The 72089-nt window shown below is 39.4% G+C and overlaps 1 protein-coding gene across 2 annotated transcripts; it reads right to left on the reverse strand.

Annotated features, from left to right (window-relative positions):
* Positions 1-23579: 23579 nt before the first annotated feature.
* On the reverse strand, positions 23580-59401 carry EPM2A (EPM2A glucan phosphatase, laforin). Of its 2 annotated transcripts, none has more exons than XM_063390328.1 (4): positions 58837-59401; positions 47036-47210; positions 26777-27018; positions 23580-25399 (listed from the first exon to the last, which is right to left on the reverse strand). In XM_063390328.1, the coding sequence occupies exons 1-4, from the start codon at positions 59096-59098 to the stop codon at positions 25119-25121; spliced, it is 960 nt and encodes a 319-aa protein (XP_063246398.1). In that variant the 5' UTR covers positions 59099-59401; the 3' UTR covers positions 23580-25118. The 2 variants fall into 2 exon arrangements, with proteins under 2 accessions (XP_063246398.1, XP_063246399.1); XM_063390329.1 differs by lacking the exon at positions 58837-59401 and adding an exon at positions 58598-58760.
* Positions 59402-72089: the final 12688 nt, after the last annotated feature.

The following is a 72089-nucleotide window of genomic DNA, read 5'->3' on the forward strand; positions in this document are numbered from 1 at the left end:
CAGTAGGTCTTTTTGGAGTTGCAAGTGTGGAAAGAAAGTGTTAGGATGCCTGATATGAATTCTCAAAATGCAGCCAAACCACATTTTTTATAGGGCTGCCTGATGGGAAAGCAACACCACCAAAGCATTTTCACCTGTGTTGAGATGTCCAAGTGACTGCTACTGAACAGTTCAGAAGGAGAGGTTTTCTTTTTCTCTACTGGAGAGCATCAGAACAGATGGATATATATCAACCCATATAGAAGTTTTCCTTGATCACTGTGGTCATTAACCAAAGTTTTTTATGAAAAATATGTGTCCATGGGACAGATATTTCCTATTAAATTTTAACTCTGTCATGAAAGACAGAGGAGAAACAAAATCCCTTTTGATGATTAAGGACGTTGTAGCACAGAGGTCTATCCCTACCTTGGCTGTGCCTTTTCACACTAGTCAGAAGTAGAGGTTCTAACATGGGAATTGAATACGTTTGGTAAATTATCAAAAAAACTTTGGCTATTAACTAAAGGAGATGGAAAGTTTTGCTTTAATATTTTTAACGTAACTATCAAAAGATTGGAGTGACTATTGAGTTTAGGTTGGACTAAAAAGTAGGCATTGACTCTCCCTTTAAACACAGTATAAAATGCAGAGTTCACTTAGAGCACTATCCCAGCTCCTACAGTGAAAGGGCAAATAAGGCAAGAACCTTCCCCTTGCAGCTCTTCCAAACCTCTCTTGCAGACTTTGTATGCAAGGCTTTCATTTGAGATATAGCTGGTAAAGCAAGACACCAAAGGTTTGCTGTTCTTGAGGTGTCTCACACACACACACAGTACCACAGCCCAGCTTTGGAAGGCTCCTCTTTGCAACTCAATGCTGTTCCCATAATTATTCCCTTATGGTCTGTCCAACTCAGCATTCACAAAGCACAAATAAATAATGAGACAAAAAGATGAATTCCTGGACCAAGAAATGTTTATTTCCCCAGAACTCATGGATTTAATCCAACAGCAAGCTCTGAGGCTGCATGATCATTGTTCCCTTGAAACATCAACACACAGTTCTTCACTCCCTGCCTGATTTATTGCCCACAAATATAAGCCTGTGTGTAGGTCTTGTCATCTGATACACTTGTTTTAGGAGTCCACATCATATGAACTGACTACCAGAAAATGCATATTTGTTTCACAGCCAAGATGAAATACAAAATATATTTCCAACTCCACCATGTTTTCCCCTGTTTATTAATATATGAAGCCAAATGCTATTACTCTTACTGAAGTCAGTGGGATTAGTTTGGCTAAGGAATGCTTTCATTTACATGAGGCTATCAATGTGCATTTTTGTGACCAGACTAAATTTAAGAGAGAGATTTTAGCAGCAGACAGAGAACAAAGCAAGAAATGAAAGATGACAGGAGAAGGTGATGCTTCTGGGTGGCACAGGAGCAGAAGGGGCAGAAAGCATGGGAGAGCTAAAGACCCTTGAAAACCAGCCTTCAGGTGTCTCCCTAGGCCCCTCATCCTTCAGGCTTTAATGATCACCAGTTATTCTGGTCACTTCAACCACCTTTTCTTCAGTATCCTGGTTGTACATCACGCATGACAACAGCAGTCCATTTTGCTTGTTGTCATGACATCAAATGAATGATGCATTCAAATAATAGGATGAGCAACCCAAGAAACCCACGAGGAAAACAACATTTCTGCCTTTAGCCCAGCACTTATGTGGAGCAAAGGAAGCAACAGAAGAAAAGTACTAAGACCTTTCCTTTGGAAAATGGAGTCAGAGACAGGGATTCAGAATATTGTGAGTGTCTCAGGGAAACTGACCTGGCAGGAGCTGTCACACCACGGCTGTTAGAAGACATCTAAAAGTATCAGCCAAGGGCTGCTCAGAGCCTGGGAGCTAGGTTGGTCCTAAAGTAAACCAGTCAGGGAACTGAACCCCACTCACCACCCCAAGAGAGATTACAGTTTGGAGTTACAACTTACTGGAGATCACAAAAAATACAACCATACAGAGAAAACTGGGTTTAACCAACAGAATTAGAGTACAGCCTGGCACCTGTTGGCCAGAGATATGGCACAGTCCTGGGGCAAGTCTGATCCTCCTCTGGATCTATCAACTCCCAACCCCCGAGCCAAAGATTTATACATGCTGAGGTTCAGGTGGGAATGCCCAGTACCTCCCCCAAGGAGGGGAGTTTCTGGATGGATGATGTAACACTGAATCATGAGATATTTTGGGAGTCCTTGATGGTCTAAGTCATTGCAGCTGCCTGTTCTGCTGGTGCCATGGAGTCCACCACAGCCCATTAGCGGAGATGACCCCTCAGGCTGGGTGTAACTGTGCTGGTGCTTCACCAGGGGGGAGTTATCACAGCTGAATTATTTGTGAAGAAAAAGAAACATGAGCCTGCCTTGCAGGGTTTGCCTCTTTGTCTCATTTAACATCCAGCTTGTAGGCTGAGGTGTGGGGTGTGCACTGGGCAGCTCCTGCAAACAAACCATCATTTACAGGTTATCAGAAATGGTGTAGAGGGAGTCAAATACACAGTTTGCTAACACACACACTCGCTAACCTGTCACCCTACCCCTGTCAGCAGGACAGGAACAAACTGCCACCCTTTGCACAGACTGGCTCCCAGGGTGTCAGCATAGTCCATCCAGTCAATAGTGCCAGCTGCACATTTAAATCATGCAGAAATTAGGGAGATAATGATGGCACGATGGCTTTAATGTGGGAAACTGATGGTACTGACACTTGATGGTGCATGGATTAGACATGAGTTCTTCATGGTGGTGAACCAGCAACCAGTGAGAGACAGACTGCCATCATTTGAGTGGATTAATGCTAAAGAGATCTTTGCTTCAAAAACTTTGACATGCACAAAGGCAAAAAAACCCAAAAAACAACAGCAAATCACCTGCTGCTCAGTTCCTCCAAAGTTAAAATCCAGCAGCTAAAATTTTTAAATCTTTTGCGCCAACATCTCGTTAGCAAATGTCTCTGAACCACTGATATGAATGATGAATAACAATTTTAACTTCAAATACCAAACTACTTTTCTATTGATTGATTTCTGGATGATGTAAAAGCCTGAAAGAGAGAAAACAACAGAAAACACAGATGAGCCAAGGTGCTGCTACAGCTCTGAAAACCTGAGGCTGAGATTAAGAAAAGAAAAAGAGTAAACACACATGAAAGTGAGAACACAGGAAAATGAGAAATGTAGCTTTCTGTTTTAAAGAACACAAACCTTGTTTCTGGCCTCAGCATTTTTGCTCTCTTTCCTGGGACACCCAGAGGTAGCCCTGACACAGGCAAATTTCTCTTAATTCTAGAAGCTGCCTTGTACAAGATTAAAATTTGAAGAGGTCTAAAACTTTAAAAACTATTTGTGCAAAGTTTGTTCTCTCTTGGGATTTTGCTGAGGAAAAGTTCTGCCTCAGCAATCGGGAAGGATCTGTTCTAAGATATGTTAAAGACATTGTTGGGTTGTTTTATTGTTTTGTATTTTTTTGTTGTTTGGTTTGTTGGTTGGTTTTTAAAATGCCAGATATCATTGACAAAATAGTAAATAACACTAGGAGGCCCCTCCTTGATTTTAGTCTTCTCAGATTTCCCTGTTTTAGGAGAGCAGAGGAATAATTTATCTCCAGGAGCCCTGCACCCTGGCACCTATGGTTCTAGTGAGTGTAGCTCAGTAATCCAGTGATGCAGGACAAGTTGTTGTCCTGGTCTGAACAAATGGATAGAGAAAAAAGTAGTTGCAAGGTACTTTTACTAAGAGAATTATGGCATAGAGTAAGGGATTACATCATCCACTAGCAACAAGTCAAAAAATTGGATGTAAATATATAAGAAATATGGTTTTGAATATATACACATATTTATATTTAACAAGAAAGGTGTTATATATGTAGGAGGGAAATTATGCTACTATTTTTCCAATAAGAGAACCAGGCTACAAGAAGTTTATTTGTGTGGAGTTTTCATACTGTTAAATATACTGTGAGAATAGAACAATCACGTTTCACAGGAGAGGTCCAAGCCAGCAGGTTGGTTGTATGTTTATACTACCTAAGTTTCTATAGTTGGACATGCAAATGCTATAAAAATTTGCTAGAGTTTTAATGTCTTGCTGAATGAAAATGAAAAAAGCTACAGAAAATCAAGCTCAACCTGCAAATGTTTCCCATAAACTTGTGGATAAAAGGCATTTTCTGGGAAAGCAGAAGAAAAATGTTTCTGCCTGGTTTAGGCAATCCTTGGAGAATTCAACACTGAAACTGAACTCCAGGTATTACTTACTTGGGGTCATAAATTAGCACAGAAGTAGCAAGAGAAAATATTTGAATTTCAAATTGTGCTTGAAGCAGCTAAAGTGCCTGGGTGACAGGCATAGCTATCACTGTGGTGAGCTGGGAGTGATGAAGGATCACATCCTTCTCTGTCATTGCACTGGCAAGAGTCAGGGTGACCATTTGTAGGACAAGTACTGCGAGTCAGGGAGGTTGGACAATTAGTTTTCCTTCTCATGGATGCTGGCATTATCCCTCAATGGACCCACAAAGTAATCTGACTGCAAGGATGCCCAAACTGTTAACACTCAGATAGTGTTTAAAATCTCAAGTTCACCATCATCCGCTCTTGCATTTTATTTCTATTGAATTTAAGGGGTTTTTTCCTGTCTTTCTTAGCATTTTCCTTTTGGGTTTTTTCTTTTTCAGATTTCAAACTTAAGAAAGACAGGCCACTTATTCATGAAACCTGATTAATCCAAGTGTTTACTGGGAAAGACCTTGCTGCAGCCTGTAAGAGGTGTGATGAGTTAAGAGTCTATCTTTTGAAAAACTTCTCTGAATCTAAAACTAAACAGAAAACTTTTTTCCAAGGAAATTTTACTTTTTTAAATTTGTCTATTTAACTTTCACCAGTATTTATATAGGTCTCTGGCAACAGAAGAGGTAAAAAAATTACATTTTCCATAGTGTTTCAGGAGATTGATGCTGATAAATTTTAACTCTGTAGTTTCAAGATGCCTGAAATTTTTCATTAAAGGTTAGAAGACTGACAGTACCATCTTTGCATTTGGAATGGCCAAAATCAGAAAATGTTTCTGAAAGGTACTATTTAATTTATTTTCTTCTATTCTAAAATTCCAGGTATTCTCATGTCTACGGAATGGACTTCAATTAAAACCATCAAGAGCACAGAAATATGCAGCCCTGAACCCTCTTGCTCAGTGGTGAGATACATGGGTTTTATTTGCCTAGCATTCTCAGCATGAATGGCTGGAGTCATTTAAAGATGGCAATCAATGAAATACTGCTATCCACTCGGTGTTGGAAGGAATTAGGATGTGGAAATTAGAATTTACCAGAAATTAGAATTTACCAGAAAGCTAGAACAAGAGCAAAAATGAAACCAGACAAATTCCAAGTTTTGTATCTCAAACCCACAGGCCCAGACCGAAAGAAAAGGATTCACAAGGAAATCATCATGCAAAGTCCCATTGTCTTGATTTTATCCTGTGACACTGAGAAGATCAATTGCTCTCTGTTTCCAGCACACTTCCTCTCTTTCTACATTGTCCCTTCTTCAGTCAGTGTCTCTTACCAGGTGCCACCCAAATAACATCCTCCATCTTCTTTGGCAACTTCCTTCAGGAAATAGAAGTAGCTCACAATAAAATACTAAGTCGAATAGTGCTTAAAGGATTTTGAGCCACAAAACAACTCCCATCTCCCTTATGTGAGTGATGCTTATGAAATCAACAGCAGTCCACCAGAACAAAATAGATACCACTGAAGAAGAGCCTTAGTGATGCCCCTTTATCCTGCTCTTATGTTAGTGATACAACCTCACTTCTCCCCCTTGTCTGCCCCCTTTTCAAGAAGGACACAAATCTAACACTTTTGAGAGGTGTTACTAGATCTGCTTGAAAAGAAATGCAGGAAGTTGATGTTTTTGGGTAGTTCTTGTCTGGTTTATTAAATAGTTTGATTTTTCCCTACACTGAATTTTTTTGAAGGGTGCAAAAGCATATGCTTTCCTTTGCTCCCTTTTCCAAGCAGAACAACTGAATTCATTCACAGTCCACTCACTTGAAGCAAAAAGCCTGGTTCTTTTCATCGCTCTTTGTCTTGTTTTGAAGCCAATTATTTGCTTCTGACAACTTTTAATTGCTCAGAAAACTTGACGTCTGTGAGAGTGAAAGGAAGTTTTCTATCACTATGTCTGATGGCTGTTCTGCTGTGCTGTTGATTATTCATTTACCTCTGATGTTTGCAGCTCTTGGTGGCCACTGCTACAAAACTCACAGCAATTCGGTGCTGCTTCCTATTTGTCATTCACAGAATCATTTGTTTTCTGTCCTAGGAAAACATCAACATCCTAATGCAATTTATTCTTTTGATTAATGAAAGAAGTAAACCCATACGTTTTTCTAGTTTACACCCATTTTATTCAATAAACTACAGCTGTAGGTATTCAAGACTATTTGAATTGAAAGCAAACCGTGAAATTTTAATCCTCATGTGGAAAAGAAAACATTTTAGCTGATTAGTCCCACTTTTTCCTATCATCTGCTACAGGAAACAGAGATATTAGAGAAATGAATTTTGCAATAATCAAGTAAGCTTGGCAAAGTAGTATTTTGTTTCCACATGCTCACTGTGGCCCATGAGAAGGCAGCTGGTTTTTATCTGCCATGAGCAGTAGGTCTGTCATTGGGGAATATAAATCCTGATGTGCTCTTTGTGAATCCCAAGGCGATGTCCAAAACAGAGACTAAAATTCACATTTTCTAACTAGTCCATTTTAAAAGTTCATTTAGACAAATAGTCTTTTTCTATAAAGGCTTTGGAATGAAATTGTTTCTTAGTTAAGTATGAAGTAGGTCAGAATCAGTCCTGGTATTCACTGGGGCAGTGCCATGAACATTAGTGGATAGAGATGTATTTACAGAATACACATTTGATCCAATCAGCACCAGTGAAAAACTGTATTTTAACTGGGATCCTGATGCTCTATGAATTTGGATGATGGTTTCAAGCTGTAAGAGGCACCCATCACTCCACCTTTGGTTTTAGCAGGCAGCTTTTCACTTAAAAGGAAGATAATTTCTTTAAGCCTTAAAGACAATGCTTTTTGCTTGAATTTTTAGCAGGAAGAACTTAACTGCCTCTTACTGAATAAGTAATGATTCCATACATCTTAATCAGAGTATATGTCCTTCAGAGACTGTAGGTCTTGGGAAATTTTACCTGCAGCCCACTTGTAACACCAGTTTGACAAAGTTCAGCACTTGTTTGGTACTATAAAAAATGTCAATGCATTTCATCATCATCTCCCTTATGCTTTCTCCAAAGGACATAAAGTTACCAGACCAGACATTTCTGGTAAAAATAGCTATCAAACGTATAATTTCTCACAGCAGTTATTATTTACTATCCCTCTTCTTGCATGGTCTGATATGATCTGGGAATGGGTTTATTCTGTCTTCCTACACACAACTTACACAGACCTCAGTGCCTTTGACCCCATTTTTCCATGACAATGGAAATACCCATTCAAGTGCAAACTCTACTCAGTTTTCAGTAACTCAGTTTTGAATCTTTTGTTTGTTTTGCTGTGAGTGGCAGAAGGTGTCAGGGTACCATGGATATGGTCACCATCAAGTTCTGAGTCCGAAGTGCTGAAATAGAATCTGAGACCTCAGCAGCCCAAAACTTTCTCTGAAAAATAGCCAGTTCTGTATAGTGAACAAAAAGCCTTGAGCTTCAGCTGGGGAGAGTAATACATTTGCTTCTGGGTGAAAATTTTCCTCCTGTAAAATGTTCCCCAGGACTAAATCTGTGGGTAGGAATAAGAGGCTTAAAAATACAAATTTTGCCATGCAAGTGAATAATCTGTCACTGGCCTTCCATCAGCTTTACTGCTGTTAGTGAGCCTCATATGGGTCTTGCTGATATGCAATGTACGGTTCTGCTAACTTTGAGTATATTTTCCTAAAAGGCTAGATAATTTTGTGCAATCATTAACCACCTCTTGCTGGTTGGCACGCTGAAATAATAAGGGTAATTGAATATCATGCTTCTGGGTGTGTGCTAATTGCCTGCAGGGCTCTGGAAGGATGTTTCATCCCTGTACACCCCACAGCATAATTGGATACGTAAGAGGCATTCTGGGAGCCTTCCACCTTCCTCAAGAACATCAGTGCAGAAGGCAAAATGTCAAGTTAGATGAACAAATGATTTAATACAGTCTGGCAAGCCCTCTGCTCCTACGGTGCTGTGGTGAGCACCTGCCATTGTGTAATGAGGTCCTGAGCAACCCAGGTCACTATTTTTAACCTGAAACACCAGCAAAAGCCCCAAACTTCTCAACATGCTAATTTCTGTAGCATTTAAAGTAACATTTAATTGTGAACTAGAATGTATTTATGCTTAAATAAGAATCAGGAGTGACTATTTCTGGTTTTATAAACACACTGTCCCCTGAATCCCTTTAATCTTCTCTGTCTGCTGCTGAATGTCAGGTAATGGAAAAGCACAGTGTGAGTTCAATTAGCTTAAAATCTTATCATTGTAATAGGGCAGGATGAGCTGTATTATCTTGCCAAATAGGACTCAACACATTGAGTTTATTTACTAATTTTTTTATATTCTTCCAAATGCAATTAATTGCATAACCATTAGAAGTTAATGTTAATTAATTAACAGAGTTCCTACATAATTGTATGTGATAGATATGCCCAAATGAGTCCTTTGAGATTACTGGAAGGTAGGGAGGGGGATTGCTACCATGACTACCAGATCTCCTTGGCAGACTGACTCACCTATAAATGATGCTCAGGTGTGATTAGGAAAATGGCCCCCACTAAAGATGACTCTAGAGCCCACACTGCCACACACATGGCCTCAGCTTAGAGATGCAGCATATCATTAAATCAGAATAGCCTTGGTGAAATCAGGACTCTCAAAAAGCTGTCTACAAGAATGACCTCACTATTTTCATCTGCCTTAAACAGCATCTCACCGACTTCAACAAATTTCTGTCTTCTAATTCTTTTTTACTAGCTAAATATCCTTCCCTACAATTTCAGCCAACTGGGGCTGAAAAATTTCCATGTAACAAGGTATTTCCTCTGGGGTTGTCCACCAAGAACCAGTACCAGTGTCTGCCAGCATGCTGCTGCTCTGCCTTCTTCCCTTCACCACCACAACAGCCTCCTCCCAACCAAAGTAGGGACATTAAAATGGTGCTTCTGGGCTGCCGTGCTGGGTGTCTTGTTTTCTTGCAGACAACAATGTGGAAGCCACATAAAATTATCTCAGTGACCATCCAGCTGCTGAATTAAAGTCCAGAGCACTGTTGCTATTCTGCCTTTAGAAGTGCCACTGTTTATAGCAGCTGTAAACCCTGAATGCCTGTGCTTGTCTCAGGTGCTGAACTGCCTTGTTAGCTAGAAGAGGCTGCTATGATCCTGACCAATTTTCTGACTTGGTGCTCATGGTGCATTAGCAGGGTACTGCTGTTGTCATCAAACTTTTCTGGAGCAGGAAGTCGTTCAATGCTCCTGACCTGGGCTGCCTAGGGAGCCCGTGTTTCAGCAGGATGAGCATGTGAGCGGGGCTCCATCAATAGCCACCGACTTTTTCAAAGGCCATTGAGCACCTCTGAGAGTCAGAAAGCAGGTACTACCTAAATAAATTCAGAACAAACTAGAAATGTGTGGGGTTTGATCAAAATACTAGCTATAGGGTATGACACTCAGCTCAGATACCTTCCACATGATACCTGTAATACAAACAGGTTTGAACCAGGTAAGGGGTGAGATGAAGCGAAATTGATTGTCAGAAAATTATTTCAGTTGAATATTCATTTTTTAGCTACACTTTTATGTGAAGGTCCCCTGCTGTTTCTGCTGGATTTTGCTTTGCTTCTGTCCTTCACTACGGGACAGGGTTGTTATACACAATTAAACACACATCCAATTTGTGCTCCAGGGACTGTGGCAGCTGTACCTCAACAGAGGGTGAAGACAGAGCAGATGGATAGAAGGTGAAGTGCTGTCAGTCCATCGGGATTGAAGATGCCACAAAAATGCAAACGGGACCTATAGTTTATAAGAGAAAATAATGTCCTGACAACCTGATGAAAGACTAACTCAGAAACCCTCATTCCCCCAAAAGTTAAGAAAAGCTAAGATTGATATGGCTGTACTGTCAAGTGCTTCATCGTTTTTACTTTTTTTATCCTTTTTTAACTTTTTTTTTTTTAATGAGAAATCAGACCAATCTATTCTGAATGAGGAAAGTCACCTTCCCTGGTGCTCCATTTAATTTTCCTCAAGCAATAGAAATGAAAATGAAAATTCCATTTCAAAAACATGAAAAGAGGAATATTCTCATGAAAGTAGAAAAAAACCTCAACAGCCCCACAAGGAAAACTTTAAAACTGTCACTCACATTCCTAAAAATGAAACCGTATGAAACAGGATGTTCAAACCCATATGTGGGTGCTGCATTTTTTTCCTCAAAGACCAATAGAAACTGCAGTAACTTAAAAATTAAATTAATGCATAGCAAGGGAACACTTGAGAAGGGAAGAGAGAAGGAAGACAGAGATGAAGTCTAGTTAATCTGGGAGAGACTTTCAGGAAAGAATATGAACACTGCTCTGGAACTCCCAATTCTGCACATTAGTCAGTAACCAAAGAAGGTGCTGATGCGTGGATCAACATTTAAACCCATAATACTTTTGACAAAGTGCTGGTTTTAGCTTTATTCTGTACTTACTGTTTTTCACACTGTATCTGTTTCACGTGCACTTGTCCCTATTTCCTACAGACCAGATACTGCACATCTGAAGCAGTGCCAAGTCCCATGAGAGCAATGAAACATTTTACCTTAACCAGAAAGCAGAATGTCAGTATGTTTTTGTGTGTTAATCTTTGTGATCCTGAGCAAAGCAATCCCCTGTAGCAGGGTATGAATTTCCCAATCCCAGTGGAAGCCACTCTTCACCTCACCCGTTCTAGCCCAGCCAGAAGCGATGAATTGTGTATCTGTTCCCCTGTCAGTTTACTGATCTGTCCTTTGTGTATATATTACAGCAAAGATTTCCAGTCAGCCAGCTTGACATTCTTCTATGAATTGACTATGAAATGATACAGCTAAAGGGCAGTATGCCAAGGAATGACCAATTCAAGCATGGCAAACATTGAGTGAAACAGAATATTTCAGAGTATGAGGGGCTCACTTGGATTTTTCCATAAGCACCTCAGACATACTCAGCATTTGCATTCTCAGAATTTCCACCTGCTTTACAGGCATGCCTCCACACCCAGCAGCAAGAGGAGCTCATCATATTGTCTGCTCTGTAGATAGAGAACAGAAAAAATTGAACCTGCCCAAAATCATTAAAAAAATCGTTTGCACAGGTACATGTTTTTACCCAGTTACAGAGAAGTAAAAGAAACAATGGAAATAAACCCTGCATTGCTGAGGTCAGTGACCTGAAATCTCCTGGGAGAAAAGATGAGCAAGGATAGAGGAAGCTGGGTCTCACACCACGAGGTGCCCTGAGGACACAGAGCAGTGGCACAGTCTACTGCACTGTCAAGTGAGATCAGGACAAAGGCACTTTTAGGTGCATCTCTCAGGATCTTGCATCTTCCAGAGCAAAGTGTTTTCCCTGCAAAGTGTTTTTGGAGCTGCCTGAGGCCTCTTGTCAAGATGTCTCCATTAGAGGGTTGATCACAGAAATTAGGGGATATATGAGGAAAACTGTAGGGGAGGTTTGTCGTTTCTCCATGTCACAGAATCTTACTGATATTATAATGTGAAATACTAGGATAAGAGAATGCACTTTTCCCTTGGAGAATCTTGTAGGGAAGTAGAAGAAAATACAGTTTAAGAAAATTTACCTGTTACCATATGGCTACATGCAGGGTAAATGCCTGCTTTTTACCAAATGCAAAAGAATTATGGTACAGGATAAAAGGACAGGCCCATGGCAAAGGCAAATTAATCACCAGCCAAGGTAATATTCAAGGATCTTCTGTGGATTCCTATATTTCCATACATATTTCACGTATGTCTTTCAGTCAGCAAGACACAGAACAAAATAAAACCCCAAGAAACAGCAATCTCTGCTTGGGCCCATGTATGGACAAGGGATTTTGATGATTATGTGGGAGACTTCTTATAATGATTCCATAAACATCAGGGGCTGTAAATCTAGACCCTTTTTTTCCCTCCTACTTTCTTGGGGATGATGGAGATATTTTGATGGAGTTGCTAAACCACACACACACACACACACACACACCTGGGTGTTCTCTCATAATTCCTTCTCCTGGTGTATTTTGCCTCACTTTCCAGGTCTCTCATTTCCTTTCCTACCTGGTTTCTCCAGCTACCTGTTTTTATACAATTAAGTAGCAGTTTATCTTTGTGTTCTGCTCTGCCTGCCTGCCCAGATAGGCGGCGGGGCAGTGTGGCAGGAGGCCTGGGCTCTCCGCTGCCCTCTGAAATGTGCTGGCAGGGGGCTGAGTAAGATTTCAGCACAATGCCCCAAACACATTTTATGATGACTCTCAGAACCTTGCTCATATAAGGAGGCTATTGTGTGGGTTTTTTAAGCATGACTCTGTCTGGTTTTGTGCCCAGCTGCAAGAGCTGACATGGCTCTGGTGCCTTCCATTCCCCTGAGGTGCCCCAGGCCAGGAGTCTGGACTGCCAGAGCCCACAGCACCACTGTGATGGGCACTCGCCAGCCTGGGCCCAAAGCACCTAAAAACTGTGCAGAGCTCAGAGGGAGAGGGGCCAGTCTGTGCTGTAAGGCTGCCCTCAGACCTGACCTTCTGGCACACAGGCACTTCCCTGCAGGAGGGCACGACCTGTCTGTGCACAGCAGAGCTCCCCCAGCTTGCACTGGACTCCCACAGCCACCAGAAAGTCATCCCTCACCTTGACACCCACTTTCAGGTCATGATTTTGTATGTCCCACTTTTCACAAATATATTTCCTGGAGGAATTCAGCCTAGTTCAGAATTCCCCCACCGTGGCACAAGCTGTTTGACAGTGGCAGGTGAAGGCTGTTGGAATGGCTGCAAAGGCACATGCCCTTTCTCTTTCCCTTCCTTTTTCCCCCACACAGCTACCTTTGTTATAGAGCCACCAGCAACCTGGTGTTTCCTATGACTGCTCTCCAACTCAGCAGGCAGTTTTTTCTTTTAAATTATTATTTAAATGATTTCATCATTTGGGGAAAAGAAGAAAAAGACAACAAGAAATTAAAATTCTTTACATTATAAACCTATAGTATTTCTCCATTTCAAGTACAGCTTTTGCTGGCAGTAAGGGCTGAGAATGGGAAGAAAATAAACATTTCTCCTTTGGTAAGGCCACACACAAACTTTTCTCTTCTTTTTTTCACTAGAAAATGTTGGAACTTGTTGAATAAAACAATGATGACTTTTTGTTTGTTTGTTTGTTTGTTTTTGTTTTGTTTTTTTTGTCACAGTGGATGACAACCAAAGAAGGAGCTGACATCCAAAAACCCCCTTAGATACTGGGGTCATGATGGTGGTGGCAGCGTAGAGCACTTCCAACCCTTGTATACATCAGCTGTTGGGATTTACAACATTGCTGATTCCACAGTGAGCTGAAGCTTCAGAGCACAAATATCACTGACTGGCTGTTGGTCTCTTGATGCTGATGTGAACATATGCTACCACTTCTCTCATTGCTTCTGAGACACCTGAGATTATGGTGGTATTTTTGGCATAATAGCTTTATTCTAAGAATGCTTGCTTTGGAAGTGAGCATAAAATCTGCAAGTTCCTTTACCAATATGTTCTAGGCCAGGCTGCAGTATGGTGGGATCAAGTCACCCAAATCTCCCCAGCATCATGCCAGAATGCAGAACAGAATTTAAGTTTCATCAGACCAGAGAGGGAAAGCACGACAGAGATGCTGATGGTGGGATCTGGAGACCAGGATGCTCATGGTTGACAAGGAGCCTAGTAGCATCCTTCCTGCTCTCCAGGATGTTTTTGGCTTGTTAAGGCTCTTCAACATTAATTTCCTTCACATTCTGTACACCTCAGCATCTAGAACCACATCCTGGGAGACACAGTGTTGAAAATTTTGGGCAGAAAAGTGGATTAAGTCTACAGTCCCATTTTCTAGGCCAGTATTTCAATCCCTCAATAATTGCAATGAGCACTACAGTTATCACTCCTGTCCCACCATCCTAAAAAACAAGTAGGAGTCAGCAAATTCATTACAAATAAGAGGTGTCTCCTCCAGGGATGATGCTATGCCCCATATCCCAGGCAGGTTGAGGTATTATCAGAAGTTCTCCCAAGCTAGGGACAGGTATCCGATTTGCCTTTGACCTCTGATTTTCTGTTCAGTATCTCCAAGTGACTCCTCTGTCAGCATGCAGGTGGCATATAGGTGCTGAGACACCAAACAATATAGCTTCACCTGGTCCATAAAAGCCCTAAAACTAACATGGTTTGATGAGGTTTTTAGCTGGTAATTAAAAAAAAAATTATTAAGAAACTTCCCGGTGTCTGCTCTGTGGCTGGGCTATTACAACTTCAGGTCACAGGCTGAGAAATAAATCTCTGGGGAAAGGACAAGGAAAAGGACTTTATGAGGCATTAGTCATAAACACAAGGACCCTTTTTCCTTTAAGTTATCCTCCATTACTTCTAGGTCTTTTAACTGTGCATATACTCATCAGAATTTTTACAAATAAAATAAATCACCAGAATTACATTAGCACAAGCACCAGCAGAGCCACACAGGCAATGCTAATGTGATGATTGCCTCCACTTGGCTGTTTAAGTACCTAGAAGCAGCACTTGGTGCTCACAGGAGTTTTACATCTGCAGGCTCTGTGAGATGGCCAGATGAGGGTAAGGACTTGTTTCCTTCTTTGTGCTGGTGGCCTCTGGCCACGGCAGAGAGCAAATGGAAACCAAAGGTAAGGAAGAGTTAAGAGAATGAAAGTCATGTGGGAATGGCATGCACTCTTCATTTAATAACTTAATAAACCAGAGGGTTTTTGAGGCAGCAGAAAACAAATAGGGATAAGAGGAAAAACTTTGTCTCAAGGAAAGCAGTTTAGAAGGGACATTTTAAATGTCTACACCTAAATGAAGGTTTGGAGCAGGGAGTTCTGCTTTAAAGCAGTACAGAATTAGTTTAGCTTTCCACAGCAATGCTGTCAGCTCTTAAGCTCAGTAAGGCAATTGCAGGTAAGATAATGTTTAGGTTTGGACCAAGGTTTTGTTAATTCCCAGTGGGGTTCATCAAGTGTTTAATAATCTGTTATTTGTGTACTTAACAGAGTACGTGTTCTCAAATGGAAGAGGTGGAGAACAGATTAATTATGCTCTGACTCTTCCAGCATGAAAACTTGAGGATATGAAATGCACTGCAAAACAAACAAAATAATGTGGTTATTCCTCCAGCATGTAGTCAACTCGTGGAGTTTCTTGCCAGAGGCCACTGTGAATACTGGAAGCTTATGCACACTGAAGACAGCACAAGGACTTGAACAGAGATATATTCTAGATTACTGAACAGAGAAATTACATCAGCTCTGGAAATATCCTGAGCTACAAATGCTCAGAGCCTGGGGGCAGCAAAGTACCTTTGATGTTTGCCCTGGTCTCACCCTGCCTTGGCTTCTGCTTTCATCCACCACTTGAGCCGGGTGCTGGGCTGGGGACACCCTCATTGTGACCTCATGTCACTGCTCTGTGCAGCTGTGGCCTGTGGGAGAACAACTTATTAGCCTCATTTAGAAGGACTGATGGAAAAATCCTGCTCACGTGTAGGATCAGATTCTTCAGTAGGGAGATTTCTATCTAATGGCTATGATTTCTGCACATCTCCTGTAGGTGATTCAGAGCCATGCAGAATCCTCACATAGTTTTGTGTTTCTGTCCACTGAATAAAAGCACTATGAAGAAACACAGGTGAAAAGAACCAGCTGTGGCACCAAAGTATGTATAGTATTTGTCTGTTATTTGGCAAGTCTGGAATGAACAGTTACCAAGATAGAGTAAAAGAAGCCCATGGAGAAAAAAATTCCACAAGTCAAAAAATTTTCTCAAAATTACTGTACTATGAGTCGTTTCAAATGGGAGGAGCAGCAGGGGCAGAAAGTAAGCAGAAAAGTACAGGAGTAAATGTGTACAGACTAGAGAAAAATTATACTCATGCAAAATACAACAGCAATATTGCTGAAAAATGCAGACTCTCACCAAGACACTGCAGAGCTTAGTTGCATTTCCAGCCACTATGTATCTGACATACACACTTCCATCCTTTTAATTTGCAATCTTGAAAACCCTGATCTTGGGTAGGCTTGCTCTTCATTTCATTTGTGTTCTAGGGAGGTATGTGGCACCAGAACACAGATGCTCAGAAAAGTCTGTTGGTGTGCGCAACAGATATTGTTTGCATAAAGAAGAAGTTCCAATATGTATTCCACCCAATATCTTGAAAAATGAAGTGATTTCATTTGGCCACCTTCCACAGTTTGTTTGAGTCACAGAGTCATGTAATGAGTGTGTCCTTATCCTCAAACTCATGGCTTTTTCTGAGGACATTTTAGTTGTAGCAATGAACCAATTTATAATTGGTTTCATCAAACATCACAGTAGAGAATGCAACCAAGCACTTGGGCACCAAGTGTAAAGGATTCAAAAGTCTTGAAACTCCCATGACTGTTCTGGTACTTAAATTTCCACAAGCTGTGTGTATTTTGTTAGATCCATTTGTATCTAAAGGATGCGTGGCCTGAGCGGAGCCTTTCAGAGCACAGGAGGAGAATGAGCAGATCACCTGCCCAAGTCCACTGCTGAAAAAAGGGAGGAAATGCACACTGATGTGTACAGGTATGCTTTCTCTTTGATTCTAACAAGTTTTTCTAAATCATATTCTGCCTTGCTGAATGAAAAACAGGTTCAGCAGGATAACAGCACATTCTGGCAACTACTGCATTTCTCATCAATGTTTGTTTTACAGATGTGGGGGTTTTAACAAAAACTTTAACACAGTGGATCTTGGATCATCACAGCAACACAATAACATAACAGTTTCAAACATAGTTTTATATTATCTGTGCTATCCAAGAATGTATTTTAATCAGGAATATAACACAGTTGTAAGTATATAATATAGACAGTTCAGAAAAAGAAGATACCTCTTCTATGTTACTAATACCCCAATAAATCAGACTTAAAAGCACAGAAACTACCCAATTGATATAATTTCCATAAATTTCTGATACAATTCTTTGGGGTATTTTTTTTAAATTATTTTTTAAATCAGAGTGCCACTGAAGGATACCTTGAAATTACAGCTATTCAGGAAAGCAAAATAAAACCATGTTTATAGCTAAAATTAAGTTACTGATTTTAGCTCCATGAGCAGAAATACACAAATGGCAGAGCTCAGCATTTTCTAAAGTGTACTCAAGTCATGTTCCCAGCAATCAAGAGAGACCTAATCAGATTTTTTCCTCTCAAAAATAATGATCTTGGCAGATTTTGTTAAATAGCTTGCCAGGCTTTGCTGTTCCCGAGGGTGTTGTGTGCTTAGGGTGATTGCTGGGTGCTGAGGTGTACTTGTGCCTCACTGCTGCATTTCCTCAGCCCGTGTCCCTAAGAACTGAAGGAGATATTTCCAAGTGCTCTGAATCCCGAGTGGAGATGGGAGGCTGTGCCTGCGGCTGTGGCTCTGCTGCCCCCAGGGAACAGGCTCTGCTCACACCCCAGCCCTGAGCCTCTGCCCTGGAGCTCGCCTGCTTCCCACCCACTCTCTGGTCACAGAGCTCTCCCTGCCCTCAGCCTGTGCTGCCAGCCTCTCTTTCTCCTCTGCTTCTTCTCAGGTGACATGAGAGCTCAGGAAGGAGTCACCAGGCCACTGCCTCTGCCTTATCCCAATAGGCCGCTCATGTCTTCAGTTCCCACATTTTCCTACTCCTGCTTCTCCATCTTCCTCTGCTGGGCTACTACATCTAGTTATTGCCTTACAAGATATTTTGCAGTCCTTTGCATGAAAATTGCTGCAAACAATGCATTTATTTTATCATATAGAAAGAGTGGAATACTTCAGAAATTAAGAGCAGCACTTTTAGCTTTAGTTGCCCAGAGCTGAATAGCTAAATTAAGCATAATTTAAAAAAATAAAATAAAAAAAAACCCCAAACAAACCAAAACCACCCTACAAATGAGATTTTCAGTGGTGCTGAGAATAGCCTATCATGATTACTATTTTATTCTTTGAAGAGGGCACTTGGATGGAAAGTGTACCAAAAATGCTACACCAAGTCTGGCTAAAGATGGCAGCATCTGTTCATGCATCCTTGTTCCAGTAAGACGTCTCAGGTGGGAAGGAAGCATGATCAGAGCTCTGATTCTTATTGCTGGACCCTGAGCTGCCTGTGAGTGCCATCAAACTACAATACTCACATATGTGGCAGGAAAGTACGTGGGGGTCATGGACAAGTAACTCTCAGTGAAATTTAGGGTGGTCATTTAGGCTGTGTTAACATGGAGTTCCAAAGTACCTGAAATACTGTCTGATCAAGTGCTCACAGCACCCCCACAGCCACTGTGGGGGGACGTATTGGGAACAGCAGTTCTCCCATTTAGCTACTGGATGGGGGTCTGAGCTTGAGCATCCTTTGTGTGATGTTAAGAAACAGAATAACTCAAGTAGAGAGATTAAATAATCCATTTCACTGTAGCAGCTGGCTGGTGTCAGGGCTGCTGCTTCTACATGAGGATTTCCCATTCTGGCTCTCTGGCCATAAGCACAGGTTTTGCAGGGTGGGAGACTTCTGAGACGCTTACCTGTTCCAGTAAAACACATGTGAAGAGAAAAACACATTTTGATGGAGTCTTTGTTTAGACTTCCATCTGGAGCTATAATTTAAGCATGTTTTAAGTGGGGCTCTTCCCATTAGCTCTTCTAAAGTGCAGCCCCATCGATCCTTTTTCCAAACCATGCATCTCTATACAAAGGATTTATGAGGCTGCCAAACCACCAGCAACCATTTTTGTACTCATGAAGCTTCACCAGCTTGGGTGCACTGCATGAGTTAATTGTCCAAGAGAAGGTATCCAACTGGTCTGTGCTCTTGAAAGTGTACCTTCCACATTTCTTTTTTTATACAGCTAAATATTGCAAACTGCATTTTAAGCCCAAACACCGTCTTTCATTCTTAAGCTCTGTGTTTATGCATTTTATTGAATTTTTGAAGATTGGATTAATTTTCAGCACTTGATTTGTTGCAGTGACTTTGGGCTTGCTGCCCAACTTAACCATGGCTGCTACTCTTGGATCATGGCCTGACCATTAATTATTTCCCTGCTGAAACTGCATTACCACAAAATAAATTTTGTTATAATGACATTAAGTAAAGGCCACAGAAACCTGTCCAGCATTAGAAATTTCTTCTTGGAAGCCTTTTTTATCCTTTTTTCTCACATTATCTAAATCAAGAATGGGATATCATTTAATATTTTACCACCTTATGAATAAATAGGCCTTCTATTTTCCTTGATGTAAATATAAAAACATCAGCATTGAAGTAATTATCAAATCACAGATGTTATCCTGCAATCTTTATAAATTCAGTCTCCCAAATAAAACAACATATTTAAGCACAAAAAGATTGAATCATGTCAGGTTAAGTTAGTTACCATCTTTAGTTTACAGAGTATAACTCTTCTTAGTTCATAAGACAAGTCTCGCTATGTAAAAAGGTTTTGATAAAATACTCATTACTCATTCTTACAAATACAGAAAATTTTAACCACAAAATTAAAAAGTAAACCATCTAGGACTCTAATGAAAGACCTTGAGGTGAAAGGAAGAGCAAGAGGAAAATATGTATAAATAAGAATGAGCACCTCATATGCTCACTGTTAGCACAACTGAAGTGCCAACAATATGTATTTTGATTACTTGTATCAAAATCCTGCAATTATGCTAATATACGGTAATGTCATTGCCCTTGAAAATACTGCTTTCCTCTAATAATTTAGGAAGAGGATCAATTATGAAGTCATGTGGTTTGATCTTGCTGTTGGCGATGCCACTCTGTTGCTGAAGAACATAAAAATTATGGATTCCTTTCCACTTCTACCATTCCCAGTCTGCTCCTTCAGATCAGCCCATTTCCCTTTATGTCATATTCATGTGGAAAATAAATCACAAATTTTTTCCACATGAATACTTTTTAAGAAATATCTGCAGAGGTGATTTACCACTGAGAATGTAAACAGAGCTGGAGACATTCAGCTATCCTTTGCTGCATTAATCCAACTCCATTTTATCTAACAACAGCCTGATGTTCATTATCCTTCCAGAAGGTAACCCTTGCTTGCCAAATATATGCTTTTCCAGTAGTTATTATACTTCTAAGTATTTTCTCATTGTTTTCTGCTGTACAGTGTATTTTTTTAAAGAATAATTTTGTTGTAACTAAATCTTTGGTTTGAAACATCTCACTGCTTTAATTATGAAGAATAAAAGAAGTATCAGGCTAATACATTTACAGCAAATGTCTTTGGCTACTTTAGATTTTTTTCCCTCAATTACAGACCAGTAAATTCAGTGGGGTATATAGATTAGAGCTATAAAAGGCCATCATGGTAGGTGATGGAATAAGTCTGACTCTCTGCGGTCTTGTTTTAAGTATGGATTTTTATTACCTGCTCCTGCATAATCTACAGCCTTTTTTCTTTACCATCACCCAAGTGGGCTTGACTGGCAGTCTCAAATTCTAATTTCATTCCAGAGCAGAGAGACTGCTTTGCACATGATTTTGTGCAGCACATACAACTCAGCTGCCAGGTTTGAGACTTTTCAACCATGGAGAACAGCCTGGTATCAAAGCTGCAGCCACAGCCTCATTGTGCTTGGTGCTGTACAGAGGAAGATCTTAAACTTACAACGTAAGCAAAGAGATCAAAGTTCAAAGTGCAAAATAGCAAGCAAGAAAGGAGTAAGGGAGAAAGGAAAGTATCCGATAGTCGCACCAGCCACACAGTCCCCCTTCATCAGCTTGCCTCATCAATCTAAAAATGTCCTGCAGAAGGTTGTCACTTGTACTTTTGCGATGTCCAAAGGAAAAATATTCACAAAATTATACCCCTCAAAGCCCAATTCATTCCTCAAGGAGCTATGCTTGTAACAAAATTACTTGTAAGCGTATTGCTTACCTCCTTCATGTGCATAGCCCTGAGAAAGAATGTGTACTATTGTTTGGCCTTATCATGACATTGAGATACTCTAACTACCTGGAGTTATAAATGTTCCCATTTCAAGCAGCAAATTCTACTTTCTTCCTTAATTTAATGGAGGTAAAAATCATGGCTCTAACAGGGCAGAAAATACTGATGCTCACAGCATCACAGCTGTTTTCACCAACTGATGCTCTTCCGTGATGAGTTATCAAAATGTTTTTGCCTGGTTCCCATTATTATGGGCTTCTTGGGCCCCCTCCAAAATAACCATTACTGTCTATCTGATTCTAATTCTTTTTATAGGAGCTGTTTTTCTCTAAATTTTGTAGTGCTTTAGGACTAAAGTGTAGGAAAAGGGAATGCAGGGACCTTGCCCCTGATAAGTGACATCTGTGTTAATTACCCAATACAGCCTCGCCCCGCTGAGTCACAGCTACAGCCAATAAAGATAAGTGTGATACAAGGGAGTGGGTTAGTGGTGAGAGGAATCATGAAGGTGGAGGAACCCTGAGGGAGAGGGAAAGAAAGGATCACGAAGAAGGATCCTGGGGAGAGAGAATCACTGCTGTGAGGTCAGTCTGGGTCTGCAATCAGAGCCTGTTGTTGGAACCTGTAGCCACAGTCTATCTGGGTGAAAGCTGCAGTCAGAGTCTGCAAACCAATACCTGCAGTGAGAGTTTAGCAGGAAATAACCAGCAGTCAGAGGCTGCAAGAGAAACCTACAGCAGGAGCTTGCTGCAGCCAGAGCCAGTGAATAGTTGGAGTCAGGATGGCTGAGCTGTAAAGAGGAGTAAACCAGGATTCTTCTCATGCTGTGATAAACAAGAAGTCTGTGTCTTGGCTCATTTCTACCCTCTAACAAGAGGGCTGCTGCAACATAAAATTGCGAGGAAATATACAAGTATATAAACAGGAGCCTGCCTTAAGTCTTTCATCCAAATTACATCAAGAGGCTAGCCTGTGGAAAGAGCTAATGATCCAATCAGCGTAAGAACACATTACAAATCTGAATTCTAATACATAATCTCTAGATGTAGATTTATGATGTGATTATGTATTTGAGGAAATTAAATATTTTTATATGATTGGTTGTTCTGTTGTTGTAGTCTCTTCCAATGATTCATTTAGCATGTAAGTTCCTAGTTGCATTCCACAGAAAAGGTTTTGAATGAATGTTGTTTGACAGAGTGGCCTTCATTGACACAGGCAGGAAGGTAGCAATGAGGGGGAAAAAAGGATGCTACAAATAGGTGCAAAGGGACTGCAAGCCCCTGGGATCCTCCTGGGATCTTTTTGCATCCTTTTTTAACATGATGTTGGTAAGCTGCTTTCATGCAGTCCGTGAGCTAATGCAATGTCTATGATATGTGCTCCCAAGCAGTTCAGCAGAGAAGCAAACTGAAGTGGCAATAAGCAATGAATCAACAACCCCTTGCTGAAATTACGGTAAACAACGAATTAACAGCCTGCAAGGGCATCCTTGAATCTGTGACTCCTGTGCCGTATGAATTCCTGCCCTACAAATGAAATATCTGTCTGCTTCCATTGCTGATATAATCAGAATTAGGAAGTAGCCAACACAGAGTGGTTGTACTTACTTAGTCATATACTTACTTGTTTGTGCCATGTTATACACTGCTCAGTCCCAAGAGCCCTAAAACTACATATCTATATATATCTACATATATCTATACACACACATATTACCTGTGGAATAAGAATCAACCCTATAAGTATTTGCCCCAGCATTTATTACAAGTTGCATCTGGAGGAAAGGGCTGTCTGTCAGGGATGCTTGGAAACACATTTTAAGCTTGTGGTTTGAAATAAATCTCAGCAGAAAAGTAAAACTTGAGTTGTACTCGCTACTTCTTATGCCATTCTCATTCTCTCAGTGCTTGATTTTGAGGAGAACATGGCAGCAAAAGCCCACCAATTTTACCTTAAATCAGTCAAAATGAGGTAACTCCTGGGCAGGCAGCTGTAGCTCTGCACCTTTGCACGTGAGTCCGGCAGCCAGACAAAAGCACTCACACACTCCCTCTGCCCTCTGCACTGAGCTAGGAGAACAAACACCTATTTTTGTCTTTGAAGGTACCAGAGGTGCCATATGAGCCATGCACCTTTACTGTGTTGTTTTTTGAGATTTCCCATCAAAGTGACTCAGCACACCAGACAAGACATGGGCTGTTACCATTAAATTGGCTGGTTCCACTTCTACATAAAAATATTGGTCATGACCCTTTCTGCTGTTTGTGAAATTGAGAGAGAAAGACGTGACAAAATGGGCTGCTGGAACAGTCACTTTGTCTTTATTTAACAGAGAACTTTTCTCATCCATTTTCTAAACTGGTAGCGTTATTTCAAAAAATCAGAAATGAAGTCATGATCAAATCCAAACATAGAATAACTTAAATAAGCATTTTTCTTTTCAATATGATTGACGTATACGATAAATAAAATATATTATTTTGGGCATTCTCCATAAACAGTTCATATCTAATAGTTTCTCCATTAAGCATTCAGAAAATCAATATTTATTACTTAAACTACTCTGTCACTGACTGCATCTTTAGAGGAACAAGATGGCTAGAAAAAATGAGATTTCACTGAAGAATAAACCTATCAAAATTATGTTTCCTAATGTTTATGCATCCTTAATCCTCTCTTCTCTCTTGAGGATTGAAACCTACAGCAAATTGATTTTATCTGAGCAGGACTGGAAGCTGTTGGTGCCACTGCTTCGTTTAGCTAAGGGACCAAGCAGCCATGGAAAACATTAGGGATCATCCACAAAACTAACACTGAGGCTAAGCTCCTGAGAAACCATCCTCTGCAGAGTTGTTCTTTGTTCCTAGAGAGGAATGTATTCACTTTGTTCAGCCCAGAGATAGCCCAGCATTAGCTTCAATCAGCTAAACAGAACACACACCCACTGCTTGCACAAGGAGAGGCTTTTGCTGTATTGAAGATACTAATCTAGGTCAACAGCCCAGAGGCTGTGGGACCAGTCGTGCATATTGCTTATCACACAACTCCTATAGGTCCTGTCTTACCCCAGGGTTACTGCTCAGATTGACTTGGCACCTATGGGAGCCCCTGTACAGCACTGCATGGGCCAGAGGAGCAAAATGCAGCTTCAACTCAGAGAACTCACAGCCTAGGAAAATAACAAACAGTGGTCCTGCCCCACAACAAAGCAAGGCTGCCACAGCTGGAGCCCCAGTGTCACAAAAGAACATAGCTGGAGTTCATAATATTTAACATTAACTAAATGGACAAAGAGAAAATGCATTAGACATTAGCTTTTTGTTTTTAAACACTGAGTTGAAGAACCAGTTTCCTTCTGGTCTTTCTCATTAATACCACTTGTCTACAAAATTACTATAAAACATTGCAACAATATAATATCTGCTTAAAATAACTGAGCAGTTTTGATGACGATCTGCTCCACCCTAACCTGAACCTTAATCTGTTAATCTTTTTTTTTTTCTTGTCACTGAAATACTGCTCTGTTTCACCTCACATCCTGTTTAGTGTCTACCCTAAAACCTCAGTTCCTACAGGCAAGTAGTTAAAAGAGAATCTTGTTTCACTTTGCAGAGTTTCTAGGTCTCATATTTGCACCAAAAGGCTTGAAAACACAAATAACATCAGTTTAAAGAAAGTAAATAAAAATCACTCTAAGGCACTTTTTAAACAAAACTCTAACCACTTTTACAAGAAGTTTATAATCTGAAGAGGTGAGGTGGGTGTCTGAGTCACAGAAATTTCTAAGTCCTTGGGGTTCAAATGTAAGGATTCCTCTTCACCTTCCTTGTCCCCTTCTGCTTTGCTACTCTTGTATTTGGTACGAGGAACGAAGATGCCCAAATTTCTGGTAGAAATCCTCTTCGGCACGGCTCAGTGCTTCCTCGTCTATGTAGACAGCGGGTCTCCGGGCAGCCAAGAAGTACTGCACCTTCCGCAGGCTCCATCCCATCACGTACTTGAGCCAGCCGCTGACGGCGGCCGTGGACCTGCCCACGCCCGCGTTGCAGTGCACGTACACCGTGTGCCCGTTCTGCAGCAGCCCGTGCAGCAGGCAGACAGCTTGGGGCAACATCTGGATTCTGCCTGAGGGTAAAAACAAGGCACGCTCATTTGCACCGGACAAAGTCAGTTCAGGCTCAGATTCTGCTGTGCAGCCTCACTGTGACGTGTTATGGCAAACCTGGCATATTCCACCTTTTTCTTTCTTTTCTCAAATGACCTTCTAGGCTAACTCGATTCTTTTCTTGTAACAGGGAATCACTGTCAAATGCCCCAAGTATTCCCTAAATATACATTCTGATAACATCAGATGTGTGTGGCATAACCATTTTCAAAGGAACTGAGACAAGGCAACACATTATAGGGAACAGCACAACTTACACAGTGTTAAAATTAGCAAGCCAAGAATGACTTTTTTTTTTAAATACCAGATATTTGTGAAGGTACCTACATACTGCTGATTTCCAAAACATTGTCATGAAGGCCATCAATTCAATAAGGAAGGGAGGGAGAGCAGAAGAACATTTTACTGTTCTTACAACTTAAAACTGTTATGACTTCATTGTGTACTAAGCATACAGTTAAACCATGCAGAATAGCCTTTCTCACTGCCAAAGGGATGAATACACCTTATTTGCTGACACTTTTCTTCTGACTATCCTGGGAACCAGAGCCTGAAACAGCAGAGCCCAACTTTTCCTCATGGCACATATGAGCCCTGACATTAAGCCCTTTCAAATCCCTGTTCTAAGGTCTCCTGTTTTCCCTGATGTCCTACTGACATGACAGTTATCAGTTTGGGGCAGGGGTATTTCACTGTGTTGAAAGCATTCTCTTCTGCTGACAGGCTGCTCACTTGAAAACACACTCACTTTCTAACCTGGTTGGAAACAAGACTTTGATCTGAGAATTCCAACCAAGGACTTAAAAGTACTAATAATTGAAGTTACAGCTCAGGTGCTGTGAGTATTTTCAATTGCAACTATTATATAAATGCCTCTATGGAATTTCATCGGACTGGGATACTACAATTAAAGAAAATTTGTTTGTTGGGAAGAGAACAGCAGATACACAGCACTGTCTCCATTTTTACTCAGGAAAGGTGGCAAACTGCTCTGCTCTGCAAACTTGCAGTCTTCCACCTACACAGCGTATTTTCATTATATAGGCTGAAGTCAAGCTGAAAGCAAAAACAGTCAAGCTGTTTTTGATGTCAGATGGCTTTAAACTCAAATACACATAATACAGCCAGACACAAAGTACTTCAGATGGCCTCTCTGCCTACAAGAATATATGAATAATTAAAGACAGCACACAAACAAACTATACCTTGTGTGCCAGCTATATTTTCATGCAAAACATACACAGAACTCCTGCCCCACAACTGCCATGAAAGTGTCAGATTAGTAACTCAAAGTGTTTATTGCTATTAATTTACTGCACGAGTGACACGAGCATTACCTTCAGTGCTCATGTCTGCAGTTGGCAGCCAGACATAGGCAAGACCTTCTTCCTTGTACAGTTTCATGAGGATTTCAGGGCTCATGGGTTCTGGGTAGCGGTTGCAGCCCCAGGAATTTTGGACAATGTCAGATTCAGTCTGGAAGTTCATCACAGCTGTAACACCCAGCTCATGCTTCAGCTTGATGGTCACGTGCTCCAGCTGCCGAGGGCAACTACCCAGCCAGATGTTGGGCAGAATCCTAGCATTGAGAAAACATTGCAATGGGATTGATTACAGTATCTTAAGGAAACTGCCAGGTTCAGCAATGTTCCAGTTCCAAACCTGCTTGATGTCATCACACAAACACTGCCAAGCACAGACTTTCCATGTCAGGCAGTAAGAAACTTCTTGTTTCATTACAACTTGTTTTGTTACAGTTGGGTTGGTGATGTCTGATGCTGGGGATCAAGCTCCTAGACTACCACAAAGAGCCAGATGAACTGAGAAAAAATTTCAGAACATAATTATAGCACAGGTCTCCAAGGCATCATTCATCACTAAGCTTGCAGTAGAAGCTTACTAACATCAGGGATTAGAATAAGAAGACTCTGAAGATTCAGGCAGTTTACACATCCACACACAAAACAAACAAACAAGCAAATCCAACCTAAAAAACAACACAAAAACCTAAAGAATTCACACGTTTGAGATCGACATTACTTTAATAGTAAGTCAAACATAAGGAAGACTTCCAACTCTTTAGCTACCACTATAATGAGGGAAGTAGGAAAAAAAGCATTTTGAACTACCCTTCCATGATGAAAATTAAAAATTAATCAGTAATTTTCTTCTAATTTTTCTCCAATCTCTTGGAGTCTAGTGGGAATCAGATACAGAATTACAATATATGTATACCTTCCCTCAATGCCTGAAGGACCAGAAATTTTTCAAGAAAACGAGAGATTTATGTAGGATGGGAAAGTACCAGAAAATATGGTTGTTTATCTAAATCAAACTTCAAGAGTTCTATGGTTTTGCCATTGCTAATTATCATTAAACTGTTGTATACTTCAACAGATGTTGACATTATAAACTGAATATTAAGAAACTTGTTTTCAAATGAGGGGTTTTAATGTGCACATGCAATTAAACTGATGGTATCTACAATGGATTATTCAGATGCTCTTAGTGATCTAATTTAATTTCATTCTGCTTCCATTAACTTCAATTTTGAACATGCAATGCACAAACTACACGTAATATCCCTGCATTTAACATAAAACTCTGCAAACCTTATTAACTGCAGCAAATCTGTAACACTATTAACTACAAACTTAGGAAACACTATTAAATGCAAATCTACTACAACAGCAAGATCCTCAAAAATAAAATGTCTGCCATGTATGTCTTATGATCATTCCCAATTTTAACCTCAGTGACAAACAAAGAAAAGTTTTATGTTTTTACAGGAGCCTATAAACCACTCTTAAATCATCAGGTAGCTATTTCCATTTTACTTTCACAGTAATAAGTATTAGCATTTAATTAAGACCTTTAATTGACTGTAATTATTAAATCCTGCTATATTAGTACTGCAATATTATCAAAAAGAAAAATTCAAATCCAGGAAGCACTACTTATTATTGTTTCCTATTTGTAAGCTGCATCCATGGTGAGTTGCATACTAGACACAGAAACACAGCCTTGGGCCTTAACAGCCCCTGTTCCAATGGGACAAAACCCTTGATCTCAATATATGGTAACTGAGACCATATTTAAATGAGACAATTTAAACAAAAATATTACATAGCAAATAACCATTCCAACCATGTTCCAGCAGTCAGATCACTTGAAAAGATGTGACTTTGTTGTTGTTTCACGTGCATGTTCAAGAATTGTCCAAAATCCAATATAACCAGCTCAAGCATTCTCAATGATCAGAGGGATGAGCAAAGTTCTAATGCAACAACATCTTCCCGTGTGCCAGCCCCACAGCAGCCCCCATCCTAACCTGAGCAAGTGACCGCTGCCAGGATTCTGCCACAGGAACCTGCCACGATGGTTAGAGCATCCCAAGGTGGTGTACGTAAGCTACAGTGCCCTAAGAGATGCTGACAAATGGCTGGAGATGAGCAATGCCCACAAAACTTCGTTCCTGGGACAGAAAAATGGCAACATCACTAATACCTTGTGACAATATGAGGATACTATTTCAAGAACAAGAGCATTAGTACCCTTTCTTCAAACGCTTCCCTGGAGACTCATACATATGTAATCCACTTGATAGTTTGTGAAACATCTAATGCACTAAATTACATTGATGGGAGAAAAAAATGTGTGTTTTCTAGGATTTGATTGAATTAAAAGTGACTAAAGCATTCCTGAGATAAATAAAACTCTGCGTAGTACTCTTGCTTACTGATAAACCAATGCTTTATAATTTTTTCTCCCAATGATTTTTTAATGGGTGAACATCACAGCTATGCTATCTGCAAGACCCCGGGATATAGACCATTTGTTTATTTTGTTCTTGCAGCCTAACAGGTCTTGTACACGACAAGACCTCCTGTATTGCACAACACTAATTGCATTTACTGAGCAATCTGAAGAGTTTACCAAATTTTTATCACTGTCTTTCCCCATAATTAACTAAACTAGTGGAGGCATTCAGAGAATGACCTAAGGGATGTACTTAGGACTGGCAATCCTTGTGAATTAATATTATGATCAGGTCCTGAAGTTTAGCCTTTGAGAGGATCAAGATGTAGCCTTGACCGTGGTCTACAAACCCCTTATCTACCCACCTAGAAATAAGTGTGATTCTTGTCTTGCTGGCCAAGGCTTAACCACCTTTTTACCATGCAGAAAACAGTACTGCAGAGCTCTCCTATCAGCCAATCTATGTAAAAGTTCTAGGATAATCCTACTGCATAGCACCTATATTTCTATTTGGTTCTATATAGTTCAAACCTTAACTTTTTCTGACAGGAGAAGGAAGGAACAAAAGGGGTTAGTGCACGTGTGAGTACAGACACTAATGGAGAGTTGAGCAGCTGTTTTTTATATAATGATTTTTCTGATAGCCCTGCTGAGGGCTTCATTATGCTGAAGATCAGGAAAACATACATACTGAAACAAGCAAGAATGTGTTAATTTCATTTTTACATCTCTCTCCTTAATGATATAACTTTCAGTTTTCCTTTCAATGTTGCCACAGAATTTCAGTAGGAAGCTAGATTTTAGCCACAAGACTATTTGGCATGGGAGAGAGAGCTATTTTACATTCCCCTCTAAACCATCAAGTTATAGTGCTCTGAGCTCTCTGCTCTCTGAGCCACTGCTTTCCAGCTCTAATATGGGTGTATTCCAGCAGCAGATTATGTGATCTCTAAGCACATCAAAAAACATTAGGAAATTATTAGTTATCAACAGACCTTTAATCTTTTCAGTCAAACACGTTTGATGTTCCAAAAATATCAAAACAGGATCATGTCTTAGCAAAATTCTACTTGAAATTTTGCTTTAATATAAAAATGGCACTTTGTACATCTTAACTCTTTGCATCAAGGATAATAAACCATGTTTGGCTCCTGAAACCACAGTCAATTCGATAAGAGACAGTTTATCAATTAAGAAATCACCTAGAGTGATTTAAACATTAACAATATTTAGCAATCTTCTGAGATTACGACTTGCTTGTTTATGAATTCTTTATTTATAGGTACTTTCAGCCTGCCCTACACTTCATTTCTCCACCAGTATTATGGTTACAATATTTACCTACCTTAAGGGAACTTTTGGGGTTCCAACAAATGAATTCATGTGAGAGGCTTGAGGTTGTGATAACAACGACTAAATGTTAGGCAAATGTTATTCAGTTTATTTTTACAGAGCCCAGACTGAACGCTGATATATTTAAAATCTGCTTTTTGACTTACAAACTAAGAAAACCAACAATTATTTATCATTACCACAGAGTAAATATGGAACTCCCTGCAAACACTTGTATACTTCTTTTCCAGCACACTTAAGTTATTTTTAATGATCTAGACATATATTGTATTTGTTGGCTTCTCCCCAGGACCCTGCACAGTCTGGATTAAAATATAACAATGCAGAGTGAATGTATCTAAAATAACAAATACGTTCCATTTAATCAATGCGTATGCAAATGGTCTTCCCATCCCTAAGGAGAAAATGAGTCTTAGACAATGAAAAACTAGCATTGTGAAACTGTTTTTTAATAATGCTGACTAATTTTCAGGCTGGTTGACAAAGCATGACACACCATACCTCTCAGTCTTAGTACAGTACAAAACCAGCCCAGCAACTGTAATTGTAGGGATTTGATTTCCAGGGAAGGTGACCTGACCTAGGGGAAGACACCAGGTTACTGCATCAGGCAGTCAGTTCTTTCTCCACAACACCAATGTCTACTCTGCTTCTTCAGCAGCTCCTGTTTTACTGTTGCTCATAATGCTTTGTGATGAACAGATCCTAAATTGAAATTTCCTTAGAATGCTGAATTGCAAGCTGGGATGACTCAGGTACTCCTTCCAGATCTGAACAGTCATCAGTGTGCTAGGAGGAGGCATCTTAGAATCTATTCTGAAATTAATCAACCCTCTAAGAGTCACAGTTCTTATAGAAAAGGAAAAGTTTGGCACTTTAGGGACACATTTCATCAGAGTATCTATCAGGTACTGACAGATGTCCTTTTATCCTGATAGTTGTCAGCTTTACTCAAAAGAGAGGACTTTGCCAAACTAAGGAAAAATAACCACTGTCACTGGTTATTGGCAACAGTGATCCATCAGTGATGCCATTTGTTTATACCAGTGATATTTTTGACCAAGGTCCAGTCTATTATTTTAAATGAAAAGTGATGGATTGAATCATCCCTCAGTTCCAGGCCAAGGTGTAGCCTGTGTTAAAGCTTGCACTCCATTTCATTTGTCTACATCAGACTTCCTTAAATCCCGTTAAGCATCTGATGACAATGAGATATGTATCAATATATACATAAAACAGAGCAATTTAGCTGAAACAACAAACAAAATAATGATTAAATTGACTCTGTCCTCCCTCAAGACTCTTATTTCTTAAAGGTATAGCATGCAACCACAGCTAGATGGAATTTGCAGTAAAACACACTGCATTCCCAGAAGAGCAACATCTATAATTCAGTCAATTTACCCCCAGCATTTTGTGTTGCTTCTAGGCATACAGGGTGGGTTTTTGCACCAATGTAGTGCTACTACCCTGGTACTGCTAAAAGCAAGCAGCCCAAAGGGAATATAGGCCTGAAGTACAACTCAGTTACAGATGATTTTTGTAGCACTTGAACTACTAGAGAGTGTTTCCAATTACATTGCATTCCTGTTTCCTCCCCTGATGGAACTGGAGTAGGAACTCATTCAGAATTCTTTTACAAGGTGGATTTTAATGGAAAATCATGATCTGTCTAACCCAAAAGCTTCATAGAAAATTTCAACTTTCAGCCAAATTTAAACTAGTTCAGAGACCAGATGTCTGTTCCTTGTCTCATTTGACACAAAAAAAGAGATTTCCAGAAGTATTGCTTTGGGCATATTCAAAATGAGAATATAGGAAATCCTACCAGCTATAGCTGAGATGCTCTTTCATCTTTTCTGTATTCTCTGCCTTGCGACAAGGCACATCAGTTAATGGCGATACCACTGGATTATGATGACCCAGAACTATCATCCTGCATGTGCTCCTTCTTTTGCCTGTGGCATCCTTCTAACAACATGTAGCAGCTTAGTCATAGGTCTGCGTGAGCCTTCCCTGAAGTACCAAATTAGACATCTCTCTTCCTGGCCTTCCTTGTTCTTTTCTCTGAACCTGTGACAGTGAGCACTTCCTAGCAATGATATGAGGTTCCTGTAGTTTTGCCAGAGAAATCTAGAAACATTACTTAGATTGCTGTCTAATGCCCTAAATGCATTCACAAACAAAGAAGGATTTTCTAATTACCAAATTCTGTTCTTCAGTGGAAGATCTGAGCATGTTCAAATATTCTTTGATATGTAGAAAACAAATCGAACAAATCAATTACTATCCTCACCTCAGAATTTTCTTTTTTTTTTTTTTTTTGTCTAATATGAATAGTGCAGTCACAGGTCATAGAGACACCTTCTTGTCTGCACAATGGACACAAAGAACAGATTGTTTCCTTCCACTCTGTAAAATCTTTTTACTTATCTCTAAGTTACCAACACACTCCAATGCAACTTTGCATTCTTCACGCGTACACACACACACTTGTCATATATTCAAAGCATCTGATCCCTCTTGTTTGCCTTTGGACTCTCTTGCTTTTTGAATATGTTATGCCCAGTACTGAAAAGAGTACATTTCTGTGAAGAACCAAAGATTACTTACTTCTTGTGCTTCAAAGGCTTTATCCCTCTTTATAGTTCCCTGGCAGTTCTTCTACAGCATGTCATTGCTGACCTACATTCCACATGGGATTCCTTTTTCAAGTTAAGATCTTTCCAAACAGATGAACTTACTCAAGGAGAGTCCAAAGTTTGCCCAAACCATTATTAGTTTCAATTGCCAGTGGTGTCAAATTAAACTAAATGAATATGCAGCAAAGGAGCAGATGACATTCAGATGAGATTCACAGTTGATGAATGCATCTCAGCAATATGTCTTGGAATAAATAATCTCACACCCACATCACTGTTTTAAGCCAACTACAATCAAATAGAAAGGGAAACAGTATCTGCTTGTAGTGACACTTGGTGAAAGTGTTGCTTTATAAAGAGGTTAAAGTGGAAATATGAGCCTGTACCAAGAAGTGAACTGAAAGTAACAGAAAATTCATAGTAATGATCTAAAAATCACTGATCCTATTCTATGCACACAACATTTGAACTTTTAACTAATATTTTATTGTATCACGAAAAATACACAAAAATAAAAATATTCAAAATACAGTAAATTCCAGTTATTTCTTGTGAAAATTCTTTCAAATGAGGGCAGAGTAAGAATTTAACATTCTTAAGAGGGAGTTTAACAACTGTTTAAAGATCCTGTCTATGACAAGGGCAAACCAACTGGCTATATCTAAATAAAAGACATAAAGACCACCAAATTCCATATTGCTTCACCTATAAAGTAACTACCAAGAGATGAGAAAAATGGCAACATTTTAAAAATAATTTTTTTAGTCTTGTGTCTTCCTCCAAAATACAGACAGCATGGGCAGGTATCAAAACAGAGGGGCCCCTGGTTTGGTCTTGTACAGGAATTCCAGTTTCACTATAAACTGTTTAAACAAAGGACAGAAAGATGTCTCAGCAAAATGCCTCCTTACCAATGAAATAATAATGTAGAACTGAGGGGTTACGACACCGACATTTCATTGCATATTGCACAGGGCACAAGGGTAAATGGCTGTGGTCTTAATCCCTTCTCCTATTGATTTACTGATAACGTCTCCTAGCAGAAGATAAACCAATGGACCCTTTGTGGTGAGAGGTCTGCCTAAAGCAGGATTGACTGGGAACTCTGGGATGCACTTGATTTCCCAGCCCAGAGTCAAGCAGTAGTGGCCAGAGCAGGAGAGCAAGGTTTGATGATACTATGGTCTAACTCCAAGATAGAATAAACAGGCTTAATAAGATCACTCTTATCAAGAAAGATGGAATAAATGGCCATAACCTGAGAAGAAGCCATCAGAGAAAAGCACTGAATAATGATAAAACTGTATCCTACTGAAACAACACAGCTGCAGACCTTGTAGAAACTACTAATATTCTTGAACAAAAAATTGCTCTTACCTAAATGTCAAATGTAGAAGGAGCACAAGTCATTGCTTATAAATTTGTTCTGCTTTACCACTGAAAGTGTGCTGTTTATTGCGATGTTAAGAATTCTACCTCAGGGTTTTAAATGAGGAGAATTAAACAGGCTACAGTGTAGTTCCAAGCTAGTTTTTTTTTTTTTTTTTTTACTTCTCCTTCTTATTTGGAACTCTGATGAAAAGCAATTAAGGTCTGGCAAATTTTCTTCTTAGACCTAATTTGAACTACTTATCTAGCCTCTCACATGGGAGCAGACTTGGAATGTAGAAAGAGACACCTGCTTTTATCACTTTAGAACAACACTTCGTCAGCTTAGCAATATGCAAAGTTTCTCAAGCCCTTGAAATCTGAGTCTTATTCTTAATAGTATCTTATTTATTTATTTATTCCATTATCTTATTTATTCCATGTTCACAAGTCTGTGGCATAAAACGACCTCATTTACTGATATGCCAAGCAAATAAGCCATTAAGGTTTGACCTCAAGGTGACAATGTGCTAAAAGTAAAGCAGGTAGGAATAATATCAAACCTGTAACTGAAATACAGTATTACCCAGACATTCATCTACAAAGCTGTTCCAGTGTTACACTGCCCTCAGGTTCTGCTGTCTCTGGAAAAGATTTCCATAGCATCAGCTTGATGGTACAAGAGGGTTTGATTGTCCTCACTTTATCCCCCGAACTGCTCTTAGAGCAGGTGCCACGGTGCACTCTTCAGGTTATGAGACACTGAGCAACCCATGCCTAAGCACAGCACAGCTCTGCTCACTCGCAACCTTCCAGTGCATTCTGTGGGCTCTGTGTGCCTCAGGACTGTCCCGACTTTGAATTCACCAGGGATACAAGATAAAATGATCCACGTGAGGAGAATTAAAGTCACATAAGACTTTAGAGAGATCCACAAAATTTCCTTTTTATGGCCCATTTTCCCCTTCCACAGCAATCCCAAACATTCCCTTACAAGGAGCATAAGAGCTTTATTAGAAGAAACTCACAAAAAACACCTCATAAGGACAGATGCAGAGATCGAGGACATTCTTAACATCCTATATCCTGCCACAGCAGGGAACCTTTTTGATGAAAACACGGAGACAACTGGGAAGTAAACCACATCCCACACTGCAAAAATGACAATAATACTTGGGTAAGCAGTAGCATCATGATTGAAAGTCACAAAATAATCCTTCTGTTGCATTCAGTACTGGTAGACCATCATCAGGAAAAATGGGATGAAGGAAGAGAAACACCTGGAGAGCCCAGCAGAGAGTGCCAGAATAACTACAGTTCAAGAAGAAAAGTTTTCAGAGAAAAGACTGAAAGATCCAAGGACTAATATCAGAATGAACATGGTGAGATATTCCAAAGTCAACCACTCTGATTCTGGAAGAAAAAAAGGAGTTTTCAAGCATATATTAAAGGGCTATAGAGGGACAGGATACTAATTTGTTCTCCAAGTCTTCTGTGGAGAGAACAAGAAGAAGTTAATTTAAATTGCACTAGAAAGACTTCAATTGAGATTAGTAAAGCTTTTTAATGGTTGGAATAGTGAGGTAATTGAATGGGAGACTAACAGGCCTATAGAGTCTCATCACTAAGATGAGATCATATTTTAGATCAGTCTGGATAAACCTGAAATGATTTAAATGTAATTGAGATTAAGTTGGGGCAAGGAAATGGACTGGATACTTTCTGAGGTCTCTTTGAGCCTATGATCTATGATACTATAATCATAAACTTTAATTTCCATTTCTGGAATCACTATCTATATTCATTTATCAAGCTCCATCTTGAAATAATTTAGGTTCCTTGTCCTTCCTGCCCTATTTGAAAGGTCATGCCGGAATTCAGACATCATTCCTTTGATGACAGAAACCTTGTTCTAATTTACACTCTAAAATCATTCAGAAGCAATTAATATCCATTTGATCTTAAAGAAGGTTCAATCTCAATAATTCTTCTTCCCTCTTTGTAGTAGTTCCTGAATGTCTTTTACAAATAGTAATAGATCCTCTTTCTTAGTCTTCATTAAACTATGCTGTCTATCCCAGGGACCAGAAGTAGTCAAACTGTGGAAGCACAGAGTTCATTTCAAGCCAATTTATTTTGCTTCAACTCCAGTGGCATAAAAGCTACACATCCTGTGGAAAATACTCTCATTCATTGCATATTTGTTTTTCAGACACAATAATGGATCAAATTTATCTAATTTTGTCTCTAAACTAAGCTCACATTCTCTAGTAAGTTCAATGGAATTTCTGTTATCAACCTTGCAGTACATTAAAATCTATACAGTGAAGACTCACAACATAAAATCTTCTCCCTTCTTCTTCACTTCATTCCATTAAAATCTTAAAGCAAATTAACTTATCCCATATACATTTTTTTATAATCTATTTTGTCTCTAGTCTAGATATGATCTAAAGTAATGTGGTCACACAAGATTTTAGATACATAGCCAAAACTGAAACGTGGAAGATTAAATGTTATTCTCCCAGTGTTCAAAGTGAAATATTTTATGTCACATTTTTCTATGTATTTCTATTGTGAAGATAAGAAAGTAATGATTCACAAGCACACCAGTGCCTTGTAGGACAAGGTGTCCAGATCTACCCTTACAGGACTTTGCCAGAATTTATTTTCAAACATATGCACTAGGTTTCAACAGATGCCTAAGGAGCACACTGTATGCAGCAGAAAGAAAGATTTGTATTTGTAAGAAATTACTCTTCTTGTACTTTCATTTCTTAAACATTCTCTGAAAGCAGACAGTGTGCCAATTACCAAACTGCAGCCTGAGAAGGGAGTCAGGCTCCAAGGCTTGTACTGAACAACCTGGAAAGGATTCCTCCATTGGCTTGTGAGCATTAATGTCTAAATGCTCCAATTATAGAATCTTGTCTCATGCAACCATGGTTGCCAATGGTTACTTCCCACATATGTCTCTGTTAGGTTGCCAACGTTCCCATTTCTTTGGAATTAGAACAAATACCCGGAAACACAAGAACAACAGGCCGCTAAACTCAGCCAGACTGCAATAAGCCATGAATCTCTTGGCATTAGGAATGAGAATTTCTAACATTAATGCTTAGCAATGGGAATGATGCCACTCCTGGCACCTGTAAGTTAAATCATCTCAACAAAATTGATTTAAACTGCTACAAATGAACTTTAAGTTAGTGCCAAGAAGATTTGGGAATCCTTGGTAAAAACGCATTTTGTCTTCTTTCAGAGTTTATCTATTAGCATCTGCTTAGGAATCTAGACTGGAAAAACAATAAAAGACAAATCCACTTTTTGAAATGTAGCATTTCAGATCCAATGGAAATACATTCCAATGCTTCAGAAACAAGTACATATTCATGAAAATTGCATAATTGCAAAGCACAGATTATTGCTGGGCGGCCTTGTGATCCACATGGCACCATTTGCACATGTACCAAATAATGTAATCTCTCAGAACTCCAACAGTCAGAGAAAGATGCACATTCATCCCTTTTGGTACCATCTGAAAACAGCCTTGATGAGCTCTGTGTGGATGTTCATTCCAATTTATCCAGAATTTCTATGCCCACATCAGTTGATTTATTTGAATTTTAAAGAGGGACAGATACATACTAGAACAGCACAGTCTGGGGGACAACATCTCAGAAATATGGAGAAAAATGGAATTAATGCCTCGCCACAGTCAGCTACCTAAGCATCTCAAATAAGGTGTTCTCACAGCAACATCAAATCAAAGGAAAATCATGCATAGTGCTACCATAACAAATTGTCAGAAAACTTCATTTTAGCTACTGTACCTGGTTACTAGATTCTAAACATAAGATTAATAATCCTGGTGCATGAATAGCCAACATCCAAGGTTGAGGCTGGGATGGTAATGGAGTTACCATGAGAGGCCCCAGAAGAATCTGTGTGTTTCTTTTTAACACAAAACTACAAAGTATAGTGGAATGTCTTGAAGAAGTCTTGGATGACAAAATGGGGAAAAGTCATGAGAGTTAAATTTATGAACAATCAATGCTGCAGTTTTTATTGGAGCTCAAAGACTGGCATGAATTACCAGGGGTTCTCTATTTTTTAAAAATGTCTTTTTTGTTGTTTTTCTCTCTTTCAGATTTCTTTCTTTTCCCAGCAGTATCATTGCACCTCCTTGGGAACTGAAATTTCAAGCATTTGAACAAATATATTAAAGTGATCTACTGTTACTAAAGTCTGTTTAAATGTGTTTACATTATCAGCTGAAGTTTGACTTTGTAAATTTGTTAAACATACTGGATAGCCTTATTACCAAGACTACATATGTATTCGAAAAGCTTTTTCCTCCTTTTATCTCACCAGACTGAAGTAACTCATTATTACAAGGAAGTTGAGAAATTCAGTCTTCTGCAGTGAAAGCAGTATTTAAAAGTCTTCAGGACTGGTCTGTGCATGGCCAACCCTTCGAGCTGGCAGCCGGACCACAGAAAGAAGGAACACTAGAGAAATTATTTTGTTAGGGAAGCTGCATATCCTCCTTATCAGATCATCACCTCGGGAAAATGAAGGCACTGGATATAACTGTTCCGAATAGCTTTTAAAAGGCAGCCCTGGAGAAGTTAGTTAAACTCAAAAATAATAATTAAAAAAGAAAAGGCCCTAGAAGCCCACCAACATCCCCCATGTACTAGTGACCAACATCCTCCCCCTGAAGTGAATGACAGTCAGAGAGTCTCACTGCTGACCCACAGCTGGGAGGGATGGGAGGGAAGAGGAGGGAAGGAAAGGGGAGAAAGGGAGAAAGTAAGCAAGCACCTATCTAATTATTGATTTTATATATATTCCACATTTTCTTGTGTCTGTATTAAAACTGAGATGCATATTTTGCCTTTATCCTCTTCTTGACACTTAAAATCATAAATTCTATTACTAGGCTTTTCACATCAAAGAAAAAAGACATTTCATTTAAACTTATAAACCATGCTGTCTACTGAACCAATAAAGAAGAAATCCACATTTCTTAAAGCTTGGCAATATCTGTGACATTTGACTCAATTTTTATCACAGTTCATGGGAGGACACACATTAAATTTCTGAACAGCAGGGATTATGTACCTGACTCCCTGAAATTAGATTTCCCAAAGTACGAGCATTAAAGGAGGGAACAAGAGATTTTCAGTTCAACCTCCTAATATGTTCCCTGGGAAGACAAATGCAGTTCATTTCTTTGATAGTTTTTTTTTTCTTACAGAGAGAAAATTATATATGGGAAAATACAGCAACAATTTGATAATCTTTATTTACTCTTGGGAAATAAAATACTCATCTTTCTGAGACACACTTCAAAGGAACTAGAGCTACATTCCAGTTTCCTTTTTAATATTTTTTTTATTATTCTTTAAATAGGGTTCTCCATATTTTCATATAGAGGTGCATTTTTAAAATTATCTTGTAAATATCTAGAGCATGTAATCATGAAAACTTGCATTTATATCTCTCAGCATTTACAAAAATTATTGAAGATGGAGGTAGAATTTGTAACTTAATAGCTACAGCTTGCTACTGTATATAAATGAAGTATCTGTATCTATAAATGCTTTTCTCATTTCATTTAAAATAACTATGCAGTTGTTTATTTCAGATGTTTTTGACTTCCAGATCACCTCCTTCAGAAATATAGTATACACTGAGCAAGTAAGGAAGCACCAAGCCAGCTGGGGGTAACAAAACACCTGATGGCATCACTTTTCCCATTTGGGGACTAAAAACTCCCCTGCTCTGAGACGTTTTTTTCTGTAAGAGTCAGCCTCAGGCTGGCTGGGCCAATCTGCCCTAGGAGTTGTGCCTGTAAAAAAATCACAGGAAGGGGAGGCAGAGTGGGTTTACTCTACAAACACATTCCTGGTTCAACAGGTTCACCAGGTGTAACTTATGGAGTTGTGTTAGTGATGTTTTTCCAACAACAGCCAGAAATCTAAATTCACTCTCTCCTGATAAGGTAAATAGCAGTAAGGATGTGCACACAATCTCTGCTTTTCAGAAAGAGTTCTGCTATCTTTAGATAAACTGTATTAAGAAATGCCAGCAATTACCCGGCACCTAATAAATGCATGTAAAAGCAAGGAGGAAATAAATATCTGCAAGACAACTGGAACATCATCTTCAGTGAGAGAGTGATGCTGCCCCTTCATTGTCATCCCAGCTGTGAGCTAAATTGCCCAGGATTTCACAATCTCAGTCAATTTCATTCACAGCCGGCAACACCAGCAAATTGCTTTCCAATGGAGACAGAACTTTACTCCCTTGCTGACAGCCTGAATGTTAAAGAGTAAAGAGGCAGGAAAAAGGGCTGAAAACCTCCAGAAGAAATATGGACAAGCGGCAGGAAGACACAGTAAAACACAGAGAGAAATTAGAAGCAACAATAGTTTCTGCTCCCTAACAGTGATACCCCACATAAAATTCGTACTTACTGGGCTATCAACATTTTTCTATTCCATCCCATAGAGGAAAACAGAGCTACGTTTGCTCCCCCAGGTTTTTCCATGGAGGGTTCCCAATCTTCTTTCTGTTTTTTCTCCCAGAATGACACAGAATTGTAAGTTTTTCTTAAGAAGTAAGGAAATAATTTTGTGCAGAGGCACACCTATGAAAAGATCAATTTTAAAGAGCAACAGTGGTTTTAAGTAAATAATACCCATTACTGGCCAATTGATTAAAGGCCTCATCTTCTCATCAACAGCCAGTCTCTGCTTACAGCCATTTTATTAATGAAATACTCATTCCAGAACAATCTAAATAAAAAAATTCTCGCACACCCATTGACAAAAGCACATATGAATGGCAGAATGGTAAAGAAAACAGAAACAAACCTCCAGAAAAAACTCACAAGACTAACCAGACACCATGCTAAGATCTCCCTTTAGCTCATTCACATAGGTAATGTACCGTTCATCAGACATCTCTTCAACTTCATCCCAAAGTCCAGCCAAAAATTTGTGTCCCTCAGCCACTGCAGGAGGCAACAAACCTGGTACCCTGCTGGCCAATAGCCATTCATCAGGTTTAACAGACCAGTCACTGTAGGTAGAAGTAATACTGGGAATTCAATTGCTGATGACAGTCATGTAAGATTCCTTAATCTAGAAGCTCTGTGACTTTTTTCTTCTGGTAAAATCACCTTTTCTAAAGGTAGATTTTGCTTGCTACTGTGGCACTCACAAGAAATGAAATTAGAAATGAGTGACATCCAGGATTGTCCACGTCAAGTTCCTTTTGGGTGCTCAAGCAGAAGGTCACAACAAGACAGCCAGAGCTGTGCTGGCAACAGCCATTTGCTAATACTCAAAAAATCAAAATAACTGAAAAGGGAGTTCCTGCCATCTAGTTCATCCACAGTATTTGACTTTATGGTGTGTGACAGCACTGCTGGCAGATCCTAACTCTATTTCTGTTCACATTCACAACACTGAGATTTGCAGCGAACTCAACAATAGCCTGGCTTGGGCTATCCCAGCCAAGTGCCATCCTGCCCAAGCAAGATCACAAAAACAAGATCTGGAAAAATAGAATAATTTTTCCTGGTTTTAGCTATTATTATGTAGGGAACAGTGTGGGGAGTGCACAAAAGGAGAAGGTTTTTGTTTGGATGGAAAACAAATGTGGAAGAAAAATGCATTTGTTACCCAATGCAGAGATCACCCAAATTAAATACATGAAAACAAATAAGAACTAAAAACGGATCGAATTCTAGCCTCATAATTTGTCTTCTCAATCTTGCTCCTACTGCCTCACACTCCCTCTTCACTTTCAAGAATTTAAATAAAAAATTCCTTAAATGTCACTTCTTAGGCTGATTTGAAACCCATTTTCTTCACAACAGAGGCTAGTAAAAGCATTTCCCAGCTCCAGTTGGGGGTGATGTAGAAAAAAAAATGAAGACACAGAAAGGACAAAAGATAGAATTAACCTTTAAACCATTCTATAAAAGGTGATTCCCATTGGTAAGTAAACAATGGTAACAATTTAGATTTGTTTCAGACTACAGCTCAGTACAGTAAAATAATATTCAAAGGAGTAGATGGATATCCGTGTTTATGGGACAAAATATCAAAAAATGTACCTTAGAATATTTTTATTACTTAATGTATAAAATGACCAGATAACTTTACTGTCAGAGCCCCAAGTACTGAAATCAAAGGATGAACTTTTATTGATGTTAAGTCCTTTTGATCAGGACTATTTTACTAGAACACAATCAATGAATTTTGTTCCAGAGCTCATTATTTCTTATTCTTTTCTCTAATATCACAAGCATTCTTTAGGCACAGAGGACAGTTAACGCTCAGCTTTTAATGTTAATTATGGTAATCTCTGTAGACATCATCACCTCTTCTCTTAATTCATAATGCAGGCATAAAATATCAGTGCAGCTTTCTATTACAGTAGAGCAGGTCACCACACTGTAGGGGCTTTTTGTAGCAGCTTACTCTTTAAAACCTTTTTTATAATCCAGTAACAAAAATAACTCTTTAAAAAGAATTCTATTTAAAACAGAAAAGTATTTTATTTCATGAATGAATTACAACCAGTAAAAAGACAAATTAAAGACTAAAAAAAAGTGCTCTCTCTTGTATTATTTTCAAAGGTAATTCTAATTTCATACTGAACCAAATGTAGTCGACCAAGCTCTTGTTTTCCACCTGATTAAAGATGCATATCAATTGAGAAAATACTCATTTTTTCCCCTAGGAAGAATCTCTGTGTTCCATCAGCAAAATACTGCTTTTTTACCTCCAAAAGGTAAAAAAGAAATCTCCATTTTACCCTGCATCATTCTTCATTCACTTTCATATCTATATTAACATTTACTACAAAGCAGGAACACACATCTTATGTGTGACTTCCCTAACCATTCCCACCTAACTTAGGTTATAAACTATATTACTGGCAGTGTTGCAGGAAACTGTCTTACCAACAAACCACAAAGCATTTGTAAATAGTACATCATAAATTAAGTCTCATTTGCAACCCCTGAGAAACACAAACAATATTTTGAAGCATGGAAGTCAATTTTCTTTTATCATTACCTTCATTTTTTCTTAGGGAAAAAAACCCGCTGATATAGCAACACATTTGTCAACTTCCTAATCACTCCATAAATGTGAAATATTAGTTTTTAACAGCCTATATATTTATACATATATATTGCAAAAAAAGGTACTAAAGAAACCTGTACCTCAAAAAATTGTTGTCAGACCCATGGATACTCTCATGTAGTGACTCCCCTGATTGTGGATTGCTAATTGAGTATTTTCCTCCAAAATGTGTAACAGCCATACAATACCACAGGTACAGATTAGCCATCATTGTTGTCTGAGGAATTCACTTACACATTCCAGTTTATCTGCATTTTACATGCAAAGCATGTAAAAATTATTTTTCTTTGTCATATTTATGAAACATGACTCACAAAGAGCACACACCTAAAATTAGTCTGACAATAGGAAACTAACAAGATGGCTTTTCCTATCAGAGATATTCATTTCCATAGCACCTAATTCTGCCATCCAGCATCGTCCTCAACATATTATTTAAAGATTTTGTAATTTCACGTGTCATTCACTCTCTTGCTCTTATGTAATGCCTTTCTTCTGAGAAATGCAGATATTTTTATACAAATAATAAGGTATACTACATCTACAAATTAGGAACTTCTACCTTTCACAGATGGAACTGAGATAATATGGCCCAGATTAACAAATTTTCTGAAGTCTTCTCTCAGAAAAGATTACAGTAACTCTACTTTACTTTGGAAAATTACTGCATCCTAAGTGGACTCTCCTGTAATTTGAAACCATCTTATTGCAGTAGTATCTAACAGAAAAGAGAAACTGATTATATTTGTGGGGTTTCTTTTTTTTTCCTGAATCACATTTTGGTTAAAGATATCATTACATCTCCAAACCAAGTGAATATTAAAGCCATGGAGGTATCAGTCATGACTCTTAGCTGTGGGAAAGCTCAATTTCACATTTACAAGAAATGAGTTCAAATCTGCTGTGCTTAAAAACCACATTATATACTCTCCTACCTGAATGACCAACACAAAATGAGTTCTCTAAATATAAGTTTAAATGTAAGTTCACTAAATTATGAGTGATACATCTATAGTGAATAAGAAAAATCTGATTCCTCAGAGCATCATCATCAGCCTCAGCATAATGCAAAATCGGTTTTGGTCCCAGGCAGAAGCAGGCTCTTCTCATTCTGCTGCAGCCCATTTAAAGCAGAAGCTTGTGTTTTATGAAGAGGCAAGATGGCAGCAAAGTTCAGAGCCACTGTTTCTAATTGTGATTCAAAAAAAGGTAAATAAAATCAGTCCCAGAGCTCATGTGGGAAGCTCCACTGACAGAAGAAAACCTTCCTTTCTCATTAATTCACACATGGCAGCCCTATTAAGTGGAAGCAACACGGAGGATGGGCTCACATCAAAAGCTTTCATTGATAAATCACTTCTTTCCAGCCTCCACCACTCTGTAAAGATCCTACAAGTGGTGACAGGACTCAGAATTTCTGGTCATAATGCTCCCCTCAGCACTGATGCCTTCACTACAGCATGGAAAAAAGTAATCTTAGCTGGACAACTGTAACCTGATCATAGTCTGAGATTTAACTGTACAGGCAGAGGGACTGGCTTTTTTCTTCTGTTTGGGTTTTTTTTTTGCTTTGGGGAGGAGGGGGGGTGTATAGGGATTTTTTATTAGATTAATCTTCATATTACTCCTCTGAATCAATAAATCCATTGCAAAATAAAGGCATTTTCATCAGCTCACTTCAGCTGCTCTGCCAAAAAAAAAAAAAAATCTAAAATAGCTAGTATTTTTGGGCTGCTTGATTATAACCAGCAGAAAGGTGAATCTGCCCCCAACTGTTAATAATTAAAAAAACATTTAAGGCGGGATATCTTCAAAGTATTTGAAGTAATTATGTGACAGGACTGTTACAGAGTCTGCTTACTTAATATAGCTGAAAGAAATGAGATAAGAATTGTAAGATGTACATATAAGGTTGCCTTTCAATGAAGGTACGTGTGTATGAGAAGGGAATGAAGGAGATCCTCATCTGCAAAAGACCACACAGCTCAGAAAATTTTCTTCAAATATTCTCTAGCAGAATCTGCAGCTTTTTACCTAATCTTTGAAACACATAGTCATGCAGATAAGGCAGCATTAAATGGATCACTGCTGCCTCTGGAAAGGAAGATAAGTTAGCCTTTGGTACTTTGATATTCACTTTCTGACAGCTGTTCTTCTTTCTCGAAAAATTTCTCTGCCAAGCCAAGCTTATTTGGGATTGATAAGTCTGTGCTTTGGAATAAACAAGATCTTTACTCTGACAGGCTGTTGGAAACAGATGTTTAAGATCCACATGACACTGCAGTCTATCGGGCATTCTATATAACTTGAGGGGGTCTCAGGGAAAAGCTCCCACAAATACCTACATGTACCTGACAGTGTTTACGAATCCGTGCTATTCCAAAAGATACCAAGGGGAAGAAATCTTTCCCGAGCACACTGCAGGTCTAATGAAGAAAAGCCAATTCTCCTTCCTACCCTGTGAGAGGGTGGAGATAAAGAGCATGAAGAGGAGACAACTAATTACCCTGTAATGCAAGTGGCATGTCAGGACTACCAGCATTCACACAGCTATTATCAATCCACAAACTTCCTGCTGTATCAATTGACTGGAGATAGGGAAAAAAGCTACACAGGGTCCCAAATGCCTCGGTGCCACTTTGTTAACCACCAGTGCTCAGCCTGTTGCTCTAAATACAGCCTGTGCTCCATCTGCAGCCCTAAAGGGTGGGTGCCCCCCCTGACCTTTACTGTCTCCTAATTCAAGCCAGGATGCTTCCCCAGTGGGCCAGTGGGCTCAAGTGAATGGAATATAAACATTTTAAGGCTTTTCTAAGTTTTAATATTTTATTAAATACATGCCCAGAAGTGGAAGTCATCAAAAGCAGCTGTCACTAATTGCAGTGGCTGCCACACATGAGTGACAACATGTCATCAGTAAGCTCTGGTGCTGCATTATATTAGTTTTGTTTCCCATGACATGTTCTTCAACAGAATCATCCCAAAACAAACACATAACGTACATGCAATTTTTCATGTGTACATAGACAAGCATTTGAAAATAACTATCCAACAATTGCCACAAAACTTTTTTAGTCATGATGAGAATATGTCTGTGATAACCGACCCATACAGGGTACAGGTATCCTTGAACTCAGGATGATTAAACTGACATTTAATTGCAAAGAGGTGCTGAATCTTTGCTGAAGTTTACTGCTACATACAGACAAACATTCACTACTTCAAATGCAGTTTTCAGACATGCCAGTTCAGATTCTCTGTTTGTAACATTTGACACCAGCCAAGCTCTGCACATTTCTTTTACCTGGAGTAATGGATGGCTTGATGTCCTGCGATATTAAAATAGAAATCAGTTGTGTGTTTCATCTCATCAGTATGTCCAGAGACTTCAATCCAGTGTGCTATTGGGAGGCAGTAAACTCCATCTACTATGTTGCTCTGGTTGTAAACACAACTTCGATCATGATGGGGCCCACTACCTAGAACAGAAGACAAGACAGTTGCAGGCTGTGTACCTGGATAATCTTCCAAAAAACCTGTGGGGAGATTTGAACTGAGCATTCAAGGCCAGGAGTGGTGCTCCCTGCTTCTTCAAACTGCATTACCAACAACTGAAGTAGTGGCAAGAGCAGCACTGCCACAAAGTAAATGTTCAGCATTAAAATAAAATTGTGTAGATTATTTTTAAAAAATTATTTTAATTATTTATTTTAAAATCCTCACAATATTAAAAAACTCTTAAATCACTTAAAATTTAAGGAATAATTAATGTCATTTAAGTTTCTCACTTCATGTCTCACAGTATGTGACCTCAGTGTTTAATATTCTTGCTCAGTGACCTCTCTCCAGGGTATCAGTCTTGCTGTGTCTCAGACATGCCATGGCAGCCTGACCTTGGTTCAGGCTGATTCTAAGGCAGTTACCAAGATATGGGAAAGACCACAGTGAAAGTTCAAAGGACAGCCATGCCACAGACAACCACAAAAAAGGGTAGCACTGCTAACATAGGATTTGATACCAACTTAAGGATTCAAGAGGAAAAGCATCAATGTGGAAAGGCATCAAAGCCCAAAGAAGGTGGCAGACAGCAACCTAGAAACAAGGCAGACTTGTTTAAAAGGGCAAAGAAGGGTGGCCCTCTTCCACCTCATTCACAGCTGCCTGGCCAGCAGAGACTCTTCAGATTCCTGCTGCAGACCAGACACATATGGATATCTTGCCAAGGAGTTCATTAAACTCTTATCTATCTTTATGTTTGCTGACCAATAAACACTCATTTTGTTGTCTTCAAATGCATGTCTCACTTTGAGAGTCTGTTCATACACAGTAGAAATTGCCTAAAGTGACCCACAGAAAGATGGTCACAATTGCAATGGGGAATGACCACAACTACCTTAAATGACCTAGTTTAAAGTAAGATTCTTTCTCTTAGAATTTTCCACTAATATTTATTACCTCTTCTTCTCTTACAGCAGTAGTGTGAGCTTTAGTCAGTCAGAAAACCAGTTTTTAATAGCATGCCAGAGTAAGCAACTTGAATTGAAATGGGTCATGTCATCAATCAAAAGGTTGTCCAGCCTCTAAAAATACAATAAATGTACATTCTCCCCTACCACCACCATTTTTACATACTTATTGTAATACTAATTGCCACATAGGAATAATTATCGTGCAGATCAGAAGTGACCTAGTCTGTGGCTTGCTTAAGCCTGTTACACTTATACATTATTAATGACGTTAAAACATTTCTGAGAAAAATTATGCCCAAAGGAATATCTTCAATTTCACATTGCATGCAGATGCATGACCAGTTTTCAAGCACCATAGTTAGGGAAATGTGCTAGAGCGAGAGCATTTTGGGAGATGTATTAATGCAATGATTAGAGAGTAAGAATAACATTTAAGAGGAAAGCTCAAACCATCTCCTTTTTTCCAGATGACATGCAGGCCATTTTATCATAATTGGGAAACATTATTATTTACCAAAATGAAAAATAAAATATGAGGCAGAAAGCTATTTTCTCTTTCACACTGCTGAGCAATTATGCATCACATAGTTTTTGACTATTTTGATTATAAATAAAGTAAGCAAGATCAGTACAGTTTCAGAAACTACAAATCCTACCACTATATTTTTATCTCACATTTCTAATTGTTTACATATTCTTACCACTTTTAAACAATATGAGAAGACAACAGCATACATCAACAAATACAACAGCTACACACCAATGTTTATGACATGTAATTAATGACTTCATGCATTCAGCAAAATACAGCCACAAACACCACATCTTGCCTTCCACATTCTACTCTCCAAGAACTGTTGGTAGCAATGCACATCCCCGTGGCCATGTCCTGCCATCAGGAGGCTGTGTCTGATCCTGACCCCCACGTGCCCACAGACCCATGACCTGTCCCAGCCTCAGCCTTTCCCCAGGGAGATGCCTGACGCTCGGGGCTGGGGCTGCCCCTGTGCCCCTGGCTGCCTGCTCCTGACTGCCAGTCCCACGGGGTGTCCCTGCAGGCCCCGGGGAATTGCCAGCCCTCACTCCACCCTGGCAGTTTTGTTCCCAGGATCTCTGGCTTTTTTGCGCTCCCAGCCCTGTAGTTCCTATGCAGGTACCCAGCGTGTGCTTCCTACTGCCCCATTTCCACTTGCTGCTGCTTGAGGTGCGTGCACTTCTGCCACCTGCCAGTTTTAGAGTTCATCATCCTTCTCCTTCTCCAGCTTTAATTCTTGTCCCTTTTTCGCCTTTTTTCCTTCTCTGTGACCTTCCTCCTTCTCTCTGCCTTCTTAAGTGCTGCAACCTCCTTGCCTTGTAACCTTATCACCTTCACCACCATTAATTCCCTTAAATAGCCTACAACCACATACAGAAATGGGGCCAAGAGTAAGTTGGCATGAGATGCTTATTTTATTTGTTCCCTCAAACAGATTTGGTCAAATCTCATACTGAAACACCTTCTTCTGTAATCAATATTTATCACTGTTGATTTTTCTGCACCACTCAGCCTCAGCCTTCCCGCTGTGGCCTACAGTCAAACATGAATCTCAGAGGTATGGTTCTGGTCTGCCTTAAATAATCAGGTTAACAGTAGAATTCATATAATATTCTATGAGAAATATGAATAGCTATTTACTACTCCTTATGTAATACACTGGCCTATGAATTAAACAACCTTCCTACTAAAATAAGACATCTGTGCAACAGAATGTACATCAACATATTTTCAACATACAGATATTTACTCACATATGATATAGCTTCATACAGAAAGGAGAGAGTGCTATTACCTTCAGTAAATACTAATTTAAGGAACAGTGTGATAAAGGTGGACTGTGTCCAGAAAGCTGAATTCACTATACTTCTTAAGAGAATTATGAAAATCTGCAATTACCAAAAAAGATCAGGTTTCACTACCCAGATAATATCCACATGATTACACAGGTGCTTCACACCACAGTTTGCTTCACAATATGCATTTAACAAGTAAGTTTCAAAATGAGAAAAATTGTTATCAGTCCTCATCATGCTTCTGCTAGCACAACTGTCACAGGAAATCCACCATCTTTTGGATGCCATAAGACAACAATGCAATTTTTATAGTATTTCAACTTTTCTGTTCTTAAAGACAATAGTAAAGCCAAGAACATCAAATGTTCCATTGACCTGCTCATCTTTGAAAAAAGGAAAACAAACACAAATGTCCTTTGAGAAAGGGCTAACAACAGCAAATACATGGTTTTACAGCTAAACCCATTTCTAAATCAGTACTTTTCTTCATCTTGTTTTTATTCATATTCCAAGTGGCAAAACATAAATTAATTTAATTAATTAATTTATTTAATTAATCACTGGGAAGCAAATACACAATCATCTGAAAACATGCAAAATTCAACCATAAAAAGGGGTAAGTTAAATATCTGAACAGTACTGATCTTCCTGTTTATTGATCATGTTGGTTTTCCTAATTAAAGACGAAAAGCTTTTTGGAAGAGTTTATTAGAATATACAGATCCTAGTTTAACTTCTAGGTTAGCATTTTTTTCCTTTAACAAGGTCTCTTTTTTTAAATTTAAAACTCATCTCTGTGATTCTTCACAGCAAAAAATGCTCATCTGAAAAAGAAAGATTAAAATAAGTTTCTAGGCATTAAATGATAAAGGCCTTCATTGCTTTTGCACTTGTTGCTTTGTATTGCAGATGGTTTTGCACAGAATCCACTGATGTAAGGAACGTCTGGAGAGCAAAGCAACCAAGTAGCCCTGCTACAGCTCAGGCCTCACAGAGGGCTCTTTCAAAATTTGCATGACTGCAGCTTATGGCTCCTTGTTTAATGTATATGAAGGATGATCAAAGGAGCATAAGAAGTGGCTGTACAAATAATTAAATGAAAGAATAAACCCAAAGATCTCTGTATAACTGATAAATGGCACTGGTAAAAGGAGGAGACCAGAATGAAGCAAAGAAAAACTTTGGTTTCGATCCTCCTTGAGCAGGGAAGTTGGACCAGATGACTCACTGTGGTCCCTGGCAACCTGATTGATTCTGTGATTCTGTGAAAACCTGATCAAGATATGGGAAATAACACAAGATGTGCAAAGATCTAGAAGAGATCTGGAAGAAAGTAAGCAGAGACTAGATGAGGAGGTTCTGAAATTCAATCTAATGAGGCACAACCACAAAACACAAAGAAAAACCCGCAGTTACTATTTTATTACAGCTGTACTGCAGGGATGAAAGAAATATTATCCAGCAGTCTGCCAACAGCACAGGCTTGTCTTAACACAAAAGAGAATTGCACATAGATTGTACAAAAGAGTCAGAGTGGAGAAATTACCAGCTTGATCTTAAAAGATAACAAACAAAATATGGGTCAATGAAATTCCTTATTACCGTTGAGTGGTGAACAAAAAACACATGAATAAATGAAAAAGATAAGATTGCCTCTCCTACTGTCTCTGCAGAACTCTTTGCAGCAAAAGCTCTGTTCAGCCACTGCTCTCCCAGTTACCAGCTTGTTGCACACCTTGCTCAAAGTTCTAATGTTTTCTAGTTTGTGTTGCGTAAGGGAAGGTACGCAGGAACTCCAGGGCACAACAGCAGCCATAAAGGTGCTGGGTATCTCATCCCTGCCTTAGCCTGACCCTAAAACATATGCAACTTCCAAACCTCCAAACCCCAGTAAGGTGAGGGTGTTTCTCAGTTCACTGCTACGTCTTTAAAAATCGCAAGGCTACTTAGATAACCTCAGAGAAACACATTAACTAATTAACCAATCCAAAACACAAGCAGCAAGGCAATTTTCAGATCACCTACTCACAAATCAGTTGGAGCACAGACTAACTCCTATAATCTTTATCATAAATTTTGCATGAACCAGCATACTTTAGGTGTAAATTCAAAATTTAAACGATGTCTAAATATTTTAAGTAATTCCATTTGTGGTATCAAATGAGGTCCTTTAACAAGGTAAATGAGTATCTTAAGTTCATGCTTGGAAATTCCCCTGGAAGAGTTTAATATTATAAGCACTCTTGGGGCAGATAAACAGGGAAGGGTCAAGGAATAAAAGACTTTTTTAAAAAAACAGTAGTATTAGAACAGGAAGGAAAGAAAAAAAAATCTCCAAAATAAAGCATTTGAAAGAATAAGTTTTTGCTAGCTTCCTCACCTTTTATACCAAAATTACAACAAAGAAAAGTCTAAAGTCCTGTTCTGGATACAATTCTCAGTTATCTGAATGTGCTACTGCACTCTTGCTATCATTCAAACAACTGAACTTCCTTCAGTACACTTACAATATTCAAATTTACTTACCCTTCACACCAGATTCTGTCACAAAAGTCTCCCTGCTGCCTGTGAACAAAATTCAATCTCTGATGTTTTGAAATACGACCTGTCTCAATCTTGCCAAGACTGAATTGCTATTGATCGCTAAAAAATCAGAGGCTGAATTTTCCTCATTGGAACTGAGCGAGGTCAAGTTTTTGAGAGTTTGAGTCGGCCACAGGCTCTGGAGTCCCACCTTCCTCAAGTCTCAGTAGCAGCCCTTTGTTTTCACAGCTCTGACAACTAGCTCCAATTCTGTATGGCATGTACGAAGCCTTACTCATATGCCTAAGAAAAGCATATTTTTATTTTTAATGTTATTTTTTTCTGCTGTCAGTAAACCATCTTCCCCTTATATTCTGTAATTAGTAGATGAATTCATTGTATTACTTAAATATCTAGTCTTAATGTAAGAAAAATTTGTTAATTTGCAACACCTAGTCCAGTAACTCCTTAACTGGTTTGAATTTCAGAAATGTTTCCTCGCATTTACAAGCCAAGAAGAGAGACCCAAAAAGAAGAAAAACTTTTGCATCATACACCATATTTATATTGAACCAGACTTAAAGCAGAGTGTTCCAACTTCCCTTTTGGTAGAGCTGGTACATAGAACCATGGAAACAAATTTTAATTCTATTAAAATCCAGGCTGAATTTAAGACTTTTTAGTCTATTTATATTTCCTAAGAAAATTCTTTGATGGAATTGTATTTTGAAATTATGCCAGAATTAACATGAAATAGTTTACAAGAAAGCCATTCTCAACACGTAATGCTGTTAATCACCAAGGCTTTTTTTTTCTTTTTCTTTTTTTAAATTAGATATAAGAAAATCAGAATTTTCAAAGGCACCTTTCAAAAACATGTTTTATTTCCCTCTCTAGGTCTGCTCAGGCCCAGGTGTTTTTCAGTGGGAATTTCTACCATACTAAGAGATTTTAACCAAATGCCTCGTTTAATGATGGAGATGAAGACAGAGAAAAGCAAGTAAAAGGAAATTTTCCTCATATAAAAGACAGTTTCTTTTCTGACGGATGGTAGAAATAAGACTAAAGGAAATACAGAGAGAATAACAGCTGATAGCAACAAAATGTATAATCTAATACTGTCTTCCCATTTGCTTTGACACTCTCTACTGTACTTACTACTGATTACTACTTCCTATCATACCAGAATAATAGGCAGGAAATGAGCTACATCAAAATAGCAACCATGGCAACCTTAACTAAATTATCAGCCCAGTTACTTATCACTTCTCCCTGTTTCTTGCCGTTGAAAAGAAGTTGTTGAGCCCTATTGCATGCTACTACCACTTGGAGGTGAGGGACAGGAAAAATGGTAAATACAGGATCTGCATAAACAATGCATTTATAGTAAATTGCCATTATAACCACAAAGGCTTTAACTAGACTTTCACAGAAATCAGAACTGGCCACTGACCATCTCTGTGGGTAGGAAAAGATACATGCCTGTCAAACCCAGAGGAATGCCAAGTATATGTATTTTTTATTATTATTTTTGTAATTTTCCGTTTCACATAGGCCACTCTACATTGTCTTAGTGATGTCTGGTTGTCTGCTGAGTATAAGCTGGTTAATGCTGACAAGCAGGTAGAAAGCAATGAGAATCTTGCTGCCATTTAATTGCACCAAAATGCATGCTATATGCATATCTTGAGGGGGTTGAAGAACAAAACACCAGGACCAGGAGCTATTGCACTTTGTAACCAAAGTTTCTTTCCATTCCTTAAAGAATTATTGTGTGGAAGAATTCAGTCATCCACTTTTACCTGTTAAGTTTTGTCACATCTGAAAGGTGTTAATGTATCTAGCACTGTCCAGAAAGTACAGCATTGCAGGAATGAAATGCCTATGACGCACAGTTATTCAACTATCACATAACTTGTGCTTTATATTCATTTATAGTCACCTCTTACTTCAGAACAAGACTGGGATTGGAAAAATAAGTAAAACACCGGATTATTTTCAAAAGCAGAACAGATGACACTAAATACTAATGAAACATGCAAGTAGCTGCAAGGCGCTAGGCAGCCACTGTGGCTATACACAGGGAATATGGCACCACCCAGTGGGAACAGCACTACATGAAATATCTGCATTAAAAGAGCCAGGAAGAAATTTAACTCCTCAGGGTTTGCTGGGTTTTTTTGGTTTTATTTTGTTTGTTTGTTTTTAATAATGGAACTGCTATCTGCTACAGATCTACAGGGATCTGCAGATTAGCTTTGGAGAAAAAAAGGAGGAAAAAATGGATCTCAGTGACAGAAATCAGTATTGTATCCAACTGTACTTCTTGGAATGGCCTCAAAAGAATATTTACTTTCCGTATCCTGGTAAGGCTTAGCCCCAAGTATTTCTTATTCTGTTACAATCTCTCCATTGCAAATGGCAAACAGACCTTACCTTCTCATACAGCCTTGAAATAATCTCCTCCTTTAAATTAAGAAATTATACCTGTTTTGTTCAAAGGGCTGAGGCCAAAAGTCAGTTTGCTTTAAGTTTCAACACACTTTAAAAATGAAATTTTAATGTGCTTTATTATCACTGATGTTTTCAATAAATCAGGTGCTCAACCCTTGAAACCTATGATCAGAATTTACTTCTGATTGTATTACAATGATGTGAATACCTTTACTACTCCATAAATGTACCAACCTTTTGGTTTATACAAACAGGCTCACACAAACGTGAACTGGAAATGGAAGGCCAAGATAACACAGGCTGAATAACATAATTGCTTCTAAATTGCACTGTATTGTATTGTCTTGCAAATAATACACCTCCTTTTCTCTCCTCCTCCCTCCCCAAAAAACTAGAGATGGGGTTTTTTTGAAGGATTAAGGCTCTGCTCACCTGAACAAATTACTAGACTATCAGCTGACCCTGCTTTTGAGCTTTCACTGGTGATACTGTACCTGCCAAGCTTCAAGCAAGCTCCATCTACACCAAATTAAGAACTACACGAAAATCAGAGAGTAACAAAATGGTTTGGGTTGGAAGTGGCCTTAAAGATCATCCAGTTCCAAGCCTCCCACCTCCTCCTCAGGCAGGGACATGTTTCAGTAGACCAGGTTGCTCAGGGCCCCATCCAACCTGGCCTTCAACACTTCAAAGAAGGGGAATCCACAATTTCTCTGGGCAACAAAGGATCAACATTTTACAATACAAGCTTATGTATGTACAAGCTTGTGTAGGTTTTTATATAATTTATTTTTCCCCTTCCCAAAAATATAAAGTGTCAGCAGATTGTATTCCATCATCTCAAAGTACAGTTTAGGGCATACCTCTAGTAAATTCCCTGTCCTTTTATGCAGCATGTTTCTTGATTAGTACCTACAGTTTATTTAGATGAAAGGGGATAAGGGCACAGATGAGTATTCCATCATAAATGCACAAAAACAAATTCAAGCATAAGTTTCATCTTGCATTTATTTAGTTTCAACAGTAGGCACAAAATACTTTTAGTTTCCAAGCTGAGAGATGTTAAGTCCAGTTTTGAAGAATCAACATCAAAAACAAAGTACACAGACACAGCTGCAGCTGGGGGGGAAAAAAGGTACATACATGAATTTAGGTTTTTTTCTAAACCTATCCCAGATTCTAAACCTCAGCATAACCAACCTGTTTCCACATACACCACAGCATATCACAAACCCTCCTGGATAGCAGGCTTCAGCTTTCACAGTAAGTAAGCATATACCAACCCAAACCCCACACAGCTCATGTGACCTGAGCCAGAAACGCTCAAAGGATTTAAGTGACAGGTCCTGGGTGCAGCCCAGCAACATCACTCTGGGACAGCAGAGGGAAGTATCTGATCCTTCAGGAGCACAGGGGAGTCCCACCTCCCACCTCCCCCTTCCAGGGAGGGGAACTTGTTCCCTCCAGGACAAGCAACAGCCCAGTGGATCTCGCACAGGCCAAGCCCTGCCTGAAAGCTTCCTACCAAAAGCCACAGAACACTGGCCTGTGACCTTGACTCTTCTAGCCCACAGGAATAATTCCCCTCACTTTTATCTTTCAGTCTCCCCACTGCATTGGAATGGCTGCAATTTGTACTCAAAATATATGATACAGTAGATGTTGTGCTTTCATAAAAACAATACGCACTGCCAGTGGAATTCTCACATACATGTGTCAATAAAAAAAAAATGAAGTAATATTCTTAAATACAACACGTGATTTCAATATCCAATATGTGTAAACATCTGACATCCATAACTGGACTAGAACTTCTTTGGTTACAGATGAATGCTTCAACTTATAAACTTAGAGCAAGTATCATTCTGCACTTTCCTCTATCCCTCATAAACATGTCTTCAAAACTGCAGAGGTTCTGCAAGTGCTAAGTGTTTCCCAAAGCACATTTTAATTCTAAACATGCAGGATACTAAAGGGACAATGCACAGCATTTGTTTAGCACAAAAAAAAGTTCTTTTCTTTAAGAAGGGAGCTATCTTGTCCAGTTGTGATTTTAATAAGAATAAACAGATGACAGCCAAAACTTTCACTGATCAAGAGTTATAAAAACCAAAAACCAAAAAACATTAAAACAGATTAAAAAGAACTGCAAGATTCCTGTTATTGGATAGGAAAACATCCTTAGGCTCCCTTCATGTAACACATGAAGAACAATACACTTCAAGGTTTAAGCAAATTTGTGCTTTCCTATAAATATCAATTGAGGAAAAAGTTGTTGATATGAATGACTAATTAAAAAACTCTTCTGCACTTGAATGATATGCCCGCTTGCTTTCCATCACTTGAGCTAGGCACTGAGCTGGAACTCCTGAGCATTCACAATGACAAGAACAAAATGCCACACAGGTTAATCCTAAAACTGCAAATCTGCCAAAACACAGTATGTTTATTACTGTGGCTACATTTCCTAAATGTGCTCCCTGGAACAGACAATGATTTAAGCTCCTCCTACTTCCAAACCAGACAGTAACCATCGACCTTACAATTGCTGATTCTCTGTAGTTATTCTCTATTATTTCCCTAGAATTCTAATTATTTCTAATTCTACTACTATTTATATATTCTGCATGACGAGGACTGCTTTATATACCAGTATCATTGTCATATTATGTACAACTTGGCACCTTCAAAAGAGACTCAATTCTGCTTCCTTGGACAGATGTAAAGATTTTTATTCCATAAATTCACTTTTCCTGCAATTCTGGAAAAGAAAAACATGGTTAAAAGAGGAAAAATATACTATTTGTTTTAGCTGCTAAATAAAACAGTTACTATTATATGATGTACATAGTTCTCCATGATGTAAACTTCTGTGAATGTAGCATTAACATGAAGTCTTTTATTAGCATAAAGAAGAGCAAACAAATGCAACAGTTATGACAACATGCATGTTTTAGTCTACATGACAGAGAGGCACTTCAGAAGTGCGGTACCTATTCTTAAAATGGGTGAAGAGCAACTGCTTTACAATGTGTTATTTTGGTACATGGATTATTATGCTACGAGTTAAAAAAAACCCTCACAAATTACCAAGTGATTTGTCTTCCTTTCTCTAGGTCAGATCCATTCCTCAGTAACAGGAGGTATATTTAGAGCTTTACTTGACTCAGCAGACAATTGTCTGAGTGTTCTTTTGTATTTAAGATACTTAAATACACTAGAACAGCACATGGAAACTGACGAGTTATTTAGCATTTGAAAACGCATAGCAGGAGGAAAACACAGTGGAAGTACTACTGAAACAGCAGGAAGACTGGAAAAGCCGTAATTGAACTTCTCCCTGTGCTTTTCTTTAAAAAAATCACAATAGTAAAATTTACCAGCCTGAAAATACCATCAGGACATTTCACCTTAGCGAAATAAAGTAACAACCCACACCACAGCGCATACTAGAAGATCCTGAATTCTCTGCTTCTGGGGAAAGAAAGAAAATATAACAAAACATCATGACAGTGGATGCCTAAATTAAGGGGGCGGGGGGAGGGGGGGTGGGGGGAGGAATGAAACTGTTTCAAATAACTTTTACCAACCTAGAAAAGCCACCTCCTTCTGCATTCACCCGACTCCATCACACGGTTAAAAAATATTTTTGTTTGCGAGAACCCACGTCACGCCACGCAGCCCGGAGGCCGGGCTCAGGGCAGCGCCGTGCCGGGCACCGGCAGCTCCCGGCGCGGCAGGAGGCAGGCGGGGCAGCGGGGCGGGCGGCAGCCAGGGCCTGCCGGCAGCGCCGGGGCTGCGGGGCACGCCGAGGGGTCCCCTCCGTTACCTTCCCAGAGGAAGTGGCCGCCCTCCCGCCGCAGGAACTTGTACCAGAAGGGGCTGGCGGCGTCCTCGTCCGGCAGCGCCACCTCCGCCAGCCACAGCGCGGGCTCCTGGGCGGGCAGCGGGGCGCTCGGCCGCGCCCTCCTCATGGGCACGGCGCGCCGCGGGTCCCACTCGCCCAGCTCCGGCCGCGACCCGGCCACCAGCAGCTCCGCGCCGCCCTCCGTCACCCGGGCGGGCAGCACCACGCCGAAGCGGAACAGCATCGTCCTGCCGCGCACAGAATGTGCCTTAGCGACGAGCTCTGCTACTGCTGCAGCGCGGCCGGGAGCAGGGCCGCCGCTGGGGCGCCGCCCGGGCCCGCCCTTCCGCCGGGGGCCGGACACCGCCACTGCCCCCGACACCGCCACTGCCCCGGGCACCGCCACTGCCCCGGACACCGCCACTGCCCCGGACACCGCCCCGGACACCGCCACTGCCCCCGACACCGCCACTGCCCCGGGCACCGCCACTGCCCCGGGCACTGCCCCGGACACCGCCCCTGCCCCGGACACTGCCCCTGCCCCGGACACTGCCCCGGACACCGCCCTTGCCCCGGACACTGCCCCGGACACTGCCACTGCCCCGGGCACCGCCCCTGCCCCGGACACTGCCCCGGGCACCGCCCTTGCCCCGGACACTGCCCCGGACACCGCCCTTGCCCCGGACACTGCCCCGGACATTGCCACTGCCCCGGGCACCGCCCCTGCCCGGGACACTGCCCCGGACACCGCTGCCGCCCCTTGGCGGAGCCCGAGCGGCTGCTCCGTGGGTCGGGGCTGTTCCCAGTGCGGTTGTTTCGGGCGCTTGGCTGCCGCTCGTAGCCGAGGGAACTTCCCCTCCGAAAGTAGCGGCTGGGAGTTCAAACAACACCGACCCTCGATCGCCTCCTGTAGTCGGGGTGTAGAATCCTCTCCGCAGCTAAACGCTGGCTCTCCCGGTTGCCAAAGGCTACGCGTCACGTATGCTGACTTTAACAAGGATTATTGCTGCCTTAAAGGAAGCCACTGCAATTCCTCCCAAGAGCCCAGGCTTAATTTAGCGCAGCAAACACTTCATTAAAAACTGCCATACGTGCAACTACAAACAAGGACTGGCTGCACATAACGCTTTAGTGTTAATGATGTTTGTGTCTTTCCTGCTCATAGCCAGCCAGTCGTGGTGGGAAATGTGAAATACTGAGGAAGGTTAGAAGGTTTTTAAAAGAAATCTGGAGTTCACTGCACGGGTTCTATTTACAGCCAGAAGGGGAAAATTCGGCAACTCCTACGTGTAGCAGTACTCGGGACTTAAAAACACTGAGAAAGAGGATGTAGTCCAAGCATTTACGGGGCGGTCCCTGCTTGAATACACTCATTCCAGAAGCTTTTAAGGACAGAAACAGAGCGGTAACTTTATTTAGGTCAAGTTCTGGGAACGGGATCAAGGTCTTTCAATGAGTCAAAAGAAATCCTGCCTGAAAAGATGGCTGTTTGTTTCCTTTATTCAGGGGTGATGACACTGAAGTGTATGTGCTGCCAGATTTATTTTTAAGAGTACTTTAGCCAATTTTCACTGATACTCACTGAACTTGTGTAAGTGATATTCCACGGTTTTTCCAGATGTAACCAAAGCGAATGGAATTCTCGCTGTCCTCCATTTCTGCTGGCTTCACTTCACTTCACTTCACTGCCTTTGTGGAACAGTGCAGTACATTTTAATCTTTGTTTTTGCTCAACCTTAGAGTCAAGCTACTCATATCCCTTCTCAAAATTGTCTTTCAAATATCTATATCTTCATCATACACCTTCATTTCACCAGCGTGGATGAGACAGAATGTAACAGCTTTGGGGTTTTATCCTAAAGCTGAAGCATGACAGGAGTCCTAAAACCACCATAGCATGCTGTGTCTACATAAAACCATATGCTTCTGTTCCTTCCAGTCACAGTCTCTGCTAAGAAACTGCAGGATCCAATGGTATATCTGACTGATAGTTTAGTTCCTGGCTGTTGTCTAAGTCCCAGTGTAAAGAGAGACCAGAAACATCCATCTTTGGACAAATCCGAACTGCTTTATTCCTCTAAATATTGACTCCTCATCTTACACCTGTAAGCCTTGTGGAACAATAAAAAATTGTTCTGTAGACTCTGATGCGTCAAGTAGTATCTTTAAAAATAATTCAGTCCATTTCTTCTCCAGGACCTGCCTTAATCCATTTTGTGCCACTCAATACTGTGTGCTAGTTTAAGGTTAAAGATGACATAAAGCGACCAGTTTGATTTCCTGCGGTTTCCTCAAAAGCCCTAGTGCAGATTTGAGTTAGGTTGAGAGATCAACAAGAAGGCCTGAAAAACCAGATCTATTGATGGGTCCTGCAAGACTGAGATAAAAACCAGAAATGTAGATTGGCTTGGGACATCCCACAGCTGGAGATAGTGGGAACAACAGAGCAGTTTACATTGGTGAAGTTACAGGGTGAGTAGGGGCTGTAGACAGGATAAAATTTATTAGCATTAGATCTGAGACTGAGGAGCTAAAGGTACTCTAAGGTTTGTTTTTAAGGTCAAGAATCAAAGGCAAATGTATGGGGGTTTTTCCCGTTAGATTTGCATTGTCTATGATTTGTCATCTTCTAAACTCAAATTTCAGAATTTCAGCTGGAGTAAAGGCAGAGGAGGTGGGGAGGAGTTCCATTCACTGTTAGTATCTGGGATTGAAGGAGTTGATGAAGTACTTCCTCAGCTGAGCCATTGCTATAACCCTAAATTTAGTTTTAAGTGTCATCCTAAGCCTCTTAAGGAATTAACAATAGTTTCCTTTGCCAAAATGACCTGTTATTCTAGTACTGCATCACCAGTGCTCTTCCCCTACAGTCCTCAACACCAAGCTCTCTCTATAATCCAGTCATCTTTTACAACCAAAATTAAACATGACTATTTGCCTTTTTTTTTTTTTTTTCCACTATAGTAAGTCCTCATTCCAGCTTGGCAAGCCTTACAGTTCCCATCACAAAGCTTTGGCACTAAGGGGCAAAACCCTAATAATCAAGTTGTTTTTAACTGTCACAAAAACTGCTGTGAGTTGCTGATTCCTGTGGGAACAAACGATCACTTTAGTGGTCTGCCTGCACTGTAATAATAAACACTGCACATTTGTGCCCCTCACAGTTGTTTGGGATCTCTCGGTGTACTTAACTTACAGCAGCCACTTGCTGAGTGGAAGCCTTGATTGACCTCAGATGGAACGGTGAACTAGCAACACAGTGAGGCTTTGTGCCAAGTTTATTTTAAAGCCTTCAGTTTATTGTTGCTGCTACCATCCCAGGCATTTGCTAAAGCTGATTCTAACTGGCAAAAAGGGAAGAATTTTATGAAAAAAAAAAAAGCTTATTTTTACACAGCATTAGTGTGCAAAAAGGAATGCAAGAGACCAGAGTTTCTGAAAAAATCAATTTCTTCATGGATTTCACCTAAATTGTACCAATATGTAGTAGCCTTATGTAATTTCCAGCTAATTAGCTGGTTTATTATCCAAAATTTGTGCAGGTGGTGGGGATCTCACAGGAGGACTCACCGAGGCTGTGTACCAACTTAACATTAACCAACCATTAGTTATGTCTTCATGTTTCTGCCTAATGGCTGTATTTAAAGGATCCTAAGGAAAAGTCTGAATGTCCAAAAATTGGAGCTATGACTTTATTTGCAGACATGTATAAAACATTTAAAGGCATTTTCACTTGCTGAGCATTCAACTTTTGCAGAATCACAGTTCTAACTTTCTGCAGAAGTCTAATTTCTTATAGGGTCTCTTTCAGGGATAAAATTGTCATGGTATTTGTATGAAGCCAAGAGTTTTAAACCATTAGTTACAGTCAGAAAACTTGCACAAATTACTGCTGGTTGAAATTTTAGTAAAGACAGCAGTTGAGAATTTTGACAGTATAGAGCAGTTCAAAATTCAGCTTTCCAAGTGGAAAGTCATATATTTCTTCACAATTTTATTTGAAAAGTGTCTACTATGTATAGAGACAGCACACAGTTATCTGATCAATGTGAACACTACTAAAATGACAGATGAACTTAGTAGTTCCACGTTGGGGGAGCCTGTGTCTGCAGTGTACGTGTTCTTTACCGATTCCAAACTTCTATCTCATAGCCCAGTTTGCAGCTTGGAACAGCTTTATCTGTTATTGCTGTACAGTGAACTCAGATGATAATATTTCCAAGTAGGGAAATCTGTAGTGAAGGGAGAGAGTTTGAATAACAGAAACAAAACACAAATACAGAAAGATCTGGTTGGTGAAGGGAGGGGGTGTCCCTGATTGCAAGTTGTGGGTGATGTTTAGATTAGCAGTGCTCCGTCCTAGACTTGCCTTTCTTCCCTTTTTAGGTCATTTTCTTTCTTGTAAAGATACAGAGAAAGTGTTATTGCAATATCCAAATGTTTCTGCTAATTATAGAAAAGAGAAAAGCAGCACATGGTAAGCAGTCTTGCTTGTAAAAAGGCAAACGTTTATATTATGTGATAAGCTAATTTAGATGTATTAGTGATTTGGGTGAAATGTTCATCGCTGAAAAATTTATAGACAGCCTGTATTTCTTCAAAGAGATTGAGCCAAATAAGAGAAACCCTATAAAAGAAACCCTATTCTAGTGCAAATAATTTAAGACTACTGGTTTAAGTGTAAATTGATTATGTTGATTAATCTAATCAGTCTATGGACCCAGGCCTTCTAATTGAATTCTAACCAATTCTAAGAGGAATTCTGTCCCTCTTATATCAATTCTGATAGAACTATGAACTCACCAATATTTCTAATTTGACAATACAGCAGTTACAGCAGCTACAAAATACCTCTATAGACTGAAGACTGAAAGAAGACTAAGAATTAAAGAACTTTTTAACAGATAAGCACTGCTATCCATAATTTTTAGTTTTAAGTTGAGCTGTGTCAGAGCAGTGATAACTGAGTGAACCATTTTAGCTGCTTATTGCTAGGAGTGACCTTTTATGAAGACTAAGCTACAGAAGTTCTGTCATGATTGACCATTTTAGGAATTGTGTTGGAAAATTATTCTGCAACAATAGGCAGGACCCTACAGGAGTTGGTTTCCACTTTTGCATGGGGGGTTGTGTAGCATATTTTTTAAAAAGTTTGTTATTTTTAGAAGTAACTTGGCAGTATAAACATGCAGTAACATTACAGTAAACATTACAGAAATACATACAAGAATAACTGATCTGGTAGGTTTCTTTTACCAACATCCAATTAAGCTGCCTGCATCCTCCCCAGCCTCATATGCCTTGGGAGATGGAAAAAGTCCCAACATATTTCAGCATGGGGCTCTTTCAGGATGTCCAATCAGCCTCATCCATGTCTAGAAATCAATTAATATTGCAGACTAGTCCGGCACCGGCACATTGCTCCTTTCCAGCCCAGAGTGAGCCACACAGTTTTTGGAGGAATGCTCCAGGTCATCTGTGGGGCATTTGCACTGCAATGCTGTGACCCAAGTTAACTCAGAGTTCTGGTAGCCCTAGCAGGAACATGGCTCTTCTGGCTGGCACAAAGGGAGGAGAGAGGTCAGGTGCTTACTTGGAGATCAAAGTACCTGGAACTTCTTGAGTGAAAAATAGTGTGTAGCAGTAATCACTACAATATTAACTCACTGTAAGCTTCATTTTTGAAACCAGCCTATTACATATCCATGCAAGGGAAAAAGGAAGTGTTTCAGCTGTTTAGAAACAAGACTCTGTAAAAACAAATACTTGACTTTACAGAATAGCAAAACTTTAGTTCATCAGTTAAGAGGATGCAATCTGACCCAAAACTTATGTGCAATATGACAGACTAACTTTTAAGTGGAACAATGTGCCTGCTTTTTTTCTTTGAAGACTTAAATAATCCTTCTACTTTCAAAAGCCGACGCTCACAGATCCCAATAACTGTGTCCAGTCTCATGCACCCTCTGTACATGTGCAGGGTTTCAGTGTTCTTGAGATACCCAGCAATTACTGATTGATAGAAAGTTCCTGTATATTATACTCCTGGGGCCATTTTAAAAAAATGTAATTGCTTACTTTTCATTATGCAGACTTTATAATTGCACTTGTTTTATTTATGACCAATAACATTTCAGGAAGTCACACACAGCATTAGATGTTGGGTAAAAGGTGAGAAAAGCAACCATGGGAAAGGAAGTTTGACAAGAAAACTTCCTTCTCAATATGTCCTTAAGCAATAGGTTCCTAGTTCAAAAACTGACTGGAATTTAATAAACAGCCTAAAAAAAATGAGGTCTTGCTGAAAAGTCCATCTAGATTTTAAGTAAGTTAGAAATAGAACTGTTTTATTGTATAATGATTAAACGCCTTTGGAACAAAAATTGGTTGGAATACTAAAGGGAAACCTTCACTGTTTTTTAAAAAATCAAGCAAACACAAACTGAAGGATGTTATCCTTCAAGCCATGGCCCTATATCAGAGAAGGGAACAGAAACAATTATTAATTTAAGTATACAGTTCTCTGTGGTTATTATATGCTCCTCATAGTACAAGAAAGCAAACTTACTGGTGACTGACCCTACCAATAAATTTATTTTTCCAATTATATTAAAAAAAGTAAAAACGACTTAAAGCCTTTTTCTTAGGCTGAAACTGGATCAAAAAATAAATCCAGACGTTATCTTTAGATCAACACATTATTTTCAAGGTCTAGGAAAAGTGTCAGCAAAAAAAAAAAATCAGAAAGCACCCTACCCAACAGTTATACCACATACAAAAAAATAAGAGGTTGTATAACCAGCTAAATCTAATAAAACAGATCTGTTGCTCAAGTGTATATACCAGCATACAGAATATCTACTCTCTTATCTTCTTTCTATATATGAATCTGTTGCTGTATCGCTGCATCAATACAACACATTGCTGCTGCTTATCTTCCTGGTTCTGTGTATTTACCAAATTTTCCACTGCACATCTCTTTTATTTTAAAGAAACTTTATTTTGGCTGATTTGGCAAGCTTGCCTTAACTCACTTACCTGGCACACAAATAATCCTTGCTAAGAAACAAACACTACTTTCATCCAGATATAAAGAAATCCTTGGAAATAGGAATTGCAGTCTAGAATGAGAGTGTAAACAGCCTGCAACTTAGCAACCTTCCACAGCCCATGGCAACAGCTTGCAGCCAAGAACCAGGAGATGTGTATGACATACTTTGCAGACTAGATCATAGACAGGGGACTCCTGCTACTTAATTTGGTGTGTGTATGTTGCTGTGTACCATAGTAACCTGTTTCCACTTGAGCTCAAGTTCTCACACAGATGCCTCCCCATTAGCACAGCCATCCCTCAAGGTAATGCCACAGAAACCACAGCTGAGCTGTACCTGGCCCCTAAGTCAGCAGCTGATCCCTTGGTTTCTCTTCACCTGTTTGAAAGAATTAAGGATTTTGAAGATCAGCCCAAAACCAGATCAGTCATGTTAATCAACAGTATTACAACAGCCTTTGAAGTACAGCACACACTTCAAATATCCTCCATGTAGTTACACTTGAATTACACACACATTGTCTTGAACAGCTATAAGAACACTTGAATTTTCCAATGACATTACCTCAGTGCTTACTTTTTATTCCTTACTGCATGAAACTAATTATGCAAGCTGTCTGAAACTTCTTACACCTTAAAACCCTCTAAAGTGGTTTTAAGTGTACTGAAAAATATCACTGAGATCTAATTTTTAGAGATTCCTTCTTGGTTTACTTTTATACACTAACTAATCTGCACTATTCCATAAGCAGAAATTCTCAAGCTAAGATCATTAAAGTTTAGTGTGATATAAAATATTGTTGCCAAATGCCTTTTCTATTCTGAGATAAACCTAAATAGAAAAGTTAACAGATTCATATATTAATAACAGGCATTAATTTAGCCAAAATTGCATATTTTTCAAGTATTGCATTCATGATCTCAAATTCCAGGTAAGTGGAATTATTTTCTTAAATTAACAGAATAGTTTTTGCTTGATAGTAAATTCCTTGTCTGTGGAACTTGTAGAGTAAGTCCTGATCTGATATCTCACTTTTTAGGTTCCTGCCCATTAAACAAAGAAATGGGAGTTTTAAAAAATATATTTATATAGGAATTGTTGGAACTAGGTTCCATGCAAACTTCAAGCCCTTTTGAGTTCCTGTCAGGCAACTAACAATTCTTTCTACGTGTAGCAGAATATCATGTTCCAAGTTCTCAAGAGCCTAATCTTATTTAAAGAATGGATTTTTTACACTGCACACATTTATGAGTGATTTTAATTTATTACCAAATACAGCCATCCCAGTGTCTAAAATATTTCTAAGGAGGAAAAGGCAAAGGTAATAGAGCTGTTAGAATGGCATGATGGCCAGCCTGGATTGACAGGGGCAGCACAGTGAAGCACTTGATGTGCCACTGTTAGATCTTTGAAAGTATTCACATTTTAAGTGATTTAAACTGAAAGCAACAATTAAGATCTGCATTTTCACTTTGACTGTAAGTGTGAATATGCAAATAAAATAATTTTTACCTTTATGATCAATGGTATCGTTAGTGTTCACTACCCTGAACTGAATTAAATGACATAAAATAAACTACCCTTCAGCACTTTGCAAAGACTGTGGTGTGATAACTCAATCTGTTGCTTGCATAATCAGAAATTCTGTATCACTTCTGGCTTGGCAAATTTGACCGGTGTTATTGCTCAGTTCCTCCTCACCAGAACACGAGTGTACGACATGAGGTACTGACTGTGGGTTCCAAGTATAACAGAGCACTTGTCTTACTTTGCTTTCAGCTGTACACACATTGCTTTCTAACTACATGAATTCTATCAATATAAAATAATAAGCTAAACTAATCGACAGAGCTTCCTTCAATGCTATTTCTAAAGAGTGATTACGCACAAAAAGCCAATGTAATATTTGCATGTTGATCTCCATGCCCCCTTAGTCACTGCAGATACTTGTCTCTATCAGCCATCCTCCTGTGGGTTGGAAATAAGCAGTCTGGCAAGTTATCAGCATCATTAAAAAAAAACCAAAAACAAAAACAAATCAGGCCTGTTGCCACATGTGACCAGTGAAGCAATCCATGCTACAGCATGCTCAAAGCCAAGAAGTGCAGGAGAGATGGCAATCACAGACCTACCCACATCTGTACCAAACAACCATCTGCAGCACAGCAACATCAGTATTTGATTCCAGAAAGATCCTATGCCCAGCAACCATGAGACTTACACTTTTTAACATCTAACACTGCAAGAGCTGAGCCCATCATTATTTGCCTCCAAAAGTAACTGAGCCAAGGTGGCATATTGTGTTGTAACAACTCAATTATGTCTACCTTCTAATGCTTTTCTTTTTAATGCTTTTAAGGAGAAAGACAAACCAGTATTCATATCATTCTGGTCTCCATGTCTTTGTAGGGAAAGTTAAACCAATCTTACCCAAATGACATTCTCTAAATATGTTAAACACGAAACCTCAGAAGGTAGGTTTTTCTTTCTTCATATTCAAAAAGCATGAAATAAAAAGCACTGACTGTCAGTGCCTTCATTTGCTAGTAAAAAGATTCAAAGTGACTCTAGCAAAACCATTCTTTTTTGGAAGTTGAAAGCTAAGACTTTATGAGAGGTAACAGAAATCCATACTCTCCTTTGACTTTATTACCACATAAAGGATTATGTACCTCTAGAAACAGATATTTCATTTTCTGTGCTTTCAGACCATCTTTTTTAAGTCATAGGTATTTAACATAGGTGCAAGTTTTAACTTAAGACTTTATGAAAATAAAATTGCTATTTATAAAGCTATGCAAAATGGTCTTTTACATACATCATTTACATTACTATGACTGCAGATTAAGTCTCAGTGGGAACAGCCAGTGGTATTATTTTTTGAACAATGCCAAGAGAATTACAGAAATTAAGGAAAAAGGAAATACTTCAAAGAAGCTCTTCTCTGTCTGAACTACGCAGACACCAAGAGAGACTGATTCTTTTCCTACTGCTTTCCTCAGCTGTGTTTTTCTGCAAAGCCCTGTGGATTTCATTAAAGCCCACAAACAATCAGCTCAAAATATAAACGGACTATTAAACTTCAGCAACAATGTGGGTACTATATACTTCTTTTAAAAAAATAGCAGTTCTCTGCCATTCAGAAATGCTTGCAAACACAACAGCTTTTTCTTTAGGGACAGGCCATCGACTAGAGACCTGTAAAAGGGAAAGCTACTGAATTATTTCATGGCAGTGGACTAGAGTGATGGATGAATGGCGCATTATTACCTAGAAGGGCTTATTTCAGACCTGGAGAGTTAGTACTTTGGTTTAGAACTGAGATGTATTTTAAGCAGCAGCCCATGTGACCTGGATTAGAACAGCCTGAAAATTACATGGAAGTCAAATGAATCCACTCATTTCCCCACCAACACCTCTTTATGTAAATTTAATAACAGTGTTGTCATATGACAGAATGTGAACATGTACAGATGTCTATGCCATGAATACATATAACACATAAACTAATGAACTTCCGATTTTTCTACTGAGACCAAAAACATTAAAAAATCTGTGAAAACTTGTTATTTACTTAATAAATCCATCTAGTAGTTACTGGTAGTTTTTCCTAAGTTCTTTTAAAGTTTATGTCCATACCACTAGAGAATGTGTGGTTTTATTTTACATTTATTATTCTGCATTTATTAATATTTGCTCTGCTGTAGCACATCTTTGTTCAAACATTACTACCTCCATAAATTCAAGGAAATAGAAACCAATTCATTTGATATATTGATCCAACTAAGCATAAAATTAACTCTACATGGATTTCAATGAATTACAGTAGTCATAGCTTTAGCATCTCATTTCATTTAAATGTGACTACATCTATATGATCCATATAGCAATAAATAGTGACTTTTTTTCCTTACACAACTTGCATTATGGGTAAGTTCATGAGAACAATTGCAATTACAAGCTGTGTGGTCACATGTCTAGGGGCTGCTTACCCTTACTATGGGTGAGTCCCCAGATAATGAGCCTCATGATAGTTTCAGCTTGAGCACAATTCTGAATCTTTATCACCATGGATGCAAGTAGCCACTCTAACCTGGTCAAAATATGGAAGAAAAACATGCTCATATGATCATCATGCAACCATCAGGTACTTTGCTAAAGATCTGAAGTCGCATGGCATACATCAGCTGGCCACTTGTTAACTTTTCCCCAGGCTCTGCAAGGTCACCACAGTGCCAGGGAATACACATTCATTTTGTGTGAATGAAGTTCTCACTACCACAGTTAACAGTAAGTGGTTCAATTGCTGTCAACCAAGAGTGGCTTAAAATTCAAAGAGAATATTTCAAAGACAGGCTGTGCCCTACCATTAGAGTAGTGGGTTTTAAACCCACTTCTGCTGAGAGCATGTGCGTGATCAGAGCAAAATTAAAGACCATTTACGATTTATGTTAACTGTCAAAACCATAAATGATTCCATATTCTCCACCTATTTAGATGATTTCTTACTTACATTTTATTTCATCTTATTTTTACATTTTACATCTACATTTTATGGATGTTCTGGCCCACCTTATTTACCACACCTCCACACAAGGTAGCTAGTTCATACAGGTTTCTGTGTGTTATTCTGGGACTAGTTAATGTCGTAGAAATGTAGTAGCCACAAAACCTGCTCCTCATAGACTCCCTTCCATGGGCAGAATCTCCTGCCAGAAGCCTGTTCCTGTGGGAGCCTTCTACAGGCCACAGGTTCCCTCAAGGTAGATGCACCTGCACCCCACATGGGGTCCTTCACTGGCTGCAGAGCTGATACCTGCTCCTCTACAGTTCTCCATGGGCTAGAGGAATGACCTGAGTTACCATGGTCTTTTGCACAGGCTGTAGGGGAATCTCTGCTCCCACATCAGGGACCTCCTCCCCCTGACTCTTTGTGTCTTGCAAGGCTGTTTTGCTCACGTTTTTGTCACTCTTCTCTCACAGCTGCTACACAGTGTTTTTCACACTCTCTTAAATTTTGAGTCTCTTCTCACAGAGCTTCTTCCCTCTGGATGGTAAAATTAGAAAATCTGGTTTCATTGAAGTTTCACTTGGACATCAAAAGGACAGTAGAGAAGTGATATTGCCAACCATACAGCTTTTGTGTTTTGTTTTGGCTTTGGTTTTCATAAAAAGATGCACTTGCTTACCTGCATGTAGGATATTTCATTTGAACAAAATATAGAAACTGAGATTTCTGTTTACTTCCCAGGCTCTCCTAACAACCATTGATCAACACTGTTTATACATAAAAGAATACATGGCTGGGAATTTTCCCGTTTGTTGGGGTAGGTTTCTTTATGGCATGGTTTTTGTTTTCTTGGCTGGTTTGGTTCTAACCTTTAATATAAAGGCTTCTGTGTGTATCCAAAATGGCATCAGTTGAAAAATATGATCACAAGTTACAACTCCCTTTAACTGATGTCAAAGACGCAGGACACTTGGATAAGTCTGTTTTATCACAAACTATGGAAGTAATTTTTGTTGTATGCAATCCCATCTACTCAGTAGTCTTACTACATTGTTAATTCAAGAATATCCTACCCATCTTACCATATCTACCCATTAAAAAACACATGCCCAGTGCTGTACCTTATAAAAATCTTCCTTTTAAGTAAAGCCACCTTGCTTAGGCAACACGGCATCCAGTCATCCCTTCCTCTTCAAATACACAATGACCTGAAACCCCGGCCAGCTGATGCTCATGAACAGCTGTCACAGCTCATAGCACTAATATTTTACCTTAACCAAGGTTGAAAGCTCTTTAAGCAGCACACTATTTCCTGTTTGCCGGAAAGGCCTCCGGAATCACATGTGGAACACAACTATATAATTACAATACTGAAGAGAACACAATATTCAGAAGATTACACAACACATAACAATCAAACATTAACACTTCTGAACAAAGTCCAATGTAAGTTCATGCCAGGTCGTTGATTGTTCATTTGCTAACCAGTCACATAATCAGATTAGTTTTGTCCTGCAGCCTACCCCTGTGCTATGAATACTAATGCAACCCAACTTTCATTTCACTGGCAGAATTGCCTCCATTTAAATCACATTAAACTTAAAGGTAGCTCTGCTGTTGCATACTTGAAAACATATATTAGGGGGGGAAAAAAGGAAAATGTTAAATGAAAA

The sequence above is a fragment of the Prinia subflava genome, chromosome 2 (assembly GCF_021018805.1).
Source record: "Prinia subflava isolate CZ2003 ecotype Zambia chromosome 2, Cam_Psub_1.2, whole genome shotgun sequence".
Taxonomy (NCBI): Eukaryota; Metazoa; Chordata; class Aves; order Passeriformes; family Cisticolidae; genus Prinia; species Prinia subflava.

Bases quoted from the DNA above. Each gene is read 5' to 3' on its own strand.
- EPM2A (XM_063390328.1), bottom strand. From the start codon at position 59,098: ATGCTGTTCCGCTTCGGCGTGGTGCTGCCCGCCCGGGTGACGGAGGGC. The intron at 47,211-58,836 runs GTAACGGAGGGG...CTTCTGTTCTAG, and splicing joins CGGCCACTTCCTCTGGGAAG to GTAGTGGGCCCCATCATGAT. The intron at 25,400-26,776 runs GTAATGCTCGTG...TTTTACCCTCAG, and splicing joins TGCAGACATGAGCACTGAAG to GCAGAATCCAGATGTTGCCC.